General features: G+C 30.4%; 2 protein-coding genes and 3 pseudogenes across 2 annotated transcripts; 2 read left to right on the top strand and 3 right to left on the bottom strand.

Annotated features, from left to right (window-relative positions):
• Positions 1–19,663: 19,663 nt before the first annotated feature.
• On the bottom strand, positions 19,664–21,649 carry LOC124934753 (increased DNA methylation 1-like). Its single transcript, XM_047475261.1, has 8 exons — positions 21,152–21,649; positions 20,950–21,058; positions 20,765–20,856; positions 20,418–20,656; positions 20,257–20,343; positions 20,065–20,164; positions 19,789–19,971; positions 19,664–19,684 (listed from the first exon to the last, which is right to left on the bottom strand). Exons 1-8 carry the CDS (start codon positions 21,647–21,649, stop codon positions 19,664–19,666), a joined length of 1,329 nt encoding a protein of 442 aa, XP_047331217.1.
• A 16,099-nt stretch (positions 21,650–37,748) lies between these two features.
• On the top strand, positions 37,749–40,003 carry LOC124934752 (annotated as a pseudogene).
• On the bottom strand, positions 40,001–41,146 carry LOC124934406. The gene has a single exon (XM_047474933.1). The coding sequence runs from the start codon at positions 41,106–41,108 to the stop codon at positions 40,083–40,085; it is 1,026 nt and encodes a 341-aa protein (XP_047330889.1). The 5' UTR covers positions 41,109–41,146; the 3' UTR covers positions 40,001–40,082.
• Positions 41,147–41,584: 438 nt separating this feature from the next.
• On the top strand, positions 41,585–43,050 carry LOC124934751 (annotated as a pseudogene).
• Positions 43,051–43,371: 321 nt separating this feature from the next.
• Positions 43,372–44,109, bottom strand: LOC124934749 (annotated as a pseudogene).
• Positions 44,110–72,089: the final 27,980 nt, after the last annotated feature.

Here is a 72,089-nt window from a genome sequence, read left to right as displayed (position 1 = left end):
AATTGGGGAATGGGATATCCGTCGGGAATCGGATACCCGCCGAATCGGGATGGGGATAGAAATAGTGATATCCGTCGGGTTCGAGGTCGGGTTCAGGTAGTAAAATAGAAATCGGGTTTGGGGATGGGTACTTCACTACCCGATAGGTAAGGTACCCGTTGTCATCCCTACATCAGACGACTAGTTCTATGTATGGTTAAATGTGTTTGCGGGCTATGTGTTTAACCCCTTATGGCTACAATTTTTTTTCTCTAAAATCAATTAAGATCGATTATAGAGAAATTTGACCTCATAAAGCAAAGAATAACTAATATCATGGTGTATGTTTCGATACAACTCATTCAATGATGCCACAAAATCTTAAGTCACGTTTCGATGAGGGGAATTGAAATTGAATTTGACATTAACATTGAAATTCTAATTCAATTTTACAAGAATTGATGTGTAATTATAATTTAATTCTTATGTTTGTAAAAACTATAAATTGTAATTCAATTCTAATTTATATGTTTGAAAAAGAATATAATAAAAAAATTGAATATATATTATTTATACTAAATAAATATTTGTTTGACCCAAACTATTAGAATAATTCGATTGTCAAGATTAATGTCTAGGGTTCAATTCCTATCCAAATAAATATTGATTCAACATGTTAACTTCGTAAATTAAAATATATATCGGTTACACATATTAGCTTTCTAAAATTAAGAAAACAAAATATCGGTTTCACATATTAATTTTATAAATTTAAAAATAAGTTATCAGTTCAAAATGTTAAGTTACTAAATTAAATTAAATATTTGACATTTGAACTTTTGAATTCTATTAGAATTTGAATTCTATTGGAATTCTAATTATAATTCTAATTATTAGTCTTGAAGTTACCAAACTTAGGAATTTGAATTAAATCCCAATTTTAATTCCAATTTCATGGTCAAACACACCCTAATGAATTTGATGGTGCAAAGACAACCAGTATGTATCATGAAGCTCATTCTTAACTCGAACTCCAATCACTAATTCTTAATATATCTTTTGAGCCAAAAACACAGATATTGACATCTCAGAGTATGATGTATATAATAGTGTAATTTCATATAGATTTTGAAGATAAATTAAGTAAATTTTCCTAGAGAATATACCAACCTGGAAATATAAACTACATTTTTATCTATGTGATCACAAATTGGTGTCCACGTGATGTTAAAATGTACCGGCTCTACCGTACTTCTATCTAGAGTCGACCCGAGATTTAGGTTGTCCCACCCCACGTAGAAAAAATAAGAACATTTTTGTTTTCCTATGTCTAGTTTAAGAAATTAATAAAAATATATTTTTAGTGAGATTTTAACCCATAACCATATAAAATTTCTAGTTTATATATTAAACCATTACACTAAAAACTTTTATGTTTAAAAGAAAAATAAATTTTAACTAAATACTTTTTATGTTTAGTAAATGGGCTGCCTGGGGACTGGTTGCCCTAACCCGAGGGCTTACCGGGCTTACTCCAGGGACAAAATACATCAATATTATGTGTTCCATATCATATAATAATGCAATTATAAGTATTTTTAAATTTAAGAATATTTGCATTTACAACGTTTTTCACATCCCAAACATGGAATAAAGTAGTCTTCGTTTCTAGAAGGCTTCTCACAAATTTTGCTAATGCAATATATATTGGAATAGATAATTTCTTTCTAGAACGTCCTGCTTAATATTCACACAAAAAAACCCACTATAAATAAAACATCTGCCCCTAAAATATTAATGGACAAATGACAAAGATCACTATTTAACAAGTTACCTTTACACCAACACAACATAAGTAGAAACACAATAAGTATAATGTAGCAAATCCTTTCCATTTGGCTCAAATATATTTGTTTTGTTTCAATTCATAAAAAGGACGTGTCTTCAAAATAAAAAAAATACAATTTGATGAAAATCGAATATTTAATTCAAATGTAGTCAAATTCAAGTTGTATAGTCATGCTTGTTACTATCTATTATTCTAATCTTATCAATTTTGTTAACAATAAAAATAAAATGAAAAGAAAACGTGGTCACATTCATACCTTAATTATCTCCACATTGCAATCATCATGATCTCCACATGAGTCTAGAGCACTATTTTTCCAATGAATCATCTGCATGTTCTTGCGCCGACAGGAGGAAGGTCGCAGTCTTACCATTGTTATGTTTTTTAACAGATTAGAGAAAATAAAACTAATTACGATAAAAATAATTGTGACAAAAATTGGCACAAGTAAGTTATCAAAACTCAAACAAAGCTTGTCAAAAACATTGAGAATCATCAACCTAGTCCTAATGTCACCTCATTACAAATATTGAGATTGTGAAATAAACCCTTCCTAAATTGATTGGTGCTTTTGGAGGATATTTTAAATATCCCAAGAATACTACATATATACCCCGATTGATTGAACTGTTTCATGAATACAAAACATCATTTGTGAAATGGAAAAGTTCAAAAATGGCTTAATTACTATCATTAATAATTCATATTAGATCATTTTTTCAAAACATAATTCCTATTGATCAGGTTCTCCATGAAATGCCACACTTTTTCAAAATAAATAACAAATGAAAATCTATACATGAACAATGATTTGCATTGAAAAGAAAGAACCATATATATATATTTAAAGCTCCATCTTAAAAGTTTCACAAGGTTCTAACCTAAGAAGAAAAACAAAGTATTAATGATTATAATATATAAATGAACACTTTAACAATTAACACCGTGCAATTCATAACCAGTTTTTGGTTTCATGAACATATTATTATTATCTTTTAGTACTTAACAATTAACATCACAATATTCACAATTAGTAGGTTTCAATTTATAATATGCATATGTATCATATTCATAAAATAAAAAATAGTTTTAAAACGTATATTATCTAGCTACATCTGTTCATATCAAACGTAGACATCCAAAAATTATTATTGGTTTGTCTTAGAGATTCACACTCAACTTCAACTTCAACTTCAACTTCAACTTCAACTTCAACTTCAACTTCAACTTCAACTTCAACTTCAACTCCAACTCCAACTCCAACTCCAACTCCAACTCCAACTCCAACTCCAACTCCAGATGCAGAGGTGTTTTCAAACATGTACAATATTTTGTTTATTAATACAAATTTTCATAACAAGAATATAATAATTTGTATTCATACAAATCTAATTGAAAAATAAATAGAAATAATTGCAGCCACACACAAAATGTGTCTTTGAACATTCAAATGAGACAATTTTGTTGAATTGTGATTAAGTTATGAGGTGGTTTTGATAATTTAGTTAAAATAATCAAAAAAAATAAAAAAGTTATTGAATTGTACGTGTTTAAATCATGAACCCATTTAGATTTGATAAATTAGCTTAAATAATTAAAAAGGAGAAATCATTAAGTGGTGTAGTGGTTAAGTGTTCATTCTATATAATAAAGATAGCGGGTTTGAATCTCACATGGTGCAAATTTATAATAATTGGAGTTTTATTATTGTAGGTACAACTTAAAAGATGTATGTCTTCAGAACGTGGTCTGAAACAAGTGCGGGCAGACGTAGTCTAAACTTTTACCCGTCAAAAAAAGTGCGCAAGTAGATGCCTTGCTTCAGCAGCCATCTGAAAAAGCGTCCTCTCTTCTTCTCAGTCCATAAGCAGCGTCTGTTATTAGCTGTCTACCCAGTCTGCTTATAAAGTTGTAACCGCTTAAATGTCACGTACTAAATATTCCTTCAGTCCGTTTTGTACCTTCCCATACATCACGTTCCAACGAATATTCTCCAGTACAATTAGGTATGCCACGATCCAATGAATATATTTTTGTGTACCTTCCCGTTAACCTAACGTATAATCAACGGATAACTGACACGTATCAAAGAAGAAGATTCGACCGTTGCTGAGTCTTTAGTATAAAAGGTGACCAAGGACAATTGCAAATTACTTGATCACCAGATTTCTATACTCTTGATTTCTTGAATGAACTCATTCTCTCTCTAGTTATTTTATTCTCAAGTGTATTATGTAATTCACTACGTGAGGCTAAGAGATAATTTAATGGACTACCTGATAGTCATTAACAATGTATTGTAAGTTGAATAGACATTGGTCTGTTCAATAGAGTGTGATAACTAGGAGTTCAGAAACAGACAACTGTTAAGTCTTGTGTGTCTTATTGGGTTTGTGTAGTCGTTATACAAATCAAAGCCTTCTAGTAAATATCCTTTTAGAAACAGAAGAAGGGTGACGTAAGAGTTTTATCTCCGAACATCAATAAACTCTATGTTTTATTTCCTTTCTGCTCCTTGCATTTGTTTTCCTGGCGCTTCAAATCTAGCGAGCAGTTCCGCACTTGAATCCGTTCAAGAGCTTGCGAAGATTTGTGAAGAATAGAAATATATTTTAATCTCTCACATGATTAACATCGAATTGAAATTTTAAAGTTGTCAACTATACTCAGACCCTCCTCTCTATAGTCGACACTGATCCCAACAAATGGTATTAGAGACAAGTTTTCTATTCTTAAGCATCATCAAATTCCTGAATCATGTCTATTCTCAACAAGATCCCAATGTTCTCGTAGGAAAACTATGATTACTGAAAGTTAAGAATGCAAACGCATTTGGCTTCCCTAGAAGATGTAATGTGTTATGTCATCACCGATGGCCCAATGAAGATAATGAAGGCTAGTTCCACAACTAACCCCGATGACACTCCTATGATGAAGGAGAAACCGAGGTCTGAGTGGACCGCTGAAGATAAAAGGAAGAAAAACCTCCACAATATGGCAAAAGACATTATCTACAAAACGTTGGACAAGGCCATGTTCAGCAAGATCAAGTCATGCTCGTCTACCAAGTAGATTTGGGAGAAGCTGACTCAAATCTATGAAAGCTCTTCAAGTGACGACGATGAAAAAAAGGTCAAATGTTTCATGACAGACGACACTGAGGTATTTGATTTCACTTCTAACAAGTTCACTCGAGATGATCTAATTGCGGCACTCAATGACATGGTCATTGAGTACAAGAAACTGTCAGATTCTTTTAATGAAATTAATTTTAAAAACAAATCTGACCGTACAAGTTTTTCAAAACAAAACAATGAACCAGAAATTTTAAAAAACAAAATAAATGAGCTCTCAACTAAGAATGAGAAGCTCAAAGAAACAATTCAAATTCTTTTGGCTGAAAATGAAAGAATAAACTATGTGGTTAGTTTTTGGACAAAATTTGTGAGTTCTCTCGAGTAAATGTTTAAGCAGTAAAGGCCCGCCGGACACAAGTCCGGTTTGGGATATGCTGAGTGCAATCTAGCTGAATCTAGTAAAAAGTTAAATTCTGTGAAAGGAAAGCTTAATCCCATATTTTCAAGTGAAGTTTAACGAATATTAAAATTAATCACAGCTGTGATGACTTGACTTTAAATGATGAACTCACTTGGTTTTGATAATTAAGTTTAAATAATCAAAAAGAGAGAAATTGTTGAAGTGTGATTAAGTTATGAACTCAACTGGTTTTGATAATTTAGTTTAAATAATCAAAAAGGGAGAAATTGTTGAATTGTGATTAAATTATGAACTCACCTGGTTTTGATAATTTAGTTTAAATAATCTAAAAGGGAAAAATCGTTGAATTGTGTTTAAATTATGAACCCACTTAGTTTTGATAAATTAACTTAAATAATCAAAAAGAGAGAAATTGTGAGATTAAAGTTTAATTAATTTAAGATAATTAACATACTTGATTTTGATGATGGATGATTGATAAAATAGTTTTGATAATGAATGGATAAAACTAAATTTAATTATATATATATATATATAATTGTTAGTCATATCAATTATATAAATATATAAAAATAAATTAACATCTTAAGTGCTATAGTGGTTAAGTGTTCATTTTATATAATAAAGATTGCGGGTTCGAATCTCAACCGGTGCAAATTTATAATAATTGGAGTTTTATTATTGAAAGTACAACTGAAAAGATGTATGTCTTCAGACGTGGTCTGAAGAAGTGCGCGAGCAGACGGAGTTTGAACTAGTCTAAAGTAGTGCGCGAGCAGAATTGACACTCAAGTAGATGTGGTCTGAAAGAAGTGCGCGAGCAGACAGACGTGGTCTGAAAGAAGTGCGCGAGCAGACAGACGGAGTTTGAACTAGTCTAAAGTAGTGCGCGAGCAGACATGACGCGCAAGTAGACGCCTTGTTTCAGCAGCTGTCTGAAGAAGCGTCCTCCCTTTTGCTTAGCCCATAAGCAGCGTTTGTTATCACTTGTATGCCCAGTCTATTTATCCAGTTGTAACCGCTCAAGTTCCACGTACTAAATATTCCTCCAATCTGTTTTGTACCTTCCCGTACATCACGTTCCAGTGAATATTCTCCAGTACCATCTGGTATGCCACGATCCAACGAATATATTCTTGTGTACCTTCCCGTTCACCTAGCGTACATCCAATGGATAGCTGACACGTATCAAAGAAGAAAATTCAACCGTTGACGAGTCTTTAGTATAAAAGATGATCCAAGGACAACCACGAATTATTTGATCACTAGATTTCTAGACTCTTGATTTTTGAATCAATTTATTTTCAAGTGTGTTATGTAATTCACTACGTGAAGTTGAGAGAAAATTTATTGGACTACCTAATAGTCATTGACAATGTGTTGTAAGTTGAATAGACGGTGGTCTGTTCAACAGAGTGTGATAGCTAAGAGTTCAGAAACAGGCAGTTGTTAAGTCATTTGTGTCTGACTGAGTTTGTGTAGTTTCTATACAAATCAAAGCCTTATTATAGTGAATATCTTTCTAGAAACAAAAGAAGGGTGACGTAGGAGTTTTATCTCAGAACATCTATAAAACTCCGTGTGTTATTTCATTTATGCTCATTGCATTCATTTTCTTGACATTTCAAATCTATCAAGCAGTTCCGCACTTGAATCTGTTCAAGAGAGTTTGCGAAAATTTGTGAAGAATAGAAACAAATCTTAATCCCTCACAGGATTAACATCAAATTGAAAAGTTGAAAGTTGTCAACTATACTCAGACTTTCTTTTCTATAGTCGACACCGATCCCAATAAATATATTGCAATTTATGTTTAGGTAATTAATTTTATAATAGGAACAAACAATTTCTATTTCTTTTGTTATTTTTTTTCTTGTGGCTAAGAAAACATTATCATTGGACCAACTTTTGTCTTGCACTTTTAGATGCAAGATAATTCATCTCATAACACAACGCATCTTTCCAAAATCCAATGGATTTTAGACTATCAATTTCGATCTTTAATCTCACACATGCCTCAAAAATGATAAAGTTTCACTTAAGAACCCTAATAACCTCTTACCCTTAATTATTCAAAGAATATTTCCTTAATAATTATATGAGAAATAGCCAAATGAATTCCCAACCTTAAAACCCATCTATCAAACCACCCCGAAGAAAATTAATTACATTTTTGTGCAATTTATTCTTAGTCGCGATGCTTTAGAAGTATTTCGTAATAAGTTGCTGGATCAACAAAGAGCGAAAACTACTTTGTCTCTTAAGGTTAATTTGTAATCTTAATTGTAGATTATGTAATTGATTAATATTTATAATCAATAACTCTTTAAGAGGAGAAATCAACCAATTCTTTTATGAGTCATTACCAGGTTAGCTAGTGCTTTTAATTTGCTTTGACTTTTTATTTTCTCCCTTTATAAATATCTTTACCAAATAACGACTAGGGCTTGTTTGATGTAGTTCATCTGGATTTAATCTATGGCCTTTTTTTTTGTTATATATTATTTAAATTAAAAGAGTATTATTTGACCACTAAAACATATTAGAGATATAAATATATAATAAATTTTTTTTTTTAAAATTTGTCTTAGCATAATAAACTGATTTTTATTATTTTTGGTAAAAGATTAATCAATACTACAATCTTAGTTAGGAAGATCTCTAAATACACGTGCTAATAGTCATACCGATTGCTGAATGATTTTCTGGTTAGAGACTCATGCACGTAATTAATGATATTTCTCCCCCACAACCAGCCAACCCATTTCCTCTTATAGAAACTATTGTATTTACGAAGTCCTATAAAAATTAATAAAAAATTCTTTTACAAAGCACATAAATATCATGATTCATGTCACATGTCCACATTCATGGCCACGTTCTCCACCCAACTTCACTGTCATCCTCATAATCCACTGTATCCACCCACCTATATATATGTATGCATACATTCATTTCTTATAAGTTATTGATATCTCTCTCTACATCTCTTGAATTAAATCTTCATATTGTAGAAATGCTTGATAGGAAATCATCTATCGAGAGCGAGCCAAGAACATTGCACTTTCATCAATTAAGTCATGCAAGGGTAAGATCTAATTTGATCTCATGTTGTTTTAAATGTTTTTTTGTTCAATGTTTTAAAATAAATTGATATTGTATGAAATAATGAATTTTTTTACGCAGGAAGCAGCATTATATGTTTTGAGGACAAGGAACGTAGAGGATGCTTTGCGATTTTTTATGGAGGTAATAATTAATAGTTGAAACCTTAACAAATAAAGGCTTTCACGACAGATTATTAGCGACAGATTAAATACTTGTTACTTTTAATTAATATATTAATGATTTATATGTGTAGGGATTGGAGGATGGGAAAGTAAAAGATCAGGAGAGTGTGAAGAATGAATCAACATCCGGCAGGAGGTGAAGAATGATTGGTTGTGCGACGATGAAAAGTGTGTCGGTAGGCGGTTAAGTTTAGCGACTGGAAGGGATATATTATAGGCGCCCTTTTAAATATAGGTGCCCTTTTAAATAGGGAATAATCGATGAGTGATTGAATTTATTGAAAGAAAAAAAGACTTGTTACTATCATCATTTAAATAGTAAACTATTATAGTAAAGTTACTTATTCCTTTCATCTTTCTTCAATTTTTTCTTATGCTCTTATGTATTTTTACATTTAAGCCGACACTTAATTATATTATAATTAACATGTCTCATTCTTTTATATTTTGTTTTATATTTTAGCTAACTAACTGCATACTTAGTATTAAAGGTTTAAACATTCAAATTGATTTAATTCGCTCACATTTTTTTCAAATAAAACCTGTTCGATTTGTTAATTTTTATATGTTAGAGTAGAACGTTGTCTAATATATTCAATCCGTGGACAATGGATATCAATTCAAATGCTGAATAAAAAAATATATTCAATTTAATTAGTTAACTTATTTCTTATATACTATAAAGCAATAAGAAAAAGAAGACCAATTTTGATATGCTTTCTTAAATACTATAAAGAAATAAGAAAAAAAAAAGACCAATATGCGATCATCCCTATTTAACGTCTCTGGAAAATTTGAGTTTCTTTTTTTGGATAATTCATCATAACTTCTTCCCACAGTGGCAAACTTTTTATTAATGTATAAAAGATAGGTTTTGAATCTAACTAACAATTAGAGAAAATATGTATCACTTTAATAATAAGCTAATTAATAGCTAGGACTTGAAAATATTATTTACATCATTAAAAACATACTAATTTAAGTTTTAAGAGTTATTTGAAAAACACATAAGTTAGATCAAATCTAAAACCACAATTTTATATTACACAATGAGAGAGATCAGGATTGAATCGGTATGGTTCTTATGATGTATTAATCAATTGTGAACATCTAATTCATTACAAGAGTGCTCCAAGAACAATAAACCCAAAATAAAACATTTTTATTGATTTCATAATTGGGTTTTATTGATGATGACGACGATGATAATCATGACGATGACTTGGATGATGTTGTGCGAGAAGTCAGAAGTACTCCCCCTGATTTGAATAATACGGTCAATGAAGAACAGTATAGGCAAGATTTTATACACGATATGTTCTCCAACGTTAATGATGGCCAAGCAACAATGAACCAGTCGAGGATGCGCAAAGATTCTATAAATTGCTTGATGATTCTAAACGACCTTTATATGAAGGTGCACGAATAAGAAAATCATCAGCACTATTGAAACTCCTCCACATAAAGAATGTCGGTCAATGGACAAACGCTTCATTCGATATGTTTTTACGTCTACTTAAAGAGGAGATATTACCGATGAACGCTGAATTGCCCAACTCATACTACGAATGTAAAAAGTTCATTACAGATACGGGCTTAAGTATGAGAAGATAGATGAATGTAAGAGAAATTGCATGTTATTTTGGAAGAATGACAAAAATTTGGAGTCTTGCAGAGTTTGTGGCCTTTCTAGATGGAAAGTCGACAAAACTAGTGGGGTAGTTCGAAAGAAGCAAAATGGAAAATTTATGCCCACTAAAGTGTTAAGATATTTTCCTCTAATACCAATATTGCAGAGGTTATACATGTGCTCTAAGACCGCTCCATTGATGATATGGCACAAGGAAGTAAGAGTTCAAGGTGATATGTTGAGACATCCGGCTGATTCATACACTTGGAAAATATTTGATGAGAGGTATAAGGATTTCGCGTCAGACCCCCGTAGCATAAGACTTGGTTTATCAAGCGATGAGTTTCAACCTTTTGCAAATGGGAAAAAAATCATACAGTATTTGGCCGGTTATTCTAATTCCTTATAACGTGTCACCCACTATGTGCATGGATTCTAGCAATTTCATTCTATCTATGTTAATTCAAAGCCCAAAGAGTCCGGGAGATGCGTTTGACATATTTCTACAGTCATTGATCGAAGAGTTATCTGAACTGCAGAATATTGGGGTGAAAACATTTGATGCACACACCTCGCAATCCTTTAACATGCAAGCAGCATTGTTATGGACCATTAACGACTTCCCAGTGTATGCGAACTTGTCCGGGTGGAGTACAAAAGGGAAACTCGTTTGTCCTTGTTGTAATCGTGACACTATATCTTTTCGATTGGTTAATGGGAAGAAACAATGTTACATGGGTCATCGATGTTTTCTTTCACCAAACCACAAATACAGGAGGGATAAAAAGTCGTTTGATGGTCGAACTGATTATAGAGAGGCCTCAAAAATGTTAAAAGGGCAAGAAATTTATGAGCAGGAATGAGACCTAAAAGACATAGTTCTTACTACTGATCTGAGTAAGAAAACCAAGGTATATCATGAAATACGGGGAGACAATTAGAGCAAACTTAGTATTTTCTTCCGTTTTCCTTATTGGAGATCACTTTTATTGAGACATAATTTGGATGTGATGTATATTGAGAAAAATATTTGTGATAGCGTGTTGGGAACAATGATGGATGTAAAAGAGAAGACTAAGGATGGTCCTAACGCACGTAAAGATTTACAACTCTTAGGCATAAAACATTGGTTACATCCTGTAAATGATGGAGGAGTGGTTCATTATCCAGAAACGTCTTTCACTTTGTCATCTGATCATAAAAAACGTGTTTGTAATTTCTTGAAGGATCTAAAGTTTCCTGATGGTTTTTCTCAAATATTGGAGGTTGTGTGAATTTGGAAGAGAAGAAGATTACGGGATTAAAGAGTCATGATTGTCACATTTTATTGGAATATCTTATTACTTTAGCAACCCGTGGATTACTTCTAGATCATGTGTATGATGCTATAGTAAATTTATCTCGATTTTTTCGTTTGCTGTGATCCAAAGAGTTGATTGCAGCGGAACTCAAACAATTGTACTTGGATATTATAACGACACTTTGCAAATTTGAAATGATTTTCCCACCATCAATCTTCGACATCATGATGCATCTCCTGGTACATTTGTCACTTGAGGCTATACTTGGGGGTCTTTTCTAGTTTCGATGGATGTATCCGATAGAACAATACATTGGTACAATGAATAAATATTTGCAGAATAAAAATCACCCGGAAGGCTCAATAAGCGAGACATATCTTGTGAATGAAAGTATTAGTTTATGTGCCAAGTACTTGGAGGAATCTTCTACTCCTAAACACACGCAAAGTTCAATCTCGAGTCTCTCAGTATTTTCATTGTTGGAAGAAGTATCCAATGGAACAATATTCAACTTGAATTATTGCGATCGAGATAGTGCTCATTCATACATCTTGAAAAATTGACTGGAAGCAGAACCATTTTACATGTATGATTTCGTATTGCAATGTTAATACGAATTATTAACATTAAAGATATGATTTTATATTAAACACATGTGCAGCGAGTATGTGGAGGAATGCAATAACATGGAGTCCTGTGGAGAAATTCCCCCAACATATGCTACATATTTTAAGCATAGAGTGAGTAGACACCCAAATCATGCATATCTGATAACTTTTATAACTTGATTCTACAATTTATGAATAATCTTTTGAATTGTATATAGGTCACCCAATTAACAGACGATAGCGAGTTATCAAGAGACCTTAAGATCTTAGGCTCCAGTACAACTATGTACTCATGTAGTTTTGTTTGGTGTAAAATAAATGGATATAAATTATGTACAGAAAAACATGATGAAGACCTGAGTACTCAAAAGTGCGGAGTTGTTGTTGTAGGCAACAATTGATCGGATACTCTATCATACTACGGAGTTTTAACGGACATAATCTAAGTACAATACTTTTCTCACGGACGGATTGTTCTCTTCAAGTGCAAATAGTTTGATGCACATTCTGGGGAACGTGGAGTGAAAGTGGATAAATATGGGTTCGAAAATATAAATGTCAACCGGATTTTAAAAACCCAAAGCTAAGAACCTTATATTTCGGCGAGTCAAACAAAACAAGTATTATATGCCCCTAATATGACATCACAACCTGATTGGAAGATTGTGACAAAAATAAACCCACGTTTTATAAATATATAGTTAAAATTAAATTAATATTTACCTTAAACTTCAATATGCTTGTACCAATATATTTGTGAACAGGTACCATGCCGCCAAGAAAACTCGTTAAGAAATTTAGGGGGCTCATTTCACAGATTGGTGACCTTACCACCCGGTCTTCAGGTAGTCGGGGGAGCATTTAAAGGAGCCGATAGTGGACCGTGTGTTCGTGGAACGGGTGTTCAATCTGGTCCCAATAGCTTATGCCCCACCAAGACACCAAACACAGAATGATGATCTTGAGAAGGAATTCATTGAAAGTACATATGCGGAGCCTGAGCAGCCGCAAGAGGATCCGGAGACTGAGCAGCAGGGTGAGGATGAGCGTGACAAGTCCACTCCGGACACTGCTGGTACCGGATAATTTTTCACTAATTATATTTATTGTTTATATTCATTTGACCATATATTATTAATTTGCTACAACAAGTTCTTCCTCCACGCAGAGACGAGGTCGTAACAAAAATATCGATCTTTCGAGAAGGCCCCGGGGATCGAGGGTTCCACTTAGATTCAGAGATATACATGGGAGGCCAAATGATGATGCTAGGCGTATGTGGTCTAGACATGTGGGGTCAATGGTGCGGGACCCCGCACTCATCTCACATCGCCAGCTAAAATGGAAGGCCTTGAGTACCGATCAGCTAGATTTACTATGGCATGCCATGACAATGAGAAATTGAATTTGTATTTAATTAACTATCAATTGAGGTTAACATTTGTTGTTTTTTATTCTTCAGGATCCATTCGAGAGTACAAATATCCCTTTAGACACGTACATACATACCGGGATAGCACACGCCAAACAAATATGGGAGAGGTGGCGCTCCGATTTGAGTCGGGATTACGTGCGGATTAATAACGGAGATGAGGCGGCTATACTTGTGTGTCCTCCACCATACTATGATCCTACAGATTGGGAGTTCCTCTCCAATAACCACTATTTCACAAAGAATTTCAAGGTACGTACAATTTCATAATAAAAATATATATGTACCGACGATAGTTCTAACTATAATTTTATTTTAAATGTAGAAAAAAACTCAATCAATATTAGAAACCGAAGACAAGTGAGGTTTCCCCACCATACGGGTAGTAAACTATTTTCACAAGTGGAACAAGAACTGGTATGTAACAATAAATTAAACTTACTATAAATAATGTAACTATATAATTAATATTGATGAACAATTTATTTGAACAAGAGGCTGAATTCGGACGTCCACCAACTATTATAGAGAGGTTCAGAAATACTCAAACCCCAAGAGTCGCCAAAGACAACCCGACTCTAACGCCGGACCAACTGTCACAAGAGAAAATTGTAAGTTAAAGTTTAATTGAATATTTAATATAACTATATTTTATATAATGAAATTTTAAAATGTGCAGGCGGAGATGGAGCAAATAATTAGTGACACACCCGATATCTCCGACTTTGAGGTGACCGAGAGAGTCTTTGGGCCCCAACTACACGGGCGATGATGGGTATGGGGTCAGGCGTCCGGCCATCGCGTTTTCACGGTGATTGGCGGAAGAGAGACAATTCTCAACGTGGAGGGTCGTCGTTAAGAGAGGAGAACGAACAGCTCTGGCGCGGGTCAATGAACTAGAAGAGCTAGTTCAAGTTAATAACGAAAGAACGCAATAACAGATTGCAGAAATATTAGCAAGGTTATAGAATCAATCACCACCGCCGGGTTAGTACGTTTATTATATAGTTTTTAGATTAGTTTATCTTGTTTGGAACAAGTATGTTGGATTATGTTTTTGAATTAGTTCATGTGTTTGTAACACATGTTTGTAATACGTATTGATTTAGAATTTTAAAAAATGTAATGAATTTTTTTGATTATTGTATTTCTTTGGTTTGACTAATAATTAACAGGTTAAGGTTAGTTAGGTAAAAAAATAAACAAAATATTAAAAATCTGTAAAGAGGAAATACCGAAAGATATGCATAGATCTTTCGGTAAAGGCAGTAAACCAAAGACGAAAGATATGCATAGATCTTTTGGTAAAGGGAGTAAAGCAAAGTCGAAAGATTTCACTATATCTTTCGGTAAAGGCAGTAGAGCATTTCCGAAAGATTTCACTATATCTTTCGATAAATGTAGTAGAGCATTTTCGAAAGATTTCACTATATCTTTCGGTAAAGGCATTAGAGCATTTCCGAAAGATTTTACTATATCTTTCGGTAAATGCAATAGAGCATTTCCGAAAGATTTTACTATATCTTTCGGTAAATACAATAGAGCATTTACGAAAGATTTCACTATATCTTTTGGTAAATGCAGTAAAGCATTTCCGAAAGATTTCAATAAATCTTTCAGTATTTACCTGAATAAAGATTAAATAGCCTATTGGGTTTTTATATATCCAAGTTGTTGTTAGCCTAATTAGAAGAAATACGATCTATGTTGAAATGTTATTTTTAAAATTAATGTCGATAGATCTAATAATATCTTTCGGACAAGGATATGCCGAAAGATATGAAATATGTCGGCTTAGGTCTCTATACCTTTACTGACAAGTGCAATACCGACATATGTCGACAGTCTGACGAGTTGTCAGAGAAAGACCTTTACCGACAGATATAGGGTTTTTACCGAGAGATTATACTTTCGGTAAAAGACCTATTTTTACTAGTGTGATTTATTCGATTTAGATCGATCTTGGAAGATGGGAAGTGATAAACAACAAATAGAGAATGAATTTGGATCATCAATTATAGTAAAAAACAACAACAATGCAATACACAAATAAGAAAAATTGATACAAATTGGGTTATTATTAAATTAAAGAGTGTTACATGAATTGGAGCATAATGAATTCATAATAGTTCTACCCATCCTTAAGAACATCTTAGAACTAACATTGCATGCTAAATTGATTAGAAAACCCCAATTTGAAGGACAAAAATCTTCCCCTCCATGTTTCGTCGCCCCAAACTCTGTATTTGTATTTTCTCGGACATAAGGAATATGTTGAGTATCGAGTGCCAATTTTGAATTTTCCCTTTTGTTTCTTACACTTCAAAAGGTAAATTTTTCTTCTCCTCTTTCTGAAATTTGCATGAAAATCATCATTATGACTATAACATTTATGTGGCTTCAAATGGTTTCGAATTTGGTGTTTTAGGTCGACAATTGCAAATTTTGAAAATTGTAAATTATGGGTAAAAAGAAGAGTTTCAACATTTCCCCCCTTTCGTTTTCTTGTAATTATAGTCCCCTTTGATAACTCGCCTCTTGTTTACTATCCTTGTTACTACTGGGAAGTGTTGATTATACTGAAGTCTCATTAAATTTTAGAGATACCTTATATCCAAAATTAAAGTAATTATTTGAAGAATGAAAAATAATTCATTATATATATAATATGAATTTATAATTATCAATATTTAATAAAAAAAAAGTAAAAAGATATTTTAAAATTTTAGTTAATAAATTGAAAAATGTAATTGAGGTAGAAATAATAAAAGGTTGAGATGTTTATTAAAAATTATTTATTTAAACCTTAAAGTAAGAACCATTAAAATTGATCATTAAAATGAAATATTAATTTAGTTAGAATATAATAAACCATTTTTTCATCGACAATACATATTTTAGTTTCATGTGAATCTTAATTATATGGAATTATAGCTTATACTAATATTTTTCATGTTCATGTTTTTTAGAAAATAAGTAAACAAAACATTATTATAAGTAGGACGGATGGGTAGGCTTAAATATTATATATATATATATATATATATATATATATATATATATATTTCTAAAATATAAAAAAATATTTTATAATATTTAAATAAGTTGATTTTTACGATATTTAAAAAATAAAAATAATGTATAATAAAATATATTTCTTTATCCTTAGCTAAATCTCGAGTGTCAAACATTCGGTAAGAAAATCATCATCCACTTTATTGCGAAGTTTCGTTTTTATTTTCTTCCTTTCTGAAAATGTTCGTTTAATAGTTGTGGTAGAAAAAGTAATTTTAAAGGAAGATAAATCAATATAGTCAACATAACATAAATTTTTGTTCGTCCACTCTCGATCAGTTGTTAACACAACTCAATAAGTGTAAAACTTTTAAATTCTTCATCACATATCATGTTTATAATATACCAATTCATATTTCAACATAATGATATGTCTTCATCCCTGAAATCTTCGTGATAAACTTTGTTGCAAACTTTCTAATATCATCATTATTAAATGAGTTGATTGAATTATTTATGTCTAAAAAATGTGTAAAATGTGTGGAGTATTAATAAAATAATACAATATTGTCATGGTTTACATTAAATTCAACATAAATAAAAACAATAATAAATATTATATACATAATTAAGTTAATGATTATTTAAATTAAAAAGATGAAAATTATATAAGAAAATTAAAAAAATATTAAGGAGGATGAGATTCTATGTATTTGAGAATTAGAAATATAAATACCTGAAATTTAAATAATAATAATAAAAAAAAGAGATTGGTGGAATAATAATTAATAAAATAAAATATATTGCTTGCAAATTAAAATAAAACAAAAAGGAAACCAATTATGGCTTATGGAAAGAATTAGTATATATACATAATAAGGGAAGAAATTAGTTCATAAGAAGAGACTTAGGTTTTTTCTTTTTTATAAGAGGGTGGGTTTAAGTCAACCTCAGTGAACTAATAATGTGTCACTATATTACTAGGGTATATTAATAGAGTGAGAAATTTATTAGTTTTTGGTTAATCGATTATGCCTGTCATTTTCTGTCTTATTCTTTCTCAAATTCTCTTTACCTATACCTAGTCATTTCTCTATAAGAAAAGGCAAAGGGACAAAAGAAACATAAATTAATTTTTAACTAAAGTCGGAGTTCATCCACGAATATTACAAAATTACTTGGAGAATTATTGAATTGCAGTTTGCAGACAATTCTTTTCAAATTGGATAGTTGAAATTTTATATCTTTTTAATATTGATATTTTGAATGGTGGAGAGGTGAAAATAAAAACAAGTATTTGCATCTAGATTAATGATAGGAGAGTAAAAAAATTTAGTTTAGCTAATGAGGTGATTAGGATGGATAACTAAACTTAGATCAAAATATTTATTTATCTCTATTCTTTTTATTAATAATTTTTCTCTCATCTCTTTATTTATATTTTTTTTTGTTTTTTATCTATTAATTTAGAATTATATATTTATATATTTGAATTAATTAATTTATTCATATATTTTAAAAGTTAATAAATGAAAAAATTAATATATATATATATATATATATATATATAAAAAAGAAAGAATAAGAAGATAAATAAAAAATAATTATTTTTTTAATCTAAATAAATGTTTTTTTTTTCTTTATTCATTTTTTCGTTAATAATTAATTAATTTATTTTGTATTTTTAAAATGAATAATAATAAGGAAGAGTGAATAAATCAAATTAATAAAATATATAAATATATATTTTTAAAAATATATAAAATTATAAATATATATAATAAATATTAAATATATATATATATATATAATATATTAAATTATTATTTATTTTCTTTAAATTTATCTTTTTTATTTCTCTTTAAAAGTCCCTTTCTTTTTCTTATAATATATATATATTAAAAATTCAGTTTATATCTAATATTATAACTCTCTCTTATATTATAATATATTTTTTTTTATTATGAATATTAGTATTTTGTATTTTGAATTAAAAATTAAAAATTTATCTTTTTAATTTTAAATTAAGTGAATATTTATAATAAAGTTAAAAAAAAAGAAAATATTAAATAATTTATTTAAATAAAAAAAATTATGAGAGAGAAGTTATTAAATAAATTTCAGGGTGACATGTAAAATTTAAAATAGAGACTAATTAATACGTGTCATATTTATAAGATGACTGGTACAATGTCAGATCATTCTATTCCATACAAATTTTTGTTCCCTATCATGACACTTGCATCTAAACCTCTTATTAATCACTCCCTTCTCTACTGTTTCAATATTTTTAATTCAAAATGAATATCCCCATACCCCCAATGACATAAAGATGTTTATTTAATTGAAAGATTGATTTGATATTGAAATTCGTAAATAATATCAATAAGTATTTTATTGAGGAAGACACTGAGATGGAGGAATTTATTGACAATAAGTAGAGAAATAGGCAAATATAAATGTTGATCCCGATCATTAATTCTTTTATAGATTGCATAGTTGAAAAATAATATAAGATCGTGTTTTCAAAATAAAAGATGTCTAGCATATTAATACTATTTTGGAACTTGCACATCATATCAGCTCAGAATTGCTGTGATAACTCAATAATTGTGACAAATTGATTTGTAAATTTTGCTGAACAAAGAATGAGGTAGCACTATTAAATATTTTAGGGAGGTGAACAAATTTAATTTTGGTTGCATCAAATCTATTTCTATTAGAGCCCAAATTATTATAATGTGAAAATAAACCATAGTTAGAAAATAAACTTCAAATAAAATCCATACATAATCATCTACTTTGTCAATCCTAGACTACTTCCGAAAAAGTATAGTAGTATAAATTTATTTAGTTTCCTTAATTGAGTTTTTGTGTCTTTAAAGATTCCTCATCGATCATCAACACTTCAAATGTAAACCAATTTAAGTTTTGTCGCCAACATGTCCACAAAATTAAAACAGGAGCAAACATTACAACAAAGGTAAAAAAGAGAAAAATGCAAAGAAAGTCATAAAACAAGACAAAATAAGCTATAAAATCTTCAGCATAGTCCATAGGCTTATTTCTTTCTTTCAATTGTCTGCAAGAACAAAAAAATAAAGTACATAGGCTTAGTTAGAGCATGGAACACTAAGACAATGCACATATGTGCACAAACAAAAATAATAAAGAGCTTATGAAAACCTGATTAGGGGTTAATCTCTTGTATAATCTTATAGTTTCATGGAACATCAATGCACTTCTATGCACTAGATCCTCTGCTAGTGAACTCTCAATCTCCTTAAATCCATAGTTTTTCATCCACATACCAACCATTTCTTTGGTGGATAGAATAATCAAGTTCTCAACTTTAAGATGATTAAGAGTCTGAAGCGAGGAAATTGTCACGTGTTGAGATGCTTAACTAAATAAATATAGATTATGATAATGATTTAAAATTTAAAACAATAAATAACTCACCGATTCAATTTGAGTCATTAATTTTCTGCACATTCCTTGATTGCGATAGTTTTCACATGTTGCGATTAGGGGAATCTCAGCAAGCTTGGTCCCATGAACTCTACGAAATCATGAAACATTTGTACATAACTATTCATCTAGAATATAATATATACCTTCAAAGAAATGAATAAACATGTCAATAAAAAGTACTTTAGACATGCGACTGAGATGATCACCCCATCCTTCTCCAAAACAGCAGTATAAAATCCATTAAAATCGATTATGGAGAAAGGTGACCTGAGAAGGAAAAAAAAACTCAATAGATTTATTTTTGATAAGATAATCAGAAAAAAATCTATGAGAGTTCTTACTCTTGATTAAAAATAAAATGATTGATCAAGTTGATACTTGTGTGACCATCATTAGTAGAATTAAAGGAATCTTCCATTAGTCTCTTTGCTATTGCAAGGTTTGAATGACCAACAACATTTCGATACACCTCATCAAACGATTTTCCAAACTCTTGGGGAATTCGATGGAGCAGAGTCATTGAATATCCATCGCCAAGCTCATTTTGAACCGCAATTCTACTCACTAGTTCTTGATATACCTTTTGAGCCAAAATTACAAATATTTACAACTCAATGTGCAATGTTATATAATAGTGTTATATAATAGTGCAATTTCATATATATAACAAAAGGGAAATAGAAACAACCTTTCTACATTTGTAATCACATATTGGTGTACATGTGATGTTCAAAATTAAAGGCTCTCCAGTCCTCCTATCTTGAGAGCATTTCCAATGATCTATAATCAATATACAATAATATTATATTTTCAATATCATATAAAAAAAATGCAATTCAAGTAGTTGTGAAATTTACAAACATTTTCACTTACAACGTTTTTCACATTGCGAACATGGGATCAAATATTCTTTGTTTGTAGAAGGTTTCCCACAAAATTTGCAAATGCAATAGGGGCATAACCGATTTCCTTCTAGAACATCCTGCTTAAAATTCACAAGTAATTCACTATAAGTAAACATTTGTCGTAAGGTATTAATGAACAAACGACAAAATATTACATTTTAATAAGTTACCTTTACACCAACACAACGTAGGTGATAACTAGAAACACAATTGACACAACGTAGCAAATCCCCTCCATTTGCGCAGATAACACATGCAACACCATACCCATCAATTGCTTTGTTTCTTCGCTCTATTTCGTTGCGCTCAAGACATTTAGCTCCTTTTAGTGTTATATCCCAAAGTTTATTCATGGATTCCAATAATGATATTCCCATCTCATTAAAAATGTTTCCAAATGGTCGTGTTTGACCTCCACAACCCGCGTGTGTTTGAAATTCCATTATTGTTAGTATTTGAGAGCAACACTGGCATAAGATGCCATGACTTTTGATTGTTCCCTTTAATAGAGTTTGGTTGTTCTTAATGTTCATGTATCGAACAATTGTGTTTTCTTGTATAATTTTGTGATAAATCAACCAAGCAAATATTGTTCTAATAAGAGGAAATCTTACAGCTTCACTTGTTTTGCCCCCACTCTTCCTAGATCCTGCTGGATGTCTATCCATTGTGATTCTGGTTACTTTTGGGAAGCGCTGCTTTTGTACCCTCTTAAGTAGAGAATTTGGATCAAAGTCTCTGTTCGAATAATGCAAAACAATTATCATTCTTTATTTACTAACACATGCATTTTCTTTATATATATATAAAGAAAACTTTTGTCAAACAATTATCAAATCAAAAACAATTTAGCTATCATATTATCAAAATTGGAAAAGGTGCAAGGAAAATGAAAACCCCAATGTTCTTATTAACAAATCCTTTCTTTTTGTAAAAACTTGTCATTTTCTTTTAGAAACTCACAATGAAGAAGATAGAAAATAAAAATAGGAAATAGAAAAATCAAGATTTGACTAACCATGTATCAATAATGCTGTGTTTCAATGCTTCGACCACCGTTCACAATACTTCTCTAAGTATTTTTGTAAATTGTTAGAATGTTCTAAGTTTGAATGAGGGGCCTAGATTTACAAAATCAAGATATTTTATTATGATTAATGAAATCTGGGTATAGATTCACAGAATCATGGTATTTAAATATTTACTTTTAAAAAAATAATAGTTATTAAATACTTTTTTGGTTATGCATAGGTATCCACTGTCTCACTTGACAATATTTTTTATTATTATTATTTAGAGTCTATAATTAATGAGAGGGGAGATGCTTTATTGAGTAGCTTTTCCGTTATGGAAATAAAAATAGGAACTTGGTTCAACTAATTTCTGTTCTACCCACTTTTTAAACAACTTTTCTTAAATTACCTACTTTCCATTCACTTTCCTAAATTACTCATCTTTCTCTCTAAATCATTAATTATCTTTTTAATTACATATCTCCACACTAATTCACTAATTACTCTATTTTATAAATATAAATATAAATATATATAATTAAAAATAATAAAACATATATTAAATAAAATATATTACATTAATATTAAAATAATATATATATATTATTTTTACTTAAGTTTTTAAATATAATATATAATTAAAAATAAACATTAAAAATATAATAATTTAAAATAATATTATAAACTAAAATAAAATATATTACATGCACCTTTAATATTATATATTAAAATAAAATATATTATATTATATAAATAATAAAATAACACATCTATTACATAAATATTAAAATAATACATATATTTTATTTATATATTTTATTTGTACTTAATTTAATAAACATAATATATATATATAATTAAAACTAAATATACTAAATTAAATAATTAAAATAAATATTATAAACTAAAATATAATATATAACATAAACTTAAAATAAAATAAAATAAATTAAATTTTAAAATAAATTAACTAAACTTTAAAATATTTATAAAAGTAATCAATTTAAAAAATCTTAAAATAAAATAAATTATATAAATTTTAAAAAAATAAAAATATTTTACATATTTACGTAAAATATAAGTCTTATTTTAATATTTATGTAATATATGTATTATTTTAATATTTATATAATATAGTATATTTTATTTTAATATATAATATTAAAATTTTATGTAATGTATTTTATTTAGTATATAATATTTTATTTTAGTTTATAATATTAATTATATATATTATATTTATAAAATTAAGTAAAAATAAAATATGTGTGTTATTTTAATATTTATGTAATATATGTGCTATTTTAATATATAATATTAAAAGTTTATGTAATGTATTTAATTTATTTTAGTGTATAATATTTATTTAAATTGTTTAATTTATAATTTATATTTTTAATTATATGTTATATTTATATATATGTATTATTTTAATATTAATGTAATATATTATTTAATACATGTATTATTAATTTAATTATATATATTTATATTTATAAAATAGCGTAATTAGTGAATTAGTGTGAAAGATGTGTAATTAAAAGAATAATTAAGAATTTAGAGGGAGAAAAGTGGGTAGTTTGGAAAAGTGAATGGAAAGATGGGTAATTTGAGAAAAATTGTTTGAAAGGTAGGTATAACAGAAATTGGTTCTCAATCTGATGAGAAAATCAAATTCTTTATTACATAGTATGAACTCTTGAACTAGAACATATAATGAAAGTCAATCTCGAGATCAACCTACCCTTTTTGGCACAATTCTCCGGTCGGCCGACTTAGCCACTTTCGGCGAATTGCCTTTCCTTTTAGTTTATCCCTCTTTGTTTGGTTTTGTATTGACTCGATCTCCGCGATAGAAGAGCAAAGTCTAAGCCTGAAAAGTAAAGAGATCACATAACACGCGGGATAATAAGAACCGAATTCAGGGGTCAGTCCGGAGCCTCTTATTTGATAAGATTGGTAATTTAATTTGTACAATTCACACTTTTTTTTGGCTCCTTTTCTGAATGAAAATAAAACAAACAACGTAGTAAAAGAAAAAAAAAACAAAAATAATTAATAACAAAAATTATGTAATTAGGTCAAGAAAGAGCATGTTAATCTCGATCTAATAAAATAAAACAATTTATGTATTGATTACAATTATTTTATTCTTTGTTCTCTTTCTTTGATCCAATACTATCTACTATTGGATGACTAACCAATTCCTTAAAACGAAAAAAAGATTCAAACAAAACATTTGAACTTCCTGACTAACCAGATGGAAGAACAACTTATTCGTATTAAACAGATCCATTTTATCAAAGAGAATTTACCTTTGCTTAGGTGTTTCTTGCCGGTCTACGTATCAGAACGGATAACATTCGAAATTATGCACAAAGAGAGAGTCTAGTGGGCACTTGGCAATGGGTACCATAAATGGGAAAACAAAGGTTTTCATTATAACAATATTACATTGAAATTGAATATATAATTCAAATTTAGTCAAATTTAATATATAATTCAAAGAATTATCAGTTTTTATTTTCATCAGTTCAGGCCTTAATCTCTTATAATAATTTTTTATAATCAACACTCCAATTAAAACCAATTTTCACCGACATGTGACATGTTTAAAAAACAAAACAAAGGTAAAACCTGATCAGATCAACCTAGTAAGCTCTAAGAACTTAAAACATGTCCACAATATCGTCGAACACTCGAACTTACATAGCTATTTCTTTCTTTCATTTGTCTGCAAAAATGAAAAAATTAGTGATGATGACCCATATAAATATAGATTATAATAACATATAGTAATGAATTAACATTTAAAACAATAAATAACTCAACGATTCGATTTCAATCATTAATTTTCTGCACATTCCTGATTGCAATAGTTTTCACACGCTGCGATTAGGTGAATCTCAGCAAACTTGGTCCATGATTTCTACAAAAACATGAGACATTTGCACAAAAGTATTCATCTATAATAACATAGCTACTAAGAAATGAAAAAAAATGTCAACAAAAATTGGAGCAGTATAAAATCCCCTAAATTCATTATAGATGACATTAGAAACAAAAAAAAAAATCAACCCATATTATGCATGACACACAGTAGTGATAAGGGTGCGTGTTCAAGTTGATGAAAATATGTTCATATAATAGGGATTTTATTTTGATAAAATAACAAGAAAATCTCAATGAGAGTCCTTACTTGATTAAAATTAAAGTAATTGATCAAGTTTATATTTGCGTCACCATCAATATTAGTTGAATGGATGAACTCCTCTATGAAGTTCTTCGGTGTTGCGAGGTTTGAATGAAGCACCGAACTCCAGGTGAATTTGATAGAGCAAAGTCATTGAATATTCATCATCAATCTCATTCCTAACTCCAACTCTGCTCTAGTAACTAGTTCTTGATACACCTTTTGGGACTAAAACGCAAATATTGACAACTCAAAATGGGTTATATAATAGTGCAATTTCATATAGATTTGGAAGATAGTTTAACTCAAATTTCATAGAGAATATACCAAATGGGAAATAAAAACCTACCTTTTTACAGTTGGTATCACAAATTTGTGTCCATGTGATGTTAAAGATTATAGGATTTGCACTACTGCTATCTTGAGAGCATTTCCAATAATGATATAAACTCGATATACAATAATACTATGTTTTAGTTATCATATAAAAAAAAATGCAATTCACGTAAACTATAATTTAATAACTTTTTCACTTGCAACGTTTTTCACACTTCAATCATGGGATTATGTAGTCTTTGTTCGTAGAAAGTTTCCACAAAATTTGGGAATGAAATATGGTATAATCAATTTCATTTTATAAAGTCCTCCTTAAAATTCAAAATGTTAAACTTACATATTTATCTGCACAAACTAAAGAATCCACATAATATTTATTGTCTCAGGTATTCAAACATTTTGTTTTCTATCTCATCACATATTATTTTTGAACAACGTTATAGACACTCATTTTTTATACTCTCCAAATTTATAACTTTTAGGAATATCGAACCAATTTTAAAAGTATTTTCTAAAATTTATAAATAGGGTCATTGCACGGCATACGTAAAAATAATTGATTCGGAACGGTGTCATGTTGGATCCTAAATTAATTAAATGTTGAACTAATAAAGAGGGAATATTTTTAGGGGAATTTGGAGATTTTTAAAATTAGAATTAAAAAAAAGGTGGGAAAGAGAAAATTCTAGAAGAATAAAAAAGGGCGGAAAAGAGAATATTTTAGAATAAATAAGTGCCTATATATTTGTTCCACATTGGATGCATGGATTGGGCGACTAAAAATACGAGACTTAAAAGATGAAAAGAAATCGGAGAATTTTTAACGACGAAAGTAGGCCGTTAAGAATTATTCGCAATGTCATTATCATGACGATGTCAGAGATTAGATCCGGAAAATTTGTAGATTCGTGTGGAGATCTTAGTGCCCTTTTTAAGATTTTCGAGTCAATTAATTATTCTAATGTAATCAATTTGTACATAAATTTTTTTCATGTCATGCTTTTATCGTTATGTTTAAACGATTTTTTATTAAATGGATATTTTCAAAAAATCAAAAAGGCTAATGAGTCTTTAATCCCAAAGCAACTATAAATAAGAAGTAATTCTCCACAACCAAGAAAAAGATGAGAAGAATATTTTTTTTGTAGAAAGATTAGGAGGAGATAAGGAGAAGAAACTCGACGACAATCATCATTGCTGAAAAACCTTAACCTACATTGAAGAGAGATCTAAACACAAATCATCAAAGATTCTCTTGAAATATCTACTATCCATAACATTGTTTTCGATTTTCTTAATTTATTGGAGAGAAGGTATCTGATTTAGATCTTTTAATCAAACCTTAGAAGGTCTTGTCCCCGAATACGATCCTTTTTTCGTTGTTGTCACAACTAGGGTCCAACTAATGAGAACTAAAGATCTCACTATTCTTCTCCTTAATTAGGAGCAACGACTCGAACTCACCAATCTATTGAGTTATGGACACTTATAATAAACTCTACATTTTTAATTAGAGTTTAGTAGGTTTGTATTTGGTTTTGGGCTTGGGCTTGAGTCTGACCAATAGTTATTTAGGTTTATTACCTGAATGTTTACCTTATAAATATGTGATTATTAAGAGTTTACAAAAGTTAGAAAGAATTATAGAGAGATAAAGTGTGAGGCAAATACTCTATATTCCTTCTTTTTCTTCTTCATAGTGAAATCTAGTAACGGATGAAGTGGACGTAGCTCAATTTGAGTGAACCACTATAAATCTGTGTCTTTTTGTGTTTTCTTTCTAGCATTTTTTACAGATTGTTTCAAGAAGGTCGTATTTGGGAGATACAAATTATAACAACTAGTATCAGAGCAGTTAGGCTAGATCTGAGCATTAGAAATGAAGGCAAGTGAGAACAGTTTATGACACGACATTGAAAGATTCGATGGGACAGATTATGCCTTCTGAAGAATGCATATTGAAGATTATCTCTATGGAAAGAAACTTCATGTTCCTTTGAGTGAGAAACCAAAGAAGATGGATGAAGTTGAATAAAAACTCCTTGATAGACAGGTTTTGGGAGTTGTCCGATTGACGCTAGTCAAGACGGTTGCTCACAATGTAGAAAAAGAAGAAGACCACCATGGGTCTGATGAAAGCTCTTTTTGATTTGTATGAGAAACCATCTACTAACAATAATGTACACTTAATGAAAAAACTTTTTCACTTAAGAATGGATGATGGTACTTCAATCATTACTCATTTAAATGAATTCAATACAATGTGAATCAATTACTATCTATTGAGATTGATTTTGGGATGAAGTTAGTACCATGATTTTGTTAGCATCTCTACCAAATAGTTGGGAACCTATGAGGGCAACAATTAGTAATTCAGTTGGAAATGCTAAACTGAAATTTGTTGAAGTTAAAGATCGTATTCTTGCTGAAGAGGTTCGTAAAGATTCTGGTGAAACATTCAAAGGTTCTGCTATGAATGTGGAAAACAGGGGTAGAGGTAATGATAAAAATTTCAACCGAGGTAAGAGCAGATCTATGTCGAGGTGCAGGAGGAGTCAGTCCAAGTCTGGGCGGATATTTGAGTGTTAGAATTGTGGTAAACAAGGTCATTTAAAGAGGAACTGCAAAGCACCGAAGAGAAACGGTAATGATAAAAATGATGCAGCCAACGTTGTTACAGAATCTATCACTGATGCGTTACTTTTGTTTGTTGATAGCCCGATAGATTTATGAGTTTTGGACTCGGGAGCGTCTTTCCACACCACTGCCCACAAAGAATTAATGGAGAATTATATGGTTGGAAACTATGGGAAAGTTTATCTCGCAAATGGTGAGCCACTGGATATTGTTGGCATGGGTGACATCAAATTGAAGATGACAAATGATTTTATTTGGAAGATTAATAAGATGAGACACATTCCAGGTTTAATGCGCAATCTGATTTCTATTACACAACTTGATGAAGAAGGTCACAATTTCAGTTGTGGAAACAGTGCGTGGAAGGTGACTAAAGAAGCAATAGTTGTTGCTCGAGGTCACAAAATTGAAATGTTATACATGACTTCAACTTGTAGAGAAACAGTTGCTGTTGTAGTTGATGACTCGAAGAATAATGAGTTGTGGCATTGCAGGTTGGTCCATATGAGCGAAAATGGATGAAAATTATTTTGAAGAATGGACAGATTCTAGAATTGAATTCTGTTGAACATCAATTATGTAAAAACTGCATTCTTGGAAAAGAGAAATAGGTGAGTTTCTTAAAGATTGTGAAGGAGCTCAAGAAAGAAAGGCTAGAGTTGGTACACACTGATGTGTGGGGACCTGCACCTGTTTCTTCTATTGACGAATCACAATACTACGTGACCTTAATAGATGATTCGACAAGAAAGGTATGAGTATATTTTATTAAGCACAAGTCTGAAGTATTTTCTATTTTCAAGAAATTGAAGACTTTGGTTGAAAATGAAACAAATCAGAAAGTAAAGTGTTTGAGATCCGACAATGGAGGTGAATATATCAATTCAAATTTCAAAGAGTATTGTGTTGTGAATGAGATTAGTATAGTGAAGACTGTTCCACAAATGCCTCAAGAGAATGGAGTAGCTGAACAAATGAATCGAACATTGAACGAGCGTTCTAGAAGCATGAGATTGCATGCAGGGCTTCCTAAAACCTTTTAGGCAGAATCTATCAATACTGTTGCCTATTTGATAAATAGGGGACCCTTTATTCCTCTTGAATTCAGAATTCTTGAAGAAGCCTGGAGAAAAAAAAGGTAAACATTTCTTATTTGAAAGTGTTTGGTTATTTATCATATGTTCATATTAATGAATGTGATAGGAGCAAGCTTGATCCAAAGTCTAATAAATGTTTTTTCATTGGTTATGGTGATATCGAGTTTGGTTATCGTTTCTAGGATAATCAAAATCGGAAGATCATTCGTAGCAGAAATGTTATCTTCAATGAACAAGTTCTCTACAAAAATTGTGTTGGGAAGACATCAAATGGTGATTCAAAGTTGGAAGAGACTGGTACAGTTGATTTCAGAGAATTTTCAACTGGATATATACTGATTGTCGAAGAAGAACAATGTGTTGTTGAAGATGAAATCGTTGAGAACGTGGCCCTAGAGGTAAATTAGCAAACACCGGTTATACAGTTGAGAAGATCGTCAAGGAATCAAAACCAGTTAAGAGGTGGTCTCCATCTATGAACTATATTTTGTTGATAGATAAAGGTGAACCTGAATTCTATGAGGAAGAAATAAAATATGATGAATCAGTTAAGTGGGAGTATACGATGAAAGATGAGATGAACTCTTTGACGTTGAATCATACTTGGGAGCTCACTGAGCTACCAAAGGGAAAGAAAGTACTTCACAACAAATGAATCTTCAGGATTAAAGAAGAACATTATAAAACCATGAGGTACAAGACAAAGTTTGTTGTGAAATAATTTCAATAGAAAGAAGGTATTGACTATAATGAGATCTTCTCTCTAGTAGTTAAATTGAGGACAATCAGAACTATTATGAGTTTGGTTGTGAAAGAAGACTTTCATCTTTAACAAATGGATGTCAAAACTGCTTTTCTTCAAGGTGATTTAAATGAAGAGATTGATATGCGATAACTAGAATGATTTGAAATTAAAGGAAAAGATGAGCTTGTGTGTAAGCTTCAGAAGAGTTTGTATGGTTTGAAACAGGCTCCAAGGCAATGGTATAAGAAGTTCGATAGCTTCATGAAAAGTAACAATTTTCTGAGGTGTGAAGTTGATCATTGCTACTATATCAAGAGGTTTGATAAATCGTACATTATTCTGCTCCTCTACGTTTATGACATGTTGATTGCTGGAGCAAGTTTATATGAGATTAACAAGCTCAAGAAAGAGTTGTCTGAAAAGTTTGCAATGAAGGATTTGGGTGCTACAAAACAAATCCTTGGGATGAGAATTTTCAGGGATGAAGAAAGTTCTTAAACTTTCACAAGAAGAATATGTGAAGAAAGTTCTTAGCAGGTTCAACTTGTATGATGCAAAACCAGCTACTACCCCCTTAGCTAGTCACTTCGGACTATCTAAAGATCAGTCGCCTTTAACAGAGGAGAAGAAAAATTGCATGGTCACTATTCCGTATGCCTCTACCATTGGTTGTATTATGTATGCGATAGTTTGCTCAAGACTAGACATATCACATGCAATGGGAGTTGTTAGCAGGTTCATGAGCAACCCAGGTAGACAACATTGGGAGCAGTAAAGTGGATACTACGATACTTAATAGAATTGAGTCTAAATTACGAGGGAAGTGTGTTGCGATAAGACAGTCAAAGTTCCATTCATTTGGGAAAGAATCCTATTTATCATGGCAGGACGAAGCATATACAGGTTTGTTATCATTTCATCCGGTCAGCTTTAGAAGATGGAGTATAAGCTTTTGAGAAGATTCCCGGGAGTGAGAATCCAGCTGATATGTTGACGAAAGCTGTGACAAATGAGAATCTGAAGTTGTGTGCAACTTCAGTTGGTCTTCTTAGTTAAGACACCGAATGGAAAGCCGCTACCGATCGAGAGATGATGAAGTTAGTCTCCAAGTGGGAGATTGTTGAGTTATGAAGCCTACACTTATAATAAATTCTACATTGTTAATTAGAGTTTATTGGGTTTGTATTTGGTTTTGGGCTTGGGCCTGACCAAGAGTTATTTAGGTTTATTACCTGAATATTTACCCTATAAATATGTGATTATTAAGGGTTTACATGGTTAAGACATAATTCTAGAGATATAAAGTGTGAGGAAAAAATTATGTATTCCTTCTTCTTTTTCATAATGAAATCTGGTGGCGGCTGAAGTGGACGTAGCTCAATTTGAATGAACCACTATAAATTTGTGTCTTCTTGTGTTATTCTTTTTTGCGTTTTTAAAGATTGTTTCAAACAGGTCGAATTTGGGAGATACAAATCTAAACATTATGTTATATAGTAGTGCGATTTGTTTAGATTTTGAAGATAAATTAAGTCAAATTTCATAGAGAATATACCAACTTGAAAATAAAAATTACTTTTTATCTATGTGATCACAAATTGGTGTCCATGTCATGTTAAAATGTACCGGCTCTACATGCAGTACTTCTATCTTGAGAGCATTTCCAATTAACTAAAACCAAATACAGTACATCAATATTATGTGTTCCATATCATATAAACATGAAATAAGTATTTTTAAAATTTAAGAATATTTGCACTTACAACATTTTTCACATTGCAAATATTGGGATAAAGTAGTCTTCATTTCTAGAAGGCTTCTTACAAAATTTGCAAATTAATGTAATAGTGGCATAACTAATTTCTTTCTAGAACGTCCTGCTTAATATTCACACAAAAAAACCCACTATAAATAAAACACCTGCCCTAAAATATTAATGGACAAATGACAATGATCACTATTTAATAAGTTACCTTTACACCAACACAACATAAGTAGAAACACAATTAGCATAATGTAGCAAATCCTTTCCATTTGCTCAAATATATTTGTTTTGTTCAATGCTTCTTCGTCCTAACCAAGAATTAAAAAGGAGGTGTCTTCAAAATATAACAATGCAATTCAATGAAAATTCAATATATCATTCAAATGTAGTCAAATTCAAGTTCCGTCGTCATGCTGGTTAGTTGTTACTATCTATTATTCTAATTTTATTAATTTTTTAACTGTTAGAATATGAGAAGAAAATTGTATTGGAATGATATATTGAAAATTGTATTGGAAAACATATTGCACTATTATATATTTATAAGATGTAATTAATTGTAATTAATTTTGTAACTTAAAATGTACATAGAAAATTTGGTACTTATTCCGCAACATAATTAATTATAATTAATTTTGTAAATTAAAGTGTACATAGAAATTTTGGTACTTATTCCGCAACATAGTAATGAAAATTAAATTGCAAACTTCCTTGCAAATTTATAACATAAAACATAAAATATTTGGAACTCCTGTGAAATAACATGTATCACATTTTTTTAAAATTATTTTACAACTCCTTTAATAACAAAATATTAAACAAAAGTTACAAAATAAATTTGAGGATGGTTTAATATATTATAAAATATGTTGCAAACTCAAACCCTAAAAAATATACAAACTAAAATTAGCATTCTCTTCACCTAATGCAATTTATTGCTATTAAAATATTATTTCACTAAGCAAAATAACATGTTGATAATACAATACATGTCAATCATAATTTTCAATTACAAATTGAAATAATATATAAATTTAAACGTCTATTCATAAATTGAAATTAAAACATGTCCTATTACGGCTAACCAATCACTATTATGATTCATCCTACTATGATGGAATAATAGACTTGTATAAGTTGTTATGCTAGGATGAATGAGTCGTATTAAGAATATTTCTATTTTATGTTTATGTCAACCATCCTATAATTTGCATCAACTTTTGTACCTCGTGATGGATTAAACCATAAACATTTAAATAGAACGACGCGTAAACAAGGACCATGATACTCTATTTCAATTACCTCTTCTAGAAGTCCATAGTAGTCCGCATCATGAACATTCACACAAGCACCACCATTCATAGTTAATTTATTTGATCCAAAATCTCTAGAACGCCACAAAAACCCATTAACAAAGTACATTGAATATGTTGTTGCGCTTTTTTTTGGGCCGTATGAGAGATAATACAACAATCCTTTAGAAGCAACTTGACTATGATCCTCAAAAGAATCTAAAATATAAAAAATGGCAAATAAATATCCTCAAAAACGAAAATACATATATAATGACATAATAATTAAGTTAATTTTTTCACCTTAGATCGAAACCATGATGTGAATTGATAATATATTTCATCTTCGGCAATCCAACTTTCAAACTACAAAACATCCTATAAGAGAACAATTAATTTAATAATTACAAATTAATTTTTGGTTAACTAATCGATACTATTTTGAAATTACCTGTAATATGGTTCAACTTCAGGACAATTTAAAAGAACGTATGTGTAAGCAACTAACTCTTCTTGACTATTTAAGTATCCTTTAGTTCTCGCCCCACTAGAACGCCAAAGGAAATTAAAAATAGAAATTGGAGGTTCGAAATGGTTGATGGGGCCTTCGGTGTTTCTTTGAGGTTGTGTTCGTTTGCATTGCATAATTGATTCAAAATAATACGAGGCAAATGTTGAAATTTCCTCTAGAAGATATGCATTGTAATTATTTTTTACCTTTTGATTTACATTTTGTAAAAACCTATGAAAAGTTCAACATTGACATGTATATATTAATGAATAATATTACTACTACAAATAAAATTTGTAAGATATATGTAGAAGTACATACCTCTCAAAGGGATACATCCATTTATATTGAAATGGGCCTTCTATTTTGGCTTCATATGGTAGATGCACCAAATGATGTTCCATTGAATAAAAAAAATGTAGGGGGAATGTTTTTTCTATATTGCAAAGTGTGACAAGAATTTTTGATTCAATGTTTGCATTTTAGAAATATTCAATGATATGGAACTTAGTTCATGTATGAAATTATTAAGATCAGTCAATATTCCCCACACAAACTTTGGCAATAATCTCCTAAATGCGATAGGAACGAGTCTTTTGAGAAACACATGACTTTTCAATTCAATCAACCTAAAATCATCTTTATCAATGCATCTAGAAATATTTGAGATATATCCATCTGAAAATTTAAAACCTTTTAGCCATTGACAAATAATTATGTTTTCATCCCGCGTCAAAGTGTAAGCTGCCTTATTGGTCTGATGCGTTAAACTTTGAGGATCAATATGCAATTCTATCCGATTACAAATAAGAAACATATCCTTCCGAGCATTAAGGTTGTCCTTTGTCTTACTTTTAACATTCATAATCTTATTTATGACATTTTCAAATATATTTTTTTCAATGTGCATAAAATCCAATTTATGTCGAATAAAAGTTTTCTCCGATATGGTAGTTCCCAAAAAATGATTTTTTTCGCCCGTTTGTGAGAATCATTAAAACTAGGAGGATTTCCGTGAGGGTTCTTTGTAGCATACTCGTATTGATGAAACCATATTTCATCACCATTTAGCCTATATGGTGGAGAGGTCATCTCAAATCGATGTTTGGTAAATAATTTGTATCAAGTCTGTAGAGATGATTTTGAGGCAAAAATTGCCTATGAGAATTAAAATAGCAAGCCTTTTGACCGTATTTTAATCAAAATAATTTAAACTTTTTCATACAAATTGGACACCCATCTAGCCCATGAGTATTCCATCTAGACAACATACCATATGTAGGAAAATCACTAATTGTCCACAACAACATTGCCCTCATATTAAATATTTCTCATTTAGAAACATCTTAAGTAGGCACACCGTCATTCCACAATATTTTCAATTCTTCTACTAACGGTTGAAGAAATATATCAAGATTTTTATCTGGATTTTTTAGCCCCGGAATAATTAGAGAAATGAACATATATGGAGTTGTCATGCACATTCCCGGAGGAAGATTATAAGGTGTTAAAATAACGGGCCAACACGACCAAATGGTGCAAATCCATCAAAAGAAAGTCTCAATCAGATATTCCAATGTTGTCTTGCAAATTCTGGATAGTAGTTGTCGAATGTCTTCCATGCCTCTCCATCTGAAGGATGACACATTATCCCTTCTTCAGTAACATGATGAGCATTCCATGTCATATGACTGACTATCACATTCGATGCATAAAGCCTTTGTAATCTTGGAGCCAATGACAAATAAAAAAGTTGTTTGTACGACCTACGTTTATCACTATATTCCTTTTATCTGGGAAGTTTACAAAACTTGCATACTTCTCCTTCACTTTCATCCTTCCAAAACAACATGTATTCGTTTATACAAATATCAATCCTCGTTACAGGCAATCCTAAGTCTTTGAACAACCTTTTTGTGTTATAAAAATTCTCTAGTAGATTATTATCTTTTGGAAATAAAGATCTAATAAAATCCAGATTTTGGTTGAAAGCCCTCTCAGATTTTATAATAAGAAGTTTTGCAGTGACAGATAATTTAGTCTCACTTGGATGACCAGGATAGATTGGTTGATGTTTCGCGTTCAATGCTTCCCAAAAATTTGCAGATAAGTGATGTGTGTGATACGAGTTAGAAGTTGAACTTTAATTTTGGACACTAGGTTGGCTACTTGATGCAATATTGAATATCATTTCCTCATATGCATTGAAATGTTCTTCATTAACTTGTTCACTAGATTCAATCATTCCTCGACTTGATAAATCTTTCAAATGTGAGATAGAATTGATAAAAATTGTCATTTCTAAAAGAATTACTCGAAACTAAACCATATATTTTGTCTGACTTAGTTCTGAAAGCATTAGGCCTTGAGATATTAGATGGTAAAAGAGGAGGCAACCCTTGCTTGCTAGAAATACTAGAGAATGCTATGTTAAATATAGATGAGAACTTCTTAAGTGGACTAGACAATGATTTATAATATAATACAATGTAACATTATGTGAATCTAACAATCTTAACAATTTCATATTAGAATTTAATGTAAGAAATTGTCTCTACTTTTGTGAACTAATTTGTCGTATATGATTGATCTCGTCTCATCACATGTTGACCCATACCACATAAATTATTTAATTTCACAATGTGAAGTCTTACAAATTTCCCTATTAAATTCATATGGGTAGATTCTCCAATTTCTATCAGTTGTCTCGTTTGCAATTATGTTTCTTATTAATAAAAAGTCTTCTACGCACAATAAGATATGCCTAAAATAAGTTAAAGAAAATAAAAAGTAGTTCTAGTTCTAGAATCAGAATCAGAATTTGACGATGTATTATTCAAAAGCCTTATTTTATTTATTTGAACTTAAGATATGAATTTAATTATAATACTTATTTGGTGTAATTATTTTAGGGATATTGAGGAAGATAGTACAACAAAATAAACATAAAAAATACTTCAACAAAGGAAAATGCTATAAAAACTAGATGTTCAAGCTCCTTTACCCACACCAAATGTTCAAGATTCTTTACTTGTACCAAATGTCCAACTTACCTTAATCCTACCAAATATTCAACCACCATCACAACCACCTAGGGCTGCAAATGAGTCAAGCCGCTTGTGAGCCGCTCGCAAGCTGCTCGGTCAAAGCTCGACTTGAGCTTGACTTTGACCTAGTTCGAGTCGAGCTTGAGCCGACTCGTTTATTATTCGAGTCAAACTCGAGTTCATATAAAGTTTTTTCGATGGCTTGTCGAGCTTTTTCGAGCTTTTTCGAGCCTCATAATATATAAATATTTTTTTTATTTAATATTAAAATTTTAAACAATATTTATTTTTCCTCTCTTCAAAGTCCAATATGAAGAAGGCCCATAATCCCTAAAGTAAAACCTTAATTCCTAATATATCTTTCATTCATCATATTCTACCGTCATTTCATCTTTTCTTCTTTTCATCAGCTACTTCTTCTTCAGTTATTCTTCTTCTTCAATAACTCTTATCTCTTCTTTTTTAATTTTTCTTCTTCAATCACTCTTATATATTCTTCTTTAGTTCTTATATACTTTTATTCAGTTTTCACAATTTCTTTTACTCTTCATCTCTTATTTTTCTTCTTCTTTCTTCATTCTTCATATCTCATTAATTCACAAAATCCTATTAGTAATTAAATTTGTTTTAACTTTTTTTTTATAGTTATTGTTTTTGTTTTTAGATAATTTTGATTTATTTATATTTTTATTGGTTAACATCGGTAAGTTAGTCTTCTTCATTCTTTTATTTATAATTTTTCATATATTGAGAGAAATTTATATTTATATAGATAGAGTTGAATAAATATAAAAATACTGATTTTTAATTGGAAAATATGACTGAATCAGGAAAACAAAACAAAGTAATTACATAACAAAACAAAAAAGGAGAAAGAAGATAGAGAGAGAAAAATGTTATTTTATTAATTTACTTTTTCTTTTCTCTTTTCCATATTTATTATAAGAGATATCAAATTTATTATACACTCCAATCTTCTTTTTCTTAGAAAAAACATTATAAAAAAAAGTATAAATATACATCATTAAATAATATAATCTCATAAAGTATTTTTGGTATGATTTTGGATCACATTTTTTTATTTATATAGATAGAGTTGAATAAATATAAAAAATACTGATCTTTATTCACTTATCTCTACTCTACAAATCAGGAAAGATTCATTCTACTGTAATCGGCCCTGAAACATGAAACTATCTATTTCTATAGATGTGGATGATTAGGTTCCTAATTCAACATTAAAACCCCTCCATCTAAATACCCATTAACTTTTGGAACCAATTCCCAAACTAATCTAGTTTTTGGTTCAACTTTCCAAACTAACTTACTTTATTATTTAAACTCAGTTTTTTTTATTTATTTATTTTATATTTAAACTTATTATTATTATATGTATATATATCTAAATTATTATTTTTATTAAACTGTTTAAATTATTATTTTTATAAACTTGATTGTTTCTATTTTAATATATATTTAAATTATTATTTTTATAAATTTAATTATTTATATTTTAATATATATTTACTTATAATTATTATTTCATATAATATTTTATTTTTATTTTAAAAGGTTTAATCTAATATTATATAAATGAGAATTTTGTAAATATAATGACAAAAACATTATAAAAAAAACATGATAGTTGAAATTGTCACCAAAGTGGAAAATAAGAGATTAAACATTAGAGAAATAATAATAAAAGCATAAGTCAAATATGTTTAGTAATGAACAAACCTAATATAAAATATAGTGTTAATAATTTCATATATGCTAAAGAAAATCAATATTGGAGTTCTTAATATCACATAATTGAAAGAAATATAATAATTTTATTCCAATGAAATTTTAAGAAAGGTGTGGTCAAGAAAGTTATACAAAAACGTAATTGAATATGTATTTGAGTAAATTTGTCAATAATTTAGAGAAGAATTATTGTAATTATTTTTTATAAATTATTATATATAGTTATGGTTAAAATATTTTAAATATATTACTGTTTATCAAATTATTTATGAGGATGGTAAAGTGAATATTTATTATATTATATAAATAATAATTGAAATGTAAATATATATATATTAAAATTATAATTATAAAATTTATAAATATAATAATTTAAAACATATATATCAAAATATAAATATATACATCAAAATATAAATAATCTAATTTATAAAAATAATAATTTAAATATATACATTTAATAATAAGTTTAAATATAATAAAACAATAATAAAATTAAAATATAAAAATTGAGTTTGAATAGTAAAGTAGGTTAAATATAAAAATTGAGTTTGAATAGTAAAGTAGGTTAGTTTGGGAATGAATGAACAAAGTAGGTTAGTTTAAAGTAGGTTAGTTTGGGAATTGGTTCTTAACTTTTACTGTGACTGGTGATTTAGGTCAGTCCAGTTGACTAAAACAACACTTGAACACATCAAACATTGTGAGTACAACGTTTACCTACTCCCGGGAGACTTGTCCTAAGCCGATCATATTCAGTCTAGATGTGACACGTTTGGCAAGTTAGTTCAGCCGTTGGCTAGTTCGAGGCCTTGGATGGTACGAAAGGTAACCATGAAAAGGAAAGTAGATGGAAGATGCCGTTTGAGGAGAGTGGATCGAGTTCGAATCATTATTATTCGTTTGATGTTGTCAGAGTTCATGTTATCATGCTTAGTTGTTACACCATGTATGATATGTATTCTGATCAATACAGATGGCTGAAGACTGATCTCTTGAAAGTGGATAGAATGAAGAAAAGGCCTTGGCTGGTTGTAGTGTTTCATGTTCCATTGTATAACAGTTATTATGCTCATCATGGTGAAGGGGATAATATGATGACCACAATAGAACCGTTGTTATATGGTGCCAGTGCAGACATTGTTATTGCCGGCCACGTTCATGCTTATGAGCGCTCAAGTATGACTCGAGACCAGAACTAATCAAAGTGGTTTAATTCAGAATCGAATTTGAGATCTTTTATTTCTCTGGGTTATTTGGCAGGTACGTGTGTATAATGGAAAGATTGAATCCTTATGGTACTGTCCATATTACAATTGGTGATGGAGGGAATAGAGAAGGTTTAGCATTCAAGTATGTTGCTGCTGGTGTTGTTTAAGTGTTTTTTTCTATTATTATTGGCTTGATTTGCAGTTATATATGTAAAGCCACGGCCTGAATGGTTTGTTTTCAGAGAAGCAAGCTTCGGCCATGGCGAGCTGAGGATAGTCAACTCAACTCACGTATTTTGGAGTTGGCATAGAAATCAAGATGATGAATCCATGATGTCAGATCAGACATGGATTACCTCTTTGCAATTGTCTGAATTAGGAGGAGGATGTCTTAGGAACAACAAGAAGGAAGAACACAAAACAGAATGAATTTAATGGCATATATATTAATGTTGTTGGATTTGATGAGATGATACACTAATCTAGTCCAAATGAAATAAATAAAAAATTAATTAATCTTACCGGTCATTGATCTTCTTTGATCCTTGCATCGTCTTTGATCTTCAACCATCGAGCCAAAGACCTGTAATAGTTCATCCAGCCCATGATCAGTTTCATCTCCCAAGCCTTTCAAAGCATATACAATGCTTTCAATGGTGGACAAGCATCCATCCCTTGGCTGACTCCTTACTTCACTGTACAAACTCATCATCTCCATTTCCAACTTCAAATGGGGCAACAGATCCAGCCATGGATTCTCCTTGTACATCCTCTTTGCCTTTGCCCATGTCCCATCAAGAACGATCAAATTCTTTACTTCTTTATGACCATCATCACTCTTCCTCCTCTCCCGAATTCCAACTGCTCTTTCACTAGGGAAGAGAAGCATAGATCCTGCTGGAACATTTATCTCAAACTCCTCACAACCCGCACTGTCAATCTTTTTCACCACAAACCCTTTTGACAGCGCATCATCTGTCAATTCAGGATTGATAGACTCTAGTGGTGGTGATTTCATCTCTCCGTATTTGGCGATGTCAAAGTAAAATAAAGATTCATCAAAATCTGAACTTTTTTTGGGTGGGTTCTGAGTTTCCATCATCACACGAATGGAAAAAGTGGCGTGGATGTTAACATCGGAGACAGAGGCAACGGCAACGTTTTGCAGCCCTAAAGTGGCGATTTTGGCGGAATTGAGAGGGTGCTTCTTTTCGAGGGTGTGCTGGAGAATGGTGACGGCAATGGAGTTACGGAGATTGGGGTTTTGGATTCGGACGCAGAGGCAAAAGCGGGAAGGTTTGGCGCAGGAAGGACAAGTGGGTCTGCGATTGGAAGAGGACGGCGGCGGCGGAGGAGGCTGAATGGTCGTCATTGTGAGGTGGGACTTAGGGTTTAGGAGGTTTTGAGGGAGATTTTGAGATCTTCTTCTTCTCTTCTTGCTTGGGTAGTTGTTCTTCAGAGAGTGAAAAAGAATAGAAGAGAAGGGATTTGAATTGATAAGAGTAAGACGACGAGGGTAACCATTGACAAACATCGGATTGACATGGTAACGAGGGGAGGACGACTTAGATACATCCGAACATATTTGTTTAAACAAACCTTTTTCTTTGTTCTATTCTTTTTTAATTGGGAAATTTGATGAATTGGCTTTCATAAGAGGTTTAATTTCAAAAAAAGCCGACAGTTCATAAAGTTGGTAAAATGGGCCTTTTTGTCCGGTGAAAAGTCTGTAATACCCTCGCGCGCCTGTTTTACCGCTCAATTACGAGAAATGTATTTCTCCCATTTAATATTTCTCGCATTTGGCTCAATTACAAGAAATGTATTTCTCGTATTTGCTATTTCTCGCATTTGGTATATCTGAGTATATATTGAGATTCAGACATTTGTAAAATATATGAAAACGACAAGGGATTCGAATCAATCTACAATAAACTACGAAAGAACAATCTCCAATGGAGGACGCTATCGCGATACATTCATCTCTAGATATCAGATTAACACACATACATGACGACACCTCAAAACAAGAACGCCTTATCATCGGAGGCTCCACTAGCCCCGTCACCGTCGAACGCAATGTTCGCTCCGACCTTGACACCACACTTCCAAAGCCTTGTATGTATTCTCTAGCTAGATCTTGTTCTTTCAAATTATTAGATCTTTGAGATTGGGTCTTTTTTCATCAAATATGCAGACTTGGCTAGAGGGTCGACTGCTCCTGATATGGACCATCCACAAGGAACAATAGGGCACCCTCAATATGGCATGAATGTCCTCCAGCAACATGCTTCCTTCTTTGATCAAGATGATAATGGAATAGTCATCTTTCGGCGTCAGGGCTTGCGTTGTCTAACAATGACAGCAAGCTCAATTATGAGAAATGTATTTCTCGCATTTGGTATTTCTCGCATTTGGTATTTCTCGCATTTGGTAAATATCAGTGAAGGGGATCAAGGGTCGTTTGAATCGGTTGTCGTCTGCTTGTGTGGAAGATATGGTTATGGCGACAGTGAAGAAAGGGAAACATGATTTGAGAAAGAAGGTCATGCCTGCTGTCATTGTTAGACAACGCAAGCCCTGGTGCCGAAAGGATGGAGTGTTCATGTATTCTGAAGGTGATTTAGTAGATTATGATTTTGTTTTTCTCGCCAGGGCTTGCGTTGTCTAACAATGACAACAGGCTCAATTATGAGAAATGTATTTCTCGCATTTGGTATTTCTCGCATTTGGTAAATATTCTCCGGCCACGAACCCTAAATATAAGGTTCTCATATAAATACTCTAAAATTTAGATTTTCAAATGAAATTGTCAATTTTGAAATATGGGTTCTTCAGATTTTGATGATATTATTTGAGATGCAGATTTGTGTCAACTGGGTTTCAATATTATTGTATCTCTTGTAATGTCTATGTTTATAAACGGAGCTATGAGTTATCCTTCTCTTCCTGTGAGTATTTTCTACTTTTAAATCAACCAATCTTGTGAAATTGTATCCATTTCTAACATATTTTGTAATGGATGAAGGGATGGATATCTTCTCCATTCCTTCCTATATACATAACCAACATCCATAAATCCAAACATGGAAGTGATTCTGGAACTTATGATACAGAAGGAAGGTACATGCCGGTGAACTTTGAGAACATGTTTAGCAAGTATGCACTCACTATACCTGATAGGCTCACTTTTGGGGAGATGTGGGCAATGACTGAAGCAAATCGAGTAGCATTGGACTTCTTTGGATGGTATGTATGAACTATGAACTAGAAAGAAGAGATTTTTGTTTTCCTTTGGTATTATTGTAATATTGAAATCGCTAAACAGGTTTGCGGCTAAGGTGGAGTGGATAATGTTGTATGTTCTAGCTCGGGATAGTGAAGGAATGTTGTCTAAAGAGGCAGTAAGGTGTTTTAATGGGAGTTTGTTTGATTACATGGCAAAGATGCAGATGAGTGAAGGGAAGATGTACTAAGAAGAAGATGAAGAACTTTTTAGTCTTGTTTGGTGATAATAATAATGATAATAAAGTTTACTACCAGACAAGAAGAAAACAAAGTTTTTTCTGCATTGAGTTTCAATATATTATATGTTGCAGCAATATATCTTGTTACCACCATTATCTCAAATCTTAAAGAGGAATGATCCAACTTGTAATGAGCAAAGCATTTGCATAAAACCAAAACCAAATCAATAAAAATCACAAGAATTGAAAGGGTATATGATTCTAATCTCAGTTGTGAATCAAAAAACAAAATTGACAAGTTTTTAAAAGCAAAAGAGTCCCCCGACTTTATCAGACAATAGCATTGGCAGCACTTGCAATTCTGGGTCATAAATCAGCACATTCCTTCCCAATTGGACCAGTAATGGAAAAACCTGGTTTTTTTACCATTAAACAAATAATTGTGAGTGAATGAATGAGGCCTAAAGATGATATATTAATTTAACACATTTTGAGATATTTTTTACCTTTCATTTCTCCTTTAGGATTCACTATCACACCAACATTATATGCATAGTAACAACATATTTATCAACCAAGATATTTACATATTACAATCAACAAATTTCATATATAAAAAAGACCGAGAAGTAGGTAAGACTTAGAATGCAAATAAGTGAGTATAGTGTTTCTAAATCCATCATCCATCATACCATAAACTCTATTCATTATCCATAATACTCTTTCTTTAATATCTTAGTGGGTATATACAATACCCAAATACTCTTGAAAACATTAACTAAAGAAAAACTATTTCTAAATCCTCAGCATAACAAATAAGGGATTGTATCAATCAGATCGTGAAAAGAGTGGGTTCTTGTCTAACTGTTCTAGTAAAGAATAACAAAAAATTGGTTAAACAAGTAACAAGTTATAATACAAAACAAAATCATAATCTACTAAATCACCTTCAAAATACATGAACACTCCATCCTTTCGGCGCCAGGGCTTGCGTTGTCTAACAATGACAGCAGGCATGACCTTCTTTCTCAAATCATGTTTCCCTTTCTTCACTGTCGCCATAACCATATCTCCCACACAAGCAAACGACAACCGATTCAAACGACCCTTGATCCCCTTCACTGATATTTACCAAATACGAGAAATACCAAATGCGAGAAATACATTTCTCGTAATTGAGCCTACTGTCATTGTTAGACAACGCAAGCCCTAGCACCGAAAGATGACTATTCTATTGTCATCTTGATCAAAGAAGGAAGCATGTTGCTGGAGGACACTCATGCCATATTGAGGGTGCCCTATTGTTCCTTGTGGATGGTCCATATCAAGAGAAGTCGACCCTCTAGCCAAGTCTGCATATTTGATGAAAAAAGACTCAATCTCAAAAATCTAATAATTTGAAAGAACAAGATTTAACTAGAGAATACATACAAGGCTTTGGAAGTGTGGTGTCGAGGTCGGAGCGAACATTGCGTTCGATGGTGACGGGGCAAGTGGAGCCTCCGATGATAAGACGTTCTTGTCTTGAGTCGTCGTCATGTATGTGTGTTAATCTGATATCCAAAGATGAATGCATCGCGATAGCATCCTCCATTGGAGATTGTTCTTTCGTAGTTTATTATAGATCGATTCGAAACCCTAGCCGTTTTCATATATTTTACAAATGTCTGAATCTCAATATATGCTAAGATATACTAAATGTGAGAAATAGCAAATGCGAGAAATACCAAATGCGAGAAATACAAAATACGAGAAATACCAAATGCGAGAAATACATTTCTCGTAATTGAGCCAAATGCGAGAAATACCAATTGCGAGAAATACATTTCTCGTAATTGAGCGGTAAAACAGGCACGCGAGGGTATTACAGACTTTTCACAGGGCAAAAAAGCTCTTTTTGCCAACTTTATCGACCGTTGGCCTTTTTTGAAATTAGACCTCTTATGAGGGTCATTTCATCCAATTTCCCCTTCAAGTATAAAACTATAATTGATTCATTTAATCACAACATCCCAACCAACCAAAATGTTAAAAACAATTCTCTACAAATTTACTTATTTATCATAAATAATTTGAATAACCCTTCAAAATTAATAAATTATATAATATCTATCTTACTAAATTAACTCTACAAAACTAATAAATATGTACAAATTCACGGATATGAATATAAATAAAATATTAATTATATATAAATATTTTAAATAAAAATAATATTATTGAAATCTTTTAATGGGTTTTAATTAAAAAATTATATATATATATATATATATATATAATTAAATAAAAAAATATTTTTATTATATTTTTTTATAATAATAAACAAGTTTTAAATATATATTTTAATAAATTTAAAATTTAACATATTCAGTTAAATATATTTTTAATTATTTTATTTTAAATATTTTTATTAATTTGTTTTATAATTTTATTTTATTTTTAGTAAATATTTTTATTTTATTTTTTTATTTCAATCTTTTTAATTAATAATATATATATATATATATATATATAATATGGTAAGAACTAAAATTCTATATACCTAATTTATATATTAAAAAATAATTATTTTAATTATTTTTGAAAAAATAATTAATTGAATTAATTATTAATAATAATTAAATTTGAAATTAATTAAGGATAATGCCAAAAAAAATAATTTGGGATAAATATTTTACCAATTTAATCTCAAATTAGTTTTAGAAAAAATCAAAAGAATTAAAATAAATAATTTAGGATAAATGTTATATTCCTTTCGTCTCAAATAAATTATTTATTGAACCCAAAATATACAAAAAATAAAATACATTGATAAAATAAATGTTATATTTATTTTAGATATTTCGTATATTTAAAAGATTTAAAATAAAGACAAAAGTGTGAAAAAAAATCAATTTCAAATAAAACTTTAAGGTTTAAATATAAATAAATAAATCATTAATCGAGTGTAGCCAAAATTCTGAAGGCAAGAGATCCACTCTCAAGCCACCTCAATCAAAATTTTCAAGAAATCCGTCATTGAAGCTCCAAGCTTTAGAATTTTTGAAATTTTCATACTAAGTCTTAAGCTCGGACCCAGACATCTCAGAAGCTTTCTTAAGGTCTTAAGAGTGTTCTACCATCCTTAGTAAACTTATAATCTTTTTCTAATTCAATCTTCTAATTTGAAATTGAAATTTTTATATTTCAGTTTTAATAAGTGTGTATATTACATGGTTGTTAGATTTCTTGATAGGAAAACGATCATATGATCATTTACAAACTTTTTGTGAAAGCTAGAACTGATTAATCGATCGAAAATAAAAAAACCCAAATTTGAATTTGGAAAAATCTAAAATTGGGTTTTCTGTTCTTGAGCTAATCCTCAAGAACAACAACCCATGAAGCTTCCTAACATATTTCCAATGATGTTGGACACCTATTTAAATAATGTTTGTCAAAATCAAAAATTTCAAAATAAATGAAAATTTTAAATTTTTTAATTGGTCCAAATGAACAACTAGTGTTCATGTTTTGATATCAATCAATCATATGAAGTATAAGGAAGCTATTGACAAACTTCTTACACTTCATTACAGCTTAAAATAAAAAACCTAATTATGGTAAAAAAATTATTTAATGAAATCAAACATCATCTATGTTGAATAAAACCTTGAGATGATGTTCATAATGTTCCTAGGAGCTTTATGAAGTTATCCAAGCCCTTGGATCAAAAGAATCGGGCCTTAATCAAAACTAAAAAATTTGTAGTTTTAATGTTATTCAGGACCGACAGGTCCGACCGAGACTTTTTAGCTAGGCCTGATTTTTTTTAGCTAGGACCAAGAGGTCCGACCGAGGCTTTTCAGCTAGGATAGAGGGGTCCGACCAATGATTTTTACATCCGACTGATAATTTGAACCTAGGACCGAGGAGTCTCGCACCTACTAAGAACTCCCACACTATGACCGATGAAGTTAGTCTTAAGCTAACCCAGGACCGGTGATTTACACACCTGACTGAGGGACTCCTACACCCCGACTAAGGATCTCTGATTCCAGGACCGAGGGTCTTCGACCCTGACCTATAAAACACACCCAAGACCGATGACACCGGTCGTTTAGGGTTTAGGTTTAGGGTCTGTTTAATTGCACTTTTTATTTTCCAAAATTATTTTGTAATTTGGGACTTCGTACTATTTTTTAAAAATTCCTAAATTATAGAAAATGATTACAAAATTTTTTAGGATATTTCCACAAAAAATATTTTGTTAAGGGTTCATTTATGATTTATTTTTAAACCCTAGTGCCTTTAAATACTCATGTTTTTATGGTATTTTTTTCCAGCATCATTAACAACAAGTATCATCATTTAAATATTGTTGTTACAAATTTTAAATAAACAAAAACATGTGAATGTCTATGACATGCAGAATAATTAGTTAAAATAAACAGTTATACAACCAATTTTAAAAGCCAAGACTTTATAAAGTAAAGACCGTTTTAAAATGAGTATGTAGGATTAAGCGCGGAATCCTTTTTTCGAGTATCACCAAATTTCGAACTAAACGAAACTCTAGTGAAAAATACATTTATATACGTACACCTTTTATTGATTTTAAAAATTAATTGACGACTCTATTTCAAATAAATAACATTTTAAAATAATTATTTTAATTAATTTAAAATCAAATTTCTAAAAATCAAATTTTAATTTATTACTTCAAATCTAAAGATTATTTAAATTTGAACCCAAATTAATTATTTTTATAATTAATTTCAAAGCTTATGTAGGAATTTGTTTAAAATCTTTTTTTTTATTTAAAAAAAAAAATTTAACACATAAATCGATGTTGATATTCTCAAACCTCAAAGCTTTTACAAGAAAATGGTTTTACAAGGTTATAACTTTTTGGCGACTCTACTAGGGATTAAATTGTTTAACTCGAAAAGATAAACTTGACTTATCACTTAATTGAATATATTAAGTACTTATTTAAAATAAGTATATTTGATAACACATATTTATAATCACTTATTATTATAGATTTAAATGAAAACACGTTAAAAATAATAAGCTCAAATATGAAGCTTATTTTAAAAGAGGAAAATAACTTAAGAAGCTACTCTAACAAAAAAAAAAAAAAAAAAATTCATCAAAAAACTACTATTCCTTTTAAATTTAATAAAATTACTGTTATATATTATAAAGTGTTATATATTATAAAGCCGTATTACTTTTGATTTTTTTTCTCTCTTTTATTATATTTGATGATAATTCATTTAATTATTTTTAATAGATTATTTTCAAATAACAGAAAATAAAATATGATTATATCTAAACTAATTATTAAATAAAAAATAATATATTATCATTAACTCACATTTAATGCTATATATATAACTTCATATTATTTTCTTCTTTTTCATATTATAAGTACAATAAATTTTTTCTTTTCTTTATCAATTATTTTTGGCTAGATTATTTTTAAACATTATCAAATAAAAATATAATTGTATCTAAATTAATTATACAAAAAAATAAAAAATAAATAAATATATATATATATATATATATATATATATATATTATCTCTCATATTTATGGATATATATAAAAATAAATTCTTATTAATTTTCCATTTTTTTCTCATTATAATCCTTCTTCTTTTTTAGATAAATATGTATGTTTTTTATTATCATTTATATATAATTTAATATACTAGTTAACAAAATATAATATTTATTTTAATTCTTTTTTATTTAATATATTAAATTATATATTTGATTATATTAAATTTATTAACTATATAAGTAATATATAAGTACTTAAAATCAATTATTCAGTGTTCAAATCTTAATTTTCAATTTTATCAAACACCGTCTTAGTTTTTGAAAAATTTGTGAATCACGTTTTTATTTTAATATGCATATCCCAACATGTACAATACGTAATGGACGCATATGTTTCATCCTAATAAATGCCTAAATTTCAAAAGGTACATAACCCTAACATTACTTCCAAGAAGTACACGATTGAAGTCAGTTCTTCTACAATTATGTGAAAATATTATCGATGAGGAACGACAATTTGTTACAAAATGAGTGATGTTGCGAGAGAAAAACTAAAATGCATGAGATCGACCCCTCCCTTTGGCGATGAGTCGTCCAATATTACGTAGGCATTGTGGAGGTGGGGGGAATTCCCGATTGAGTTGATATTCCCTAGTTTATGGCAATGGTTTATCCCCTCTATTATCGGTGAATGATACTCTCTTATAATTCCCCTTAGCACAAAAAACCTGGATACTCTCTCCAAGTTGGTTGTTTATCATGCCCAAACAACTAAAACTCGTCACTACAACCCTTACGTGACTACTATATATGTATTATGTGTATCCATCTATAGTCTAAGTTAACATCTAAAAAATGTTCATTCTTCAAAACAAACACATTTTGTTAATATTTTGAATTTCAATCTTTGATGATGTCTATGCTGAAGTATATCGCCCAGGTCCCATTGATCGATAACTTCCACGAAAACGAGTGGAACCATGAGATATATGGAATGACCCCCATCATGAGGTTTATAAACTTTAAGATAAAAGAAAACTTCATGATGCAATTACAAAGGAGGTGAAGCCCCGTGGGATGGGTATACTTTATGGGAGAAAGACAAATGTGTTAGGATTTTTATCTCCCAAATCCGACCAGCTTGAAACAATCTATAAAAATGCAAGAAAGAAGAACACAAGAAGGCACAAATTTATAGTGGTTCACTCAAATTGAGCTACATCCACTTCAGCCACCACCAGATTTCACTATGAAGAAGAAGAAGGAATACAAAGTTTTTGCCTCACACTCTATCTCTCTAGAATTCAGTCTCTTCAATGTAAACCCTTAATAATCACATATTTATAGGGTAAATATTCAGGTAATAAACCTAAATAACTTTGGTTAGGCCCAAGCCCAAAACTAAAAAAGAAAACTCAATAAACTCTAATTAACAATTTAGAGTTTATTATAAGTGTAGGCTCCATAACTCAACAATCTCCCACTTAGAGACTAACTTCATCATCTCTCGATCGGTAGTGGCTTTTTATTTGGTGTCTTAACAAAGAAGACCAACTAAAGTTGCACACAACTTCAGTTTCTCATTTGTCACAACTTTCGTTAATATATCAGCTAGATTCTCACTCCCTGGAATCTTCTCAAGAGATAATACTCTATCTTCTAAAGCTGACCAGATGAAATGATAACGAACCTGTATATGCTTCGTCCTGCCATGATAAACAGGATTCTTTGCCAAATGAATGGCACTCTGACTGTCGCATCTCAACACACTTCCCTCGTAGTCTTGACCCAATTCTAGCAAAAAGGGTTGTAACCACATCATCTCCTTAGCAACCTCTGTCACAGAAACATACTCTACCTCACAACTAGAAAAAACAACAATCTTCTGCAATTTTGAAACCCAACTGATTGCAGTACCTCCTAGAGTATAAATGTACCCTGTTGTGCTCTTTCTACTATCAACATCACCAATATTGTCTACATCAACATATCCTTCCAAACCCATATTAGACTTTCGAAAACACAAAGCGAAAACTGTACTTTCTCTTAAGTATCGTAGTATCCACTTTACTACTTTCCAATATTGTCTACCCAGATTGCTCATGAATCTGCTAAAACTCCCACTGCATATGCTATGTCTGGTCTTGTGCAAACCATCACATACATAATACAACCAATGACAGAGGCATACAGAACAATTGCCATTTAAATTTTCTCATCCTCTGTTGAAGGCGACTTCTCTTTAGATAGTCTGAAGTGACTAGCTAAGGGGGTAGTAACTGGTTTTGCATCATACAAGTTGAACCTACTAAGAATTTTCTTCACATATTCTTCTTGTGAAAGCTTGAGAACTTCTTCATCCCTGAAAATTCTCATCCCAAGGATTTGTTTTGCAGCACCCAAATCCTTCATTGCAAACTTTTCAAACAACTCTTTCTTGAGCTTGTTAATCTCATACAAGCTTTCTCCAGCAATCAACATGTCATCAACGTAGAGGAGAAGAATAATGTACGATTTATCAAATCTCTTTAAATAGCAGCAATGATCAGCTTCACATCTTAGAAAATTGTTACTTTTCATGAAGTTATCGAACTTCTTGTACCATTGCCTTGGAGCCTGTTTCAAACCATACAGACTCTTCTGAAGCTTACAGACAAGCTCATCTTTTCCTTTGATTTCAAATCCTTCTGGTTGTCGCATATAAATCTCTTCATCTAAATCACCATGAAGAAAATCAGTTTTGACATCCATTTGTTGAATATGAAGGTCTTCTTTCACAACCAAACTCAAAATAGTTCTGATTGTCATCAATTTAACTACTGAAGAGAAAATCTTATTATAGTCAATACCTTCTTTTTGTTGAAATCCTTTCACAACCAAACATTGCCTTGTACCTCATGGTTTTATAATGTTCTTCTTTAATCCTGAAGATCCATATGTTGTGAAGTGCTTTCTTTCCCTTTGGTAGCTCAGTGAGCTCCCAAGTCTAATTCAACGTCAAAGAGTCCATCTCATCTTTCATTGCAGACTCCCACTTAACTGATTCATCAGATTGTATTTCTTTCTCATAGCATTTAGGTTCACCTCTATCTGTCAACAATATATAGTTCAGAGATGGAGACCACCTCTCGACAGTCGGTATATATTCAGCTGAAAAATCTCTCAAATCGACTGTACCAGTCTCTTCCAACTTGGAATCACCATCTGATGTCTTCCTAACACAATCTTTGTAGAGAACCTATTCATTGAAGATAACATTTCTTCTACGAATGATCTTTCAATTTTAATTATCCCAGAAACGATAACCAAACTCGATATCACCATAACCAATGAAAAAACATTTATTAGACTTTGGATCAAACTTTCTCCTATCACATTCATTAATATGAACATATGATAAACAACCAAACACTTTCAAATAAAAAGATTTACTTTTTTATTACTCCAGACTTCTTCAGGAATTCTGAATTCAAGAGGAACAAAGGGTCTCCTATTTATTAAGTAGGCAACAATATTTATAACTTCTGCCCAGAAGGTTTTAGGCAGCCCTGCATGCAATCTCATGCTTTTAACACGCTCGTTCAATGTTCGATTCATTCGTTCAAATACTTCATTCTCTTGAGGCATTTGGGGAACAGTCTTCACCATACTAATCACATTCATAGAACAATACTCTTTGAAATCTGAATTGATATATTCACCTCTGTTGTCGGATTTCAAGCACTTAACTTTCTGATTTGTTTCATTTTCAACCAAAGCCTTCTATTTCTTGAAAATAGCAAATACTTTAGACTTGTGCTTCATAAAATATACTCATACCTTTCTTGTCAAATCATCTGCAAACGTCACGTATTATTGTGATCCGCCAATAGAAGAAACAAATGTAGGTCCCCACACATTAGTGTGTACCAACTCTAGTCTTTCTTTCTTGAGCTCCTTTCCAATCTTTAAGAAACTCATCCGTTTCTGTTTTCCAAGAATGCAGTTTCACATAACTGATGTTCAACAGACTTCAGTTCTGGAATTTGTCCATTCTTCAAAAGAATTTTCATCCCTTTTTCGCTCATATGGCCCAACCTGCAATGTCACAGCTCACTGTTCTTCGAGTCATCAACTACAACAACAATTGTTTCTCTGCACGTTGAAGTCGTGTATAACGTTCCAGTTTTGTGACCTCGAGCAACAACAATTGCTCCTTTAGTCACCTTCCACGCACCATTTCCACAACTGAAATTGTGACCTTCTTCATCAAGTTGTGTAATAGAAATCATATTGCGCATTAAACTTGTAATGTGTCTCACCTTATTAATCTTCCAAACATAACCATTTGCCATCTTCAATTTGATGTCACCAATGCCAACAATATTCAGTGGCTCACCATCTGCGAGATAAATTTTCCCACAGTTTCCAGCCACATAATTCTCCATTAATTCTTTGTGAACAGTGGTGTGGAAAGACACTCCTGAGTTCAAAACCCATGAATCTATCGGGCTATCAACAGACAGAAGTAACGCATCAATGACAGATTATGTAACAATGTTGGCTGCATCATTTTTATCATCACCGTTTTTCTTCGGTTTTTTGCAGTTCCTCTTTAAATGACCATGTTCACCATAATTCCAACACTCAAATGTCCTCCCAGACTTGGACTGACTCCTCCTACTCCTTGACATAGATCTGCTCTTACCTCAGTTGAAATTTCTATCATTATCTTTAACTCTATTTTCCACATTCAGAACAGAACCTTTGAATGTTTCACCAAAATCAATTTTACGAACCTCTTCAACAAGAATATGATCTCTAACTTCAACAAATTTCAGTTTAGCATTTCCAACTGAATTACTAATTGCTGCCCTCATAGGTTCCCAACTATCTTGTAGAGATGCTAACAAAATCAGGGCACTAACTTCATTCCCAAAATCAATCTCAACAGATAGCAATTGATTCACAATTGTATTGAATTCATTCAAATGAGTAGTGACAAAAGTACCATCAACCATTCTTAAGTAAAAGAGTATTTTTATTAAGTGTACCTTATTGTTAGCAGATGGTTTCTCATACATATCAGAAAGAGTTTTCATCAGACCCATGGTGGTCTTCTCCTTTGCTACATTGTGAGCAACCGTCTTGGCTAACGTCAATCGAACAACTCCAAAACCTGTCTATCAAGGAGTTTCCATTCAGCTTCATCCATCTTTTCTAGTTTCTCACTCAAAGAAACATGAAGCTTCTTTCCATAGAGATAATCTTTAATCTGCATTCTCTAGAAGGCAAAATCTGTTCCATCGAATCTTCCAATCCCATGTCCTATACTGTTCTCACTTGCCATTGTTTCCAATGCTCAAATCTAGCATAGCTGCTCTTATACCAGTTGTTAAAATTTTTATCTCCTAAATCCGACCAGCTTGAAACAATCTGTAAAAATGCAAGAAAGAAGAACACAAGAAGACACAGATTTATAGTGGTTCACTCAAATTGAGCTACATCCACTTTAGCCACCACTAGATTTCACTATGAAGAAGAAGAAGGAATATAGAGTTTTTGCCTCACACTTTATCTCTCTAGAATTCAGTCTCTCCAATGTAAACCCTTAATAATCACATATTTATAGGGTACATATTTAGGTAATAAACCTAAATAACTTTGGTCAGGCCCAAACCCAAAACAAAAAAAACCCAATAAACTCTAATTAACAATGTAGAGTTTATTATAAGTGTATGCTCCATAACTCAACAAAATGTTCCCAACCATAAAGGAATTCTGAACTATCCTAATGATGGACAATAAAAATATTTTGCATTTAAAGCTATTTGTGGAATCAATGTCCTTGAGGAAGTTCTTGCAAGAGAAATACAGATAAACTAAGACAACATCGGAGACAATCCTCTAAAAGAATGTCATCGACTTTAAAAAATGGACAAAAATGAAGGTTAGTGATGGAGAAATCCCCTAACTATGGGCTCTTCCATGATGAAAATAACGGTTATTTTGACACATTTCTTCCTGGCTCCAGCGGATGACAAGCCATCCTCTAAAATCATGGAGGTAGAATACCACATACGTAGGAGAAACAAGGACCCTCGAGTATCATTCTGGTTGAAACACTGATGGGGTTGAATGATTCATTCTTAACCTCTATAGTGAGAAAAAGAGGCTCACCTCTAGTTCTTTACATTTGGTTGTCTGATAAACTTGAACTTATATCGCTAGTATGTTCTAAAGACATCATGTCCCCTACTCTTCAATACCGAAGAATGAAGAAAGTTTCTCCTAAACCTTTTGTAGAGAATGATGACGAAGTTAGAGAATTAATTATGTGGTATCCCATCAAAAAGATGACATATATAATGGATGATGAACCTATGATCATGTTTATGGGCTTGGAATGGGTCACCTTCTATTACACCCATGACCTGTTCAAATAGTTTGGTCCTGACTTTATGCTCCCTTATATGGGAAATTTCATCGCTATAGATAACCGATTGATCACAAGGCCTATGTGGGTTATCTCGAGAAGTGGGACAATGCTTCCTAAATGGGCATCTAAAGGAGCAAAAGAAATACAATATAATAATACGAGAAAGTTAATATAATATAATATAATATAATATAATATAATATAATATAATATAATATAATATAATATCTTAATTGTTTGATATTGGGCTCACTAGACCTAATTATGTGACCTATAAATATATGATCTTAGTTAGAATTTTATTTACAACATTCACACACATAATATTCGTCATAATTATTATTCTCTCTTTTTAAGTTGTAATATTCTACTTTAACCTTAGTGAATTTTTCTTCATTTGCTCGTGGTTTTTCCCGTCTTGGATTTCCATGTAAATCTTGTGTCATTTATCGTGTTTTCTTGGTTGATACTTTATCTCTTCTTTATCTTATTAGTTTCAGATTCCTATCATGTTTTTCAACAATATCATTGGTGTTATTTAAAATGAAATATTACTTCAGTTAGAATACAATAAACCATTTTTTAATTAACAAATACAAATTAGTAAAGATTTTAGTTTCATGTGAATCTTAATCTTTTAATAACAAATCTCATTAGTGAGAAACATTAGATGAACGCTTATACTAATATTTTTCATTTTGATGATTTTTTTTAGGAAATTGAACGAGGAGTGGGTCTTTGAGTATAACTATCAACTTTAAAATAAGGGTTGAAAAAATAATTAACAAAATTATTATAAATAAAAAAGCAAAGGGATAAAAGAAACAAAAATTAATATTTAACTATGGTGGAGGCCCTTTAAACAAATTAAAAAAATCACTTAAAGAGTCCACAAGCAAGCAAGCATGTAATCATGCCAGACTTCGGTTAAGAAAATCTATGCAGTTGCATAGGCCCCACTTTATAGGGCTCCATTTTTTAATATTTAATAGTATTATATTATTAATCTTATTTTTTCTCCATTTTTTTCTCTTTTAATATTAAATATATATAAGGAAAAAAATTCACTTAGACGTATGTACTTGTACAACTAGCTCACTTAGACGTATGTACTATTAAAATGTCATTTAAACATATGGACTATCAAAAATTGGCTCATTTAGCCTCTTTTAGTAACTATGGTTAACCTTTATTTTTAAATTTATATATTTATTAATTAAATATTAATATATTTTCTCTCTCTTCTTTTTCATTAATTAAATTAGGTAATTTATTTTATTCTTAAATTTTTTATTATATTAATATTAATTTCTCTTTTATATTTCATCTCTTTTTTTTTATTAGTTTTTATTTCTCATATTTCATAAATTCTTGTTTTATTGTAATATTTTTTTTAAGGGTTTTTTCTTATTTATTTTAATATAATAAAAATGAAAAAGAGTTTTTTCTTATTTAGTTTAATATAAATAAAAATGAAATTAATAATTTTTTATTTAATTTTTATTCACGACTTATATTAGTAGTAAATGAATTGTTTTATCTAATATTCGATTATTATTCTTTTGGTGTTTGATGAATGAGTTTTTATTATTATTCAAATCTTAATTATTAATTAATTTATTTTTGTGTTGAAGGATTTTTATTGTTGAAAGAATTTTTATTGTTATATTCAATTATTGGGATCAACAATTTTAAAATAATTAATAATTAATATGAATATAAAAAAATATATAAAAAAGAAGAAGAAATATAGAGTTAAAATAATTAATAATGAATGCTCATATATATAAAATAAAATTAAAATAATCAATCATAAATACTCATATATAGATAATAAAAAAATTATAAAAGAGATAAAAATATAGGGACATTTATTAGTAATAAATGAAATAATAAATGAAAAGAAAAGAGAGAAAATATATTAATATTTAATTAATAAATATATAAATTTAAAAATAAAAGTTAACCATGGTTATTAAAAGAGGCTAAATGAGCCAATTTTTAATAGTACATACGTTTAAATGACATTTTATTAGTACATACGTTTAAGTGAGCTAGTTGTACAAGTACATACGTCTAAAGGAGCTTTTTTCCTATATATAATACAATATATATAAATAACTTTTTTATATCTTTTTAATCTCTTATTTCCATATTAATATATTAACCATTTTTATCTCATTTCATATTATTAAAATTTAAAAAAATAATTTTTTTTACTATTTTAAGTGCCCAAAATTTAAATTTGCATTAGACCCAAATTCTCTGGACCAGGTAAGGGATGTGATGAACATTTCTTCTTCTATTATTGAATTGAAAACAATTCTTTCTAGATTTTATAGTTGAATGTTGATATTTTTAAATGGTGGAGAGGTGAAAATACAAAACTCATAATTACAATTATTTGTAACTAATCCTCTTAATCCCTCCCGCCTCTACTATTTAAAATTTTTTTAATTCAAAATGATTATTCTTAACCCCAAAGACGTAAAGATGTTTAAATGAAAGATTAATTTGATATTGAAACTCGTAAATAATATCGAAAGTATTTTATTGGAGTCATTGAGATGGAAATTATAAACAGTTAGGTGAGAAACAATCAATTAAAATTAATGTTGGTCCCGATCATTAATCTTTTCTAGACGGCATATTTGAAAATAATTAAAGAGTATTCAAGATAAAAGAAAATATCTGATCGTATATACTATTTCAGAACTTGCATACCCTATCACTAAGAATCGATATGACAACTCAATAATTGTGACAAATTACATTGTAAATTTGTAAATCTATTGAATATTTTAGGGAGGTCAAATCTATTTTTATTTAGAGCTCTAATTATTGTAATGTGAAAATAAACCATACTTAGATGGGTGTCCACAAAATCAATTAAACAGGAGGAAACATTACAACAAAGGCAAAAAGAGAAAAATGCAAAGAAATCCATGAAACAAGACAAAAGTAAAACATAGTCAATCAACCTAGTAAGCTCTATGATCTTCAAGTATATCGTCTGAGTTACATGGCGATGCCTTTCTTTCATTTGTCTGCAAAACAATATAGGCTTAGTTAGAGCATGGAACACTAAGACAATGCCCATATATGCACAAACAAAAATACTAAAGAGCTTGTGAAAACCTGAATAGGGGTTAATCTCTTGTATAATCTAACAGTATCATGGAACATCAATGCATTTCTATGCATTAGATCCTCTGCTAATGACCTCCCAATCTCCTTAAATCCATATCTTGCCATCCACACACCAACCATTTCTTTGGTGGATAGAATAACCAAGTTCTCCACATTAAGATGATTAAGAGTCTGAAGTGAGAAAATAGTCATGTGATGAGATGTTTACCAAAACAAATATAGATTATAAAACATATAGTAATAATTTAAAATAATAAATAACTCACCGATTCAATTTCTGTCATTAATTTTCTGCACATTCCTTGATTGCGATAATTTTCACATGTTGCAATTAGGGGGATCTCAGCAAACTTGGTCCCATTAACTCTACAAAACCATGAGACATTTGCACATAACTATTCATCTAGAATATAAGATACCTCAAAAGAAATGAATAAACATATAAACAAAAAGTACTTGAGACATGCGACTGAGATAATCACACCATCCTTCTACAAAACAGCAGTATAAAATCCTCTAAAATCGATTACAGAGAAATGTGACCTGAGAAGGAAAAAAATAACTCACATTATGCATGACACATAGGAGTGATAAGGTTGAATGTTCAAGTTGATGAAATACAACAGATTTATTTTAATAAATAACCAGAAAAACTCTATGAAAGTTCTTACTCTTGATTAAAAATAAAGTGATCAATCAAGTTGATACTTGTGTGACCATCATTAGTAGATTGAAAGCAATCTTCCATTAGTCTCTTTGCTATTGCAAGGTTTGCATGACCAACAATATACCGATACACCTCATCAAACGTACTTCCAAACTCTTGGTGAATTCGATGGAGCAAAGTCATTGAATATCCATCGCCAAGCTCATTTTTAACCGCAACTCTAGTCACTAGTTCTTGATATACCTTTTGAGCCAAAATAACAAATATTTACAACTCAATGTACAATTTATATATATATGGAAGATAATTTAAGTCAAATTTCATTGAATATAACAAAAGGGAAATAAAAACAACCTTTCTACATTTGTGATCACATACCGGTGTACATGTGATGTTCAAATATGTAGGCTTTCCAGTCCTCCTTTCTTGAAAGCATTTCCAATGATCTAAAACCAATATACAACAATATTATATTTTATATATCATATAAAGAAAATGCAATTTGAGTAGTTCTGAAATTTCAAAATATTTTAACTTACAACGCTTTTCACATTGCGAACATGGGATCAAACATTCTTTGTTTGTAGAAGGCTTCCCACAAAATTTGCAAATGCAATAGGGGCATAACCAATTTCCTTCTACAAAGTCCTGCTTAAAATTCACAAGTAATTCACTTTAAGTAAACACTTTTCCTAAGCTATTAAAAGACAAATGACATAAATATTACATTTAATAAGTTACCTTTACACCAACACAGCCTAGGTGATAAGTTGAAACACAATTGGCACAACTTAGCAAATCCCCTCCATTTGTGCAGATAACACATGCAGCATCGTACCCATCAATTGTTTTGTTTCTTCGCTCTATTTCATTGTGCTCAAGTGATTTAATTCCTTTTTGGGTTATATCCCAAACTTCAACCATGTAGTCCATTAATGAAATTTGAAGCTCATTACAAATGTTTGCAAATGGTCGGTTTTGGCCTCCACAACCCGCATGTGCTTGAAATTCCATTACGGTTAGTATTTGAGAGCAACAATGGCATAAGATGCCATGACCTTTGATTGTTCCCTCTAGTACAGGTCTATCCTTCCTTTTTTTCATATATCGAACAATTGTGTTTTCTTGAATTATTTTGTTATAAATCAACCAAGCAAGTATTGTTCTTATAAGAGGATACCTTGAAGTTTCACTTGTTTGACCCCCACTACTCATAGATCTTGGATTTAGACCCATTGTGATTCTTGTTACTCTTGGGAAGTGTTGCTTTTGTGCAGCCTCAATAAGTTTTAAGTAGAGAATACTTTTGATCCAAATTAAACTACCTGTTCAAAGAATGCAAAAACAATTATTATTCCTTGTTTATTAACACATCTATTTTCTAAATATATATAAAAAGAAACATTACTCTTAGATATTTTCTCCAACAATTATTAAATCAAAAAAATTCTAGCTCTAACACTATCAAAATTGAAAGGGTACAAGGAAAATTGAAAAAACTAATGTTCTTATTAACAAATCCCTTCTTTTTGCAAAAACATTATCCTTTTTCTTTTAGATCTCACAATGAAGAAGGCAGAAAATAGAAAATTACTGACTGGAAAAATCAAGATTTGACTAACCGTTTGTTTCAATGCTTCCTCGTCACCACTGTTCACAATACTTCTCTATGTGTTTGATAAGTTCTTAGAATGTTCTAAATTTATATGAGGGGCTAGATTTACAAAATCATAATATTTTATTATCATTAATGAAATCTGGTTATAGATTTACAAAATCAAAATATTTTATTATCATTAATGAAATTTGGTTATAGATTTACAAAATGAAAATATTTTATTATTATTAATATGAAATCTGGTTATAGATTTACAAAATCAAAGTATTTAAATTTTTACTTTTTTAAAAGAAATATTATTATTATATACCTTTCTAAGCACTAGGAGTCCACTAAGGTTATCAAAATCTCGAATTGACTCTTAAAATCATACGATTTTACGATTTCACATTAGGTTAACGAGTCTGATTTTAAATAAAACTCTTAAATTTGTAAACTTTTACGATTTAAAATTTACGATAATAAGATTTTACGATTTTAAAAGTTTATAAATAATTTCGATTTTACGATTTTATACGATTTTACGTTTAAAAACAAAAATTATATTTAAAAATTAAAAAATAAAGTTATTATTTTTTAAAATAAATAAATTAATATAATTAATTTTGTAAGTATATTTTTTTTATAGTGTTATTTACTTATTATTATTTTTTAATTAATTTTATATTTAAATATATAAATTTTAAAAATTGGTTAAGTATAAAATATTTAATTATATATATAAATAATAATAACATATAACTATTATTTTTTCAAATTAAACTTTTACGATTTCAAGTAAACTCTAGATTTTACGAGTTTACAACTGACCAACAATTTTACGTAAACTTTCGATTTTGACAGCTTTGGAGTCCACTGGCTTCCCTTGCCTATAAAGCATTTTTTTTTAAATTAGCGGTTATCATTTGGACGGGAAAAAGTTTTCATTTGAAAGAACTATAATATGGACATGTCTCGAAAATTATAATAAGATAATTCATTAAAACTTAAAATAAAATTCAAATTTAGTCAATCTATAGAAAGTTATACTTTTTTACATTAAAGTGAACAATATCAAAAATATTATATGAAAAATATGTCATCGAGGAGGAGGAAATTGTAGACAAAAATGTCATCCCTATATTATTAATTATTTTATAAATTGTATGGTTCAAAATAAAAAAATCTCTATCAAATATCCCTATTTCAGAGTTTTGGTAGTAATAATCATGAAAAATTGAATTGTAACTTTTTTTAATAAATGGTCCATGAAAACTCGGACCCAAGATCTTAAAGACATGAGTTAATTAATTTCTATTCGCTATCACGTACGGTAAATTTTATTGAATATTTTAAGAAATGCAATATAATATATATTAGTTACATCACGACTTCTATTTAGAGGAAGAGGATCCTCTGCTACCATTTTAACATGCTCCTATGTTCCTCTCTCACAAAGGGAGGGGCAATATGGTAAATAGATAAAAATATCTATTTACCATATTGCCCCTCCCTTTGTGAGAGAGGAACATAGGAGCATGTTAAAATGGTAGCAGAGGATCTCAGGTGCTATTTAGAACCCACATTATCACAACTTTTTTTCTTCTTGATATGTTTTTCTTACTTTATATTTTTTTAAAAGTTTAAGTAACCTTTATGAATGAAATGAAAATAAACTTGAAACTAAATCCATATATATAATTATTTACTTTGTCAATCCTATATTAATATAAAAAAATAGTAGTAAAACATAATATATATATATATATATATATATATATATATATTTGAATTAAGGAGAATTAGCTAGTATGACATTTAGTCATGGAGTTTCATTAGTTAATACTTTTATCTCTTTTAAGAATTATCAAAATCAACATTTCAATTTAAACCCAATTTGAGTTCTTATACGATTTAGATTGATATCCACAAAACCAAAACATGAGGAAAAAGTATAGCAAAGGCGTAAAGAGAAAAAAAAACAAAGAAAATCATAAAACAAGACAAAGGTAAAACCTAGTTAGATCAACCTAGTAACCTCTAAGATCTTCAAACATGTCCACAATATCATACGACTTACATGGCTATCTTTTTTTCATTCATTTGTCTGCATGAATGAAAACATGAAGCACATAGTCTTAGATAGAACATGTAACACTAAGACAATGCACATGTGTGTGCACAAATAATAATGATAAAAATTTATGAAAAGTTGACAAAGGGTTAATCTCTTGTATAATATAATAGTTGTTGAGTTATTTATTTGAGATCCCAAATATGTAATAAAAAATCTTAGCCTGTTTAAGAAGTGTAGAAGCCTAGAAATTCAGAAGTCTAGAACTCCATAAATTCAAGAGTTCTTTTGTGTTAAACAGGGGCATAGTTGTCTTATTATAAAAAGAGTAATCTTAGATGTTCTCGATCTGTTATAAAAGCTAGAGGAAGCGGCATTATCAAATCACATCTGAAAGTCATCTATTATACACTTGTAGAGAGATAGTGAGATCTCTTCTTTGTTTAGCTCTTATTTTCATTTATTTCGTATTTAACATTTGATTGTAGTGAAACTCATTTTGGACAAAATTCCCGTAGTTTTTACTCATTGATTTGAGGAGGATTCCACGTTAAATTCTTGGTGTTTTTTTTTATTTATATTTTCTTTTATGTTTGTTGTTTTTGAGGAATAGTTTATTATCACAAGTGTGATTATTCCTCTTTATTCCCAACAATATGGTATTAGATCATGATTATAAGCATTTTTATTTTGATTGATTTATGGAGATTAACACAAACATAATAATTTTGTTGAATGGTTCAAACTATCATATTTGGAAGGATAAAATGAAAGATCTTCTATTTTTGAAGTCTTTGAATCTACCTATTTTGGTAGTTAAAAACACATCTTTAAATCTGACGAGGAATGGGCTTTTGAGCAAGAACAAGTATGTGGTTTCATTCGTCAATTTAAGAGAATGATTATAATCACATACAACATGAGACAAATACACCTACTTTGTGGAGTAAGATTGACAATTTGCATGCTTTAAAAAGATGAAATAACAAATTATTTTTTCTCCAAAAGATTATCATTTGAGATATAGTGATAATGCTTATATGGCTGATCACTTGAATGAGTTTTAAGGTGTTTTTGATCAGATGTCAGGAATGAGAATAAACTTCGAAGACGATGTTCAAGAGCTTTAGTTATTGACTACTCTGTCTAATTTATGGTAGACTTTTAAAGTTTCTCTTTGTTATAGTAACATTGGAGATGACCAAAAGTAGTGTCTTAAATGAAGAATTGAGATGAAAATCTCAAGGCTCTTCATCATAGTCAAATGTGTTTGTTGTTGACAACCGGGAATACATGATAGTAGAGGTGAGAAAGATAAGTCGAGATATAAGAGTTGGAACAAGTCTAAGTCAAAATACTAGCCAACTGAATGTTACCATTGTGGTAAAAGTGGACACGTGAAGAAAAAATATTACAAGCTAAAAAATGAAGCGAATGGATCTAAGCAAAATAAAGATGATTATAAAGATCGCGTCTCAACAACTACGTATGCTCTCTTCACTGTTCACGATGAGAATACAATTAATCTTGTATGCGACAAGTCAACTTGGGTGTTTGTACAGGAGTTTCCATACATGTTATGCCAAAGAAAGATGACTTTAAATCTTATACTTCTGGTAATTTTAGAGTATTGAAGATGGATAATAATTTCGTAAATAATGTTATTGGTATTGGAGATATTTTCTTAGAATCTAACAATGGGTCGACATTGTTGATTAATGATGTTCGACATGCTCTAGACATGATGTTGAATTTCGTTTCAACTGAAAAACTTGATGATGATTGTTTCTTAAGCTCTTTTGGTTCTGTAAAATGGAAACTTTCAAAATGTAACCTAGTTATAACTCAAGAAGATAAGTTTTAAAATTTATAATTAATGCAATCTTTGATAAATATAGATAATGTGAATGTTGTACGAAGTAAAAAAGCTTCCAAGTTATGGCACCAGAGACTTGGTCACATTAGTGAAAATGAGTTGAATTTGCTGGTTAAAAAAATGCTATTTCTGGTTTGACTAAGACAAATTTGGAGAATTGTTCTCATTTTTGTTATGTAAAAACAAACTCGAGTATCGTTCAAGCGCTTAATCCTCCTTTAATAAAGTCAGATATCTTAAAGCTGGTGCATTCAAATGTTTGTGAACCTTTAAATGTATGAACTATTAATGATGTTGTTTACTTTATAACGTTTATTGATAATCATTCTAGGAAGTTTTGGATCTAGGTTTTGAAAACTAAAGATGAGGTTTTAAACAAGTTTAATGAATGTCATGCTCTTGTTGAAAGAGAGACTCGAAAGAAGATCAAGTGCATTCGCAGTGATAATGGTAGTGAGTATTGTGATCTTTTTTTATGCATACTACAAACAATATAGGATCAGACACTAGAAAACACCTTTAAAGACTCCTGAGTTGAATGACCTTGCAGAAAGGATGAACATGACAATTGTTGAGAGGATTAAATGATTGCTTTCAGAAACAATGTTGCCTTAATATTTTGGGGTGAATCATTACACATGGTGGTACATGTTATTAATTTAAGTTTTACAATTATTTTGGACAGTGAAGTTTCAAATAAAGTATGGACAAATATACATGTTTCTTATTATCACCTAGGAGTGTTTGGATAGAAATGCATGGAACGTCAATGTGTTTCTATGTATTAGATGATCTCCTAATGAATTTTTAATCTCCATAAATTCATATATTTTAATCCTTGCATCAACACCATTTCTGTAGTGGATAGGATCACCAAGTTCTCAACTTTAAGATGATAAAGAGTCTAAAGCGAGAAATTAGTCATGTGATGAAATGATGGCCCAGAAAGATATAGATTATAATAACATACGACAATGATTGAAAATTAAAACAATAAATAACTCACCGATTCAATTTAAATTATTAATTTTCTACGCATCACATGCTTGCGATAGTTTTCACATGTTACAATTAGGGGATCTCAACAAACTTGGTCCCATGAATTCTACAATATCATGCGACATTGACATAAATATTCACATAGGATATAACATACCTCATAAGAAATGAATTAAAATATCATCGAGAAGTACTTTGGAGATGTCACTAAGATAATCATGTCTTCCTTCTCCAAGACCGGTGTATAAAATCATTTAAGATCGATTATAGAGAAATTGACCTAAGAAGCAAAGAACATATAATATCGTGCATGACACACACTAGTCGATTATACATGTTTAAGTTGATGAAAGATATGCATATAATAGGATAGTTCTTAATTTGATTAAAAATAAAGTAATTTACCAAGTTGATACTTGTGTGACAATATCATTTTCTTGGGGATTGTTTCAAATAAAGCGAGCGTTTAAGGAGACAAATCTTTCTTCATCAACGGATTTGACGAACCCCTCCGGTTGCATCACGAAGAACTTCTCCTCCAAGTTCCCATGAAGAAATGTCATCTTCACCTACATTTACTCGAGCTCCAAGTCAACTGATTCACTAGAGCAAGCAATACACAAATTGGCGTGTGCTTCACTACTAGGGAGTAGATCTCGTTAAAGTCGACTTAAACCCTTAGTAACCATTCTCTCCTTAAACCTTGACTTATTAATTACTACTCTCTATACCTTTTTTTACTTGAACACCCACTTTAAACCAACCACCAGCTGATTATTGACTTTGTCTATAAATTCCCAAGTCTCATTTTGGTCAAGTGATATCGTCTCCTCCTCCATAACATGTTTCCATTCAGTTATTTTCTTTCTATCCATCGCTTCTCAACAATTTCAGCTCTGAATCTTGTACCTCATCTATCACAAGAAATGCAAAAATCACCAAATCGGAGTAGCCAAATCTCTCGAAGCTCAAATCAGAGTAGGACCGACCTTGAGGATTGGGGGTCCAATGCAAATTTAAATTTTGTGGCCCATAAACATGTAAATAATTTTATTTTTTATTTTTTCAAGAATAGAAAATAGCGTGAAATATAATTAATATTTATATATAATATAAAATGAGATATAAATGGTTAATATATTATAATACGGAAAAAGATAAAAAAAAGTTATATATATTATATAATATATATTTAATATGATATATGAAAATAGAAAGAAAAAAAGGAAAAAAAAGATTAATAATATAATATATAATTAATAATAAAAATTGGGGGCCTATGAAGGTTGGGGGACTTATGCAACTGAATAGTTTGCCTTACTCTGGGGCCAACCCTAACTAGTAGGAGTTAATGTTCTTTTTTGTATCCTTACCTTCCTCCTCTACCTGACCGCCTGTTTCATCCTCTTCACTAGTCTCTCCCGTATCTACCGATTCTTTAGTAATCCTTCATAGGAACTACACCTCAAATTTGGTCCTCTCTCTAGAGACTTCGCCAGCTTCGAATGACTGTGTTGCTCCATAATAGGACTTGGTTTCCCTAAAGACCACGTCACAACTAATGATGCACTTGGGGTCTCCCTGTCCTTGTAAAAGTTTCTCACCCTTTACTCCCTCAGAGTTTCCGATGAAAATACACTTCTTCTCTCTCGGATCAAGTTTTCCATCCCGTTGGTGCATGTAAGCCACACACCCAAATACCTTCAAGTTGTTGAGTTTTGGAGGAGTATCATTCCAAACATCTTCTGGTGTCTTGCATTCCAATGTCATCGATCAACAATAATTGATAAGATAAGCCACATTGTTAATCGTCTAACCCCAAGACCACTTCGGTAGACCAACCTCAAACAACATACATTAGACACGCTCAAGTAGAATTCTATTCATTCTCTTCGCCAAGACATTCTATTGTGGTATCTGTCGGACGGTTTTGTGACGATTCATCCCTTCTTCCTTGATAAAATAACTGAACTCCTCGCCTAGGTACTCCAAACATTATCTATTCAGAGCTTTTTAAACTTCTTTCCGGTATGAGTCTCTACCGTCTTCTTTCACTCATTGAACTTAGAAAATGCATAATCCTTGTACTTTAAGATGTATACCCAAACCTTGCACGAACAATCATCAATGAATGTGATAAAGTAGCAAACTCCACCTGGAGTTATAGTCCTTTCCGACCCCCACAAGTCTGAGTGAACATAACTAAGTGTCTCATGAGTCACCTCAACCGACCTCCCAAACTTCACCCTCGTAGCTTTATCGTATATGCAGTTCTCACAAAACTTCGAATCATCAAGTTTTGTCTTGCCAAAATAGCCTCTCTTACTCAACTCCTTCAAACCCCTCTCACTTGCGTTCCCCAATATCTTATGCCATAGACTCATGGGTGAAAAATCTCAAGGCTCCGCCACTACCTCCATATCACCAACAAAGATGCTTCCTTGAAAGACGCAAAGACTCTTCTCTTGTACGCCTCTCATTACCACTAAAGACCCATTTGTGACCCTCAATACATTCTTTTAACCCTTCCATGCAAAACTATCTTGGTCTAGTGAGCCAAGAGAGATTAAATTCCTCCAAAGGTCCGAGACATGTCGTACATCCGTCAATACCCTCTCGATCTCATCATGCATCTTCAAACACATTTTTCTAATCCCCATCACCCTAAAAGACTTGTTGTTACCTAACAAAACCTCTCCCACCAAAGTCTTCTCATAGGTCTTAAACCAACTCTCGTTAGGTGTCATATGAAATGAACACTCGGAATTCATAATCTAACACATGTCGGACTAATTACTAAAGACAACGAGAACATCCACACTTGATAAACCGTCGCTTCTCCGCTTTTTTTCCCGTCGTTACTCAAATATGGGCAATCTCTCTTAAAGTACCCCTCCTTGTCACATTGTAGCAGTTATTAAATTTCTTCCCAGTAGACTTCAAACGCCTCTTCTTCTTACTTTTATTGTCTCTCCTTTCGGTTCTTCCTCGAACCAAGAGTCCATATCCACTTACATGGTTCTCTACATTCTACTTCTTTTGGTCCTTCGATCTCAACCCAATCATCACATCATTGATGGTAAGATCATTCCTCCCATGCTCGAGTATGTATACGAACATCTCATACGACTTCGGTAAAAAAATTCAAAAGCATTAGCACCATATCCTCATCCTTATATTTTCTCCCTAGTGTTTTCCAAATCAAGAAGAATTTTGACATAATCGTCGAGATGTGTCTCCAAGTCCTTCCCCTCATCCATTCTAAACTTGAAGAATCTCTACTTAATGTAGATCTGAGACGACAATGTCTTAGTCATATACAAAGACTCCAACTAAAGTCACACCTCTTTTGCCGTCGTTACATTAACAACCTCTCGCAACACAATATCACTAAGACTAAGAATTAAAGTGTTATAGGCCATTTCCAACACCTCTATCTTTTTATCCGCATCCATCGATGTCGGTAATTGTGATTCCCCCTCGAGTGCTTTAGCAACTCCCATGTTGCTTAAGTGTGCCTTCCACTTCATCTTCTATATCTCTAAGCCCTTTGTCCCATTGAACTTCTCGATATCAACCCTAGAAGTCGATCTTATCTCAAATCTTCAAAATAATTGACCGAATCAATAAAAATCACAAAAAAAACGACCCGTGGCCGCCTTAGAATAATTGGCTCTAATACCAGTTTATGGTGAAAAACTATCACCCTAAGAATGAAAGTTGAATAATAACAACCGTAGTGGAATACAAAACAATAGCTTTGAAGTAAGAAATAATGAAATAACGACCACTAATAGAAAATGTGTAATTACCGAGGAGGCTCATCGAGAGTGATTTAATGCTCTCGGAAATTAAATTAAAGTTTTCTCCGAGAGCCCTTATGCCCTCCCAAATAAGTTATCACCGAGAGCCCTTATGCCCTCCCAAATAAATTATCATCGAGAGTCCGTATGCCCTCCCAAATAAGTTATTTCCGAGAGCTATATATGCCCTCCTAAAGACTCTATTTTTTTCACCAACAGATCTATCACCGACCACTATCACCGAAGGTATATTATATTTCTCCGAAGGTTTTTGCTCTCCTTAAAAATCAATTTTTTACTAGTGGACACAAGAATCTTACCTAGGTTCGGACCAACAATGTCATACGTCCTACTTTCGGAGAATCAATTCAATAAAATTATAATTGGAATTACGAACTCTAAACTTTCTATATTTATTCTAGGTTTTTAGTCTCACTCTCTTCTCCTTTATAAAGTATGTATATATGCTTTTAGAATTCATAATTAGGATAAATATCTTGTGATATCTTTGATATTTCCACAATGATATGATCTCGTGGAGATTAATAAAAACTTAAAAATAAAATGACAATTATATATAAAAAAATATTTAAAATAGTAAAAAGGTAAATATTAAATATTTTAAAAAAATGTTATTAAAAAAATTATACGATATTATAATAAATGTTATTAAATAAAACGTTATATTTAACTTAAATATGTTTAATCACTGTTAATATATAATATTTTAAAGAGTTTGTTTTTTATTATTTATGTTTTGTAGATAGTTTTTTTTATTTATAATTAGCAAAAAAAAATAAAATTGAACAATGTTATAATAAATGTTATTAGATAAAACGTTATATTTAACTTAAACGTCTTTATCCACTACTAATATATAATATTTTAAAGACTTTGTGTTATATTATTTATGTTTTTTTTATAATTTTTCAACTCTTTTATTATGAAAATAATATAATTTGTATAATATGATATTAGATATTTATATTTATTAAATTATAACACACTTAAATATTTTATATATTTTAAATAATTATAATATAAAAAAATAATATTTTATATTTTTAATTAAATAAAATATAATAAAAATTAAAATAAAAATATTAATATTAGTTTTAATTACAAAATAATATTAATAATTTATCAATGGAAATAAGAATATTAATACTTCTAACCATAACTAACACTTCTAAAAATCATATTACATTACAGACATCTGTCTATTTAAATCATATTCTTATTCTCTTAATTTAACCAAGCGCTCACTTAATAATATATTAATGGTTTATATGGATAGGTTATGGAGGATGAGAAAAGAAAAAGATCAGGAGAGTGTGAAGAAGTAACCAGCAGGAGGTGAAGAATGATTGGCCGGCAGTTACATTGTCGACCGGGACATATTGTCGGCGCCCTTTTAAATAGGGAATAATCTATGAGAGACTTTATTATAGAAAGAAAAATACGTATTAGTTCTACATTTAAATAGTAAATGATGATAGTGAAGTTAATTATTCGTTTCATCTTTCTTCATTCTTTTTTTTTTATGCTCTTATATATTTTTACATTTAATCCGGTGTTTAATTTTATTATAATTAATATGTTATACCATCTTTTTGTATTTTGTGTTATATTTTAGCTAACCAACTACATGCTTAGTATTATAGGTTTAATTGCTCAACACCTTTTTCGAATATAAACGTGTTAGATAGGTGGATTTGATATATTAGAATAAAAATATATATTCAATTTAGCTAACTTCTTTCTTAAATACTATAAAAAAAAATACCATTTTTTTTTACGAAAACAGTTAACACCATTTCATTAAGAAGCTCAACAAGTGGGAGGTTAATAATCGAAACTAGAACAATTCTAATTTTGATTGTAATATGACAAAAAAATGATCTAAAAGTTTTTGAATGGTAGTAGTCAAAACACACTACAAACACAAATTACAATTAACAAAGACTATAATTTATCTATCTCAACATGTGTTGTATCCATGTCCACATTTTTTACCATATTACCTTCTTTCATGTCCCCTTCCGCTCTCGTTCTTCATGAATAGAGATTGAATTGAAGTAGATGACGATGCATGTCTGCTCCCATTATTTAATATTCTTTTGTATGAACTCGTACTAATATGATAAAATACATTATTTTTCAGGATTTCAGAGTTTTTGTCACTACTTTGCTTCAATTTTACGTGTATTAGGATCAACGACCTTAGTTGCCTCTTCGCTATTCTCCTCTGTTATATCTTTCCTTTCATTTTCTGCTCTTCCTCGATTGTTTTGACAAATAAGATCTTTAATTTGATAAATTCTATACTGAACTAAGAAATAAAAAAGATCAAATTTGATATGCAATCATCCCTGTGAGGGTTCAACAATTATCAAATTTAACATATATTCTCATACAGAAGTCTTGGACTGCAACTTCCTTCTACATTTTATAGAAACTAGAGTTATTTCCCTAAGTTGTGTAGGGGTCATTTTTAAACAATTTTTTAAAAATAAATATTGTTGATTACAATTTAGAATAAGATAAAAGATAAGTGTAAATTAATTACATTATTACGTTAAAATTATAATATTATATAAATCACACCACCATTCATGAATATTATTAACAAAATTGAGTGAGTTTAAAAAAAATGACATACTTTTATACTAATAAATTATATTTTAAATATTTTTCTCATTTTTATAATATTAAGTACTTTAAAAGATAAATAGATCTTATTTTAAACTTTTAAGAGAAGACTCATATAATACCTTTAAATATGACAAATTATAGATATAAAAAATGCTTAACAAAAAATTTAACTGAAATTAATCATTAATAAATAATTAAAAAATTTTAACAATATAATAAAAAATATCTTATAAATAAAATAAACAAATAACAATTAC

The sequence above is a fragment of the Impatiens glandulifera genome, chromosome 4 (assembly GCF_907164915.1).
Source record: "Impatiens glandulifera chromosome 4, dImpGla2.1, whole genome shotgun sequence".
In the NCBI taxonomy this organism is placed as follows: Eukaryota; Viridiplantae; Streptophyta; class Magnoliopsida; order Ericales; family Balsaminaceae; genus Impatiens; species Impatiens glandulifera.
This window is presented reverse-complemented; position numbering and strand designations above follow the sequence as displayed.

What these genes read in the sequence shown, in the direction of transcription:
- LOC124934753 (XM_047475261.1), bottom strand. Translation starts at nt 21,649, where the DNA reads ATGGATAGACATCCAGCAGGATCTAGGAAGAGTGGGGGCAAAACAAGT. An exon ending in TTCGCAATGTGAAAAACGTT is followed by an intron (nt 20,857 to 20,949) that starts GTAAGTGAAAAT and finishes TATTGATTATAG; the next exon opens with ATCATTGGAAATGCTCTCAA. An exon ending in AGAGATTAACCCCTAATCAG is followed by an intron (nt 19,685 to 19,788) that starts GTTTTCATAAGC and finishes TTGTTCTTGCAG; the next exon opens with ACAATTGAAAGAAAGAAATA.
- LOC124934406 (XM_047474933.1), bottom strand. Translation starts at nt 41,108, where the DNA reads ATGTTTGTCAATGGTTACCCTCGTCGTCTTACTCTTATCAATTCAAAT.